This window comes from Oncorhynchus kisutch, linkage group LG9 (assembly GCF_002021735.2).
Source record: "Oncorhynchus kisutch isolate 150728-3 linkage group LG9, Okis_V2, whole genome shotgun sequence".
In the NCBI taxonomy this organism is placed as follows: domain Eukaryota; kingdom Metazoa; phylum Chordata; class Actinopteri; order Salmoniformes; family Salmonidae; genus Oncorhynchus; species Oncorhynchus kisutch.
The window spans coordinates 46,081,487-46,142,434 of NC_034182.2; the positions used below are offsets into that span (position 1 = coordinate 46,081,487).

At 47.2% G+C, this 60,948-nt stretch overlaps 1 protein-coding gene across 1 annotated transcript; it reads right to left on the reverse strand.

Moving 5' to 3' along the window:
- Window positions 1–35,974: 35,974 nt before the first annotated feature.
- Window positions 35,975–60,501, reverse strand: LOC109897155 (eukaryotic translation initiation factor 4E type 2). The gene is made up of 8 exons (XM_031832707.1): window positions 60,310–60,501; window positions 57,173–57,257; window positions 54,047–54,181; window positions 53,293–53,397; window positions 45,664–45,712; window positions 43,374–43,477; window positions 38,624–38,760; window positions 35,975–38,536 (listed from the first exon to the last, which is right to left on the reverse strand). The coding sequence occupies exons 1-8, from the start codon at window positions 60,324–60,326 to the stop codon at window positions 38,497–38,499; spliced, it is 672 nt and encodes a 223-aa protein (XP_031688567.1). The 5' UTR covers window positions 60,327–60,501; the 3' UTR covers window positions 35,975–38,496.
- Window positions 60,502–60,948: the final 447 nt, after the last annotated feature.

Below are 60,948 nucleotides of genomic sequence, written 5' to 3' on the forward strand. Positions count from 1 at the left end.
AGAATCAGAACTTCACAGTTCAGGAGCAGAGCTCGGTCACTCCTTCTCACACCTTCCAGAATCAGAACTTCACAGTTCAGGAGTAGAGCTCGGTCACTCCCACTCAACCATTCCAGAATCAGAACTTCACAGTTCAGGAGCAGACCTCGGTCACTCCTTCACACCCCGTCCAGAATCAGAACTTCACAGTTCAGGAACAGAGCTCGGTCACTCCTTCTCACCCCTTCCAGAATCAGAACTTCACAGTTCAGGAGGAGAGCTCAGTCACTCCTTCTCACCCCTTCCAGAATCAGAACAGAGCTCGGTCACTCCTTCTCACCCCTTCCAGAATCAGAACTTCACAGTTCAGGAGCAGAGCTCGGTCACTCCTTCTCACCCCTTCCAGAATCAGAACTTCACCGTTCAGGAATAGAGCTCGGTCACTCCTTCTCACCCCTTCCAGAATCAGAACTTCACAGTTCAGGAGCAGAGCTCAGTCACTCCTTCTCACCCCTTCCAGAATCAGAACAGAGCTCGGTCACTCCTTCTCACCCCTTCCAGAATAAGAACTTCACAGTTCAGGAGCAGAGCTCGGTCACTCCTTCTCACCCCGTCCAGAATCAGAACAGAGCTTGGTAACTCCTTCTCACCCCTTCCAGAATCAGAACTTCACAGTTCAGGAGCAGAGCTCGGTCACTCCTTCTCACCCCTTCCAGAATCAGAACTTCACCGTTCAGGAATAGAGCTCGGTCACTCCTTCTCACCCCTTCCATAATCAGAACTTCACAGTTCAGGAACAGAGCTCGGTCATTCCTTCTCACCCCTTCCAGAATCAGAACAGAGCTCGGTCACTCCGTCTCAACCCTTCCAGAATCAGAACAGAGCTCAGTCACTCCTTCTCACCCCTTCCAGAATCAGAACAGAGCTCAGTCACTACTTCTCAAACTTTCCAGAATCAGAACTTCACAGATCAGGAGCAGAGCTCGGTCACTCCTTCTCACCCCTTCCAGAAACAGAACAGAGCTCGGTCACTCCTTCTCACCCCTTCCAGAATCAGAACTTCACAGTTCAGGAACAGAGCTCGGTCATTCCTTCTCACCCCTTCCAGAATCAGAACAGAGCTCGGTCACTCCGTCTCAACCCTTCCAGAATCAGAACAGAGCTCAGTCACTCCTTCTCACCCCTTCCAGAATCAGAACAGAGCTCAGTCACTACTTCTCAAACTTTCCAGAATCAGAACTTCACAGATCAGGAGCAGAGCTCGGTCACTCCTTCTCACCCCTTCCAGAAACAGAACAGAGCTCGGTCAATCCTTCTCACCCCTTCCAGAATCAGAACTTCACAGTTCAGGAGCAGAGCTAGGTCACTCGCTCTGTCATTCCTTCTCATCCCTTCCAGAATCAGAACAGAGCTCGGTAACTCTGTCTCACCCCTTCCAGAATCAGAACTTCACAGTTCAGGAGCAGAGCTCAGTCACTCCTTCTCACCCCTTCCAGAATGAGAACAGAGCTCGGTCACTCCTTCTCACCCCTTCCAGACTCAGAACTTCACAGTTTAGGAGTAGAGCTCGGTCACTCCCACTCAACCATTCCAGAATCAGAACTTCACAGTTCAGGAGCAGAGCTCGGTCACTCCTTCACACCCCGTCCAGAATCAGAACTTCACAGTTCAGGAACAGAGCTCGGTCACTCCTTCTCACCCCTTCCAGAATGAGAACAGAGCTCAGTCACTTCTTCTCACCCCTTCCAGAATCAGAACAGAGCTCGGTCACTCCTTCTCAAGCCTTCCAGAATCAGAACTTCACAGTTCAGGAGCAGAGCTCAGTCACTCCTTCTCACCCCTTCCAGAATGAGAACTTCACAGTTCAGGAGCAGAGCTCAGTCACTCCTTCTCACCCCTTCCAGAATCAGAACTTCACAGTTCAGGAGCAGAGCTCGGTCACTCCTTCTCACACCTTCCAGAATCAGAACTTCACAGTTCAGGAGTAGAGCTCGGTCACTCCCACTCAACCATTCCAGAATCAGAACTTCACAGTTCAGGAGCAGAGCTCGGTCACTCCTTCACACCCCGTCCAGAATCAGAACTTCACAGTTCAGGAACAGAGCTCGGTCACTCCTTCTCACCCCTTCCAGAATCAGAATTTCACAGTTCAGGAGCAGAGCTTGGTCACTTCTTCTCAACCCTTCCAGAATCCGAACTTCACAGTTCAGGAACAGAGCTCGGTCACTCCTTCTCGCCCCTTCCAGAATGAGAACAGAGCTCGGTCACTCCGTCTCAACCCTTCCAGACTCAGAACTTCACAGTTCAGGAGGAGAGCTCAGTCACTCCTTCTCACCCCTTCCAGAATCAGAACAGAGCTCGGTCACTCCTTCTCACCCCTTCCAGAATCAGAACTTCACAGTTCAGGAGCAGAGCTCGGTCACTCCTTCTCACCCCTTCCAGAATCAGAACTTCACCGTTCAGGAATAGAGCTCGGTCACTCCTTCTCACCCCTTCCAGAATCAGAACTTCACAGTTCAGGAGCAGAGCTCAGTCACTCCTTCTCACCCCTTCCAGAATCAGAACAGAGCTCGGTCACTCCTTCTCACCCCTTCCAGAATAAGAACTTCACAGTTCAGGAGCAGAGCTCGGTCACTCCTTCTCACCCCGTCCAGAATCAGAACAGAGCTTGGTAACTCCTTCTCACCCCTTCCAGAATCAGAACTTCACAGTTCAGGAGCAGAGCTCGGTCACTCCTTCTCACCCCTTCCAGAATCAGAACTTCACCGTTCAGGAATAGAGCTCGGTCACTCCTTCTCACCCCTTCCATAATCAGAACTTCACAGTTCAGGAACAGAGCTCGGTCATTCCTTCTCACCCCTTCCAGAATCAGAACAGAGCTCGGTCACTCCGTCTCAACCCTTCCAGAATCAGAACAGAGCTCAGTCACTCCTTCTCACCCCTTCCAGAATCAGAACAGAGCTCAGTCACTACTTCTCAAACTTTCCAGAATCAGAACTTCACAGATCAGGAGCAGAGCTCGGTCACTCCTTCTCACCCCTTCCAGAATCAGAACAGAGCTCGGTCACTCCGTCTCAACCCTTCCAGAATCAGAACAGAGCTCGGTCACTCCTTCTCACCCTTTCCAGAATCAGAACTTCACAGTTCAGGAACAGAGCTCGGTCATTCCTTCTCACCCCTTCCAGAATCAGAACAGAGCTCGGTCACTCCGTCTCAACCCTTCCAGAATCAGAACAGAGCTCGGTCACTCCTTCTCACCCCTTCCAGAATCAGAACTTCACAGATCAGGAGCAGAGCTCGGTCACTCCTTCTCACCCCTTCCAGAAACAGAACAGAGCTCGGTCAATCCTTCTCACCCCTTCCAGAATCAGAACTTCACAGTTCAGGAGCAGAGCTAGGTCACTCGCTCTGTCATTCCTTCTCATCCCTTCCAGAATCAGAACAGAGCTCGGTCACTCCTTCTCACCCCTTCCAGAATCAGAACTTCACAGTTCAGGAGCAGAGCTCGGTCACTCCTTCTCACCCCTTCCAGAATCAGAACTTCACCGTTCAGGAATAGAGCTCGGTCACTCCTTCTCACCCCTTCCAGAATCAGAACTTCACAGTTCAGGAGCAGAGCTCAGTCACTCCTTCTCACCCCTTCCAGAATCAGAACAGAGCTCGGTCACTCCTTCTCACCCCTTCCAGAATAAGAACTTCACAGTTCAGGAGCAGAGCTCGGTCACTCCTTCTCACCCCTTCCATAATCAGAACTTCACAGTTCAGGAACAGAGCTCGGTCATTCCTTCTCACCCCTTCCAGAATCAGAACAGAGCTCGGTCACTCCGTCTCAACCCTTCCAGAATCAGAACAGAGCTCAGTCACTCCTTCTCACCCCTTCCAGAATCAGAACAGAGCTCAGTCACTACTTCTCAAACTTTCCAGAATCAGAACTTCACAGATCAGGAGCAGAGCTCGGTCACTCCTTCTCACCCCTTCCAGAAACAGAACAGAGCTCGGTCACTCCTTCTCACCCTTTCCAGAATCAGAACTTCACAGTTCAGGAACAGAGCTCGGTCATTCCTTCTCACCCCTTCCAGAATCAGAACAGAGCTCGGTCACTCCGTCTCAACCCTTCCAGAATCAGAACAGAGCTCGGTCACTCCTTCTCACCCTTTCCAGAATCAGAACTTCACAGTTCAGGAACAGAGCTCGGTCATTCCTTCTCACCCCTTCCAGAATCAGAACAGAGCTCGGTCACTCCGTCTCAACCCTTCCAGAATCAGAACAGAGCTCGGTCACTCCTTCTCACCCCTTCCAGAATCAGAACTTCACAGATCAGGAGCAGAGCTCGGTCACTCCTTCTCACCCCTTCCAGAAACAGAACAGAGCTCGGTCAATCCTTCTCACCCCTTCCAGAATCAGAACTTCACAGTTCAGGAGCAGAGCTAGGTCACTCGCTCTGTCATTCCTTCTCATCCCTTCCAGAATCAGAACAGAGCTCGGTAACTCTGTCTCACCCCTTCCAGAATCAGAACTTCACAGTTCAGGAGCAGAGCTCAGTCACTCCTTCTCACCCCTTCCAGAATGAGAACAGAGCTCGGTCACTCCTTCTCACCCCTTCCAGACTCAGAACAGAGCTCAGTCACTCCTTCTCACCCCATCCAGAATCAGAACAGAGCTCGGTCACTCCTTCTCACCCCGTCCAGAATCAGAACAGAGCTCAGTCACTCCTTCTCACCCCTTCCAGAATCAGAACTTCACAGTTCAGGAATAGAGCTCGGTCACTCCTTCTCACCCCTTCCAGAATCAGAACTTCACAGTTCAGGAACAGAGCTCGGTCATTCCTTCTCACCCCTTCCAGAATCAGAACAGAGCTCGGTCACTCCGTCTCAACCCTTCCAGAATCAGAACAGAGCTCAGTCACTCCTTCTCACCCCTTCCAGAATCAGAACAGAGCTCAGTCACTACTTCTCACCCCTTCCAGAATCAGAATTTCACAGTTCAGGAGCAGAGCTTGGTCACTTCTTCTCAACCCTTCCAGAATCCGAACTTCACAGTTCAGGGACAGAGCTCGGTCACTCCTTCTCTCCCCTTCCAGAATGAGAACAGAGCTCGGTCACTCCGTCTCAACCCTTCCAGAAACAGAATTTCACAGTTCAGGAGCAGAGCTTGGTCACTTCTTCTCAACCCTTCCAGAATCCGAACTTCACAGTTCAGGAACAGAGCTCGGTCACTCCTTCTCGCCCCTTCCAGAATGAGAACAGAGCTCGGTCACTCCGTCTCAACCCTTCCAGACTCAGAACTTCACAGTTCAGGAGGAGAGCTCAGTCACTCCTTCTCACCCCTTCCAGAATCAGAACAGAGCTCGGTCACTCCTTCTCACCCCTTCCAGAATCAGAACTTCACAGTTCAGGAGCAGAGCTCGGTCACTCCTTCTCACCCCTTCCAGAATCAGAACTTCACCGTTCAGGAATAGAGCTCGGTCACTCCTTCTCACCCCTTCCAGAATCAGAACTTCACAGTTCAGGAGCAGAGCTCAGTCACTCCTTCTCACCCCTTCCAGAATGAGAACAGAGCTCGGTCACTCCTTCTCACCCCTTCCAGAATCAGAACAGAGCTCAGTCACTCCTTCTCACCCCATCCAGAATTAGAACAGAGCTCGGTCACTCCTTCTCACCCCTTCCAGAATGAGAACAGAGCTCAGTCACTCCTTCTCACCCCTTCCAGAATCAGAGCAGAGCTCGGTCACTCCTTCTCACCCCTTCCAGAAACAGAACAGAGCTCGGTCAATCCTTCTCACCCCTTCCAGAATCAGAACTTCACAGTTCAGGAGCAGAGCTAGGTCACTCGCTCTGTCATTCCTTCTCATCCCTTCCAGAATCAGAACAGAGCTCGGTAACTCTGTCTCACCCCTTCCAGAATCAGAACTTCACAGTTCAGGAGCAGAGCTCAGTCACTCCTTCTCACCCCTTCCAGAATGAGAACAGAGCTCGGTCACTCCTTCTCACCCCTTCCAGACTCAGAACAGAGCTCAGTCACTCCTTCTCACCCCATCCAGAATCAGAACAGAGCTCGGTCACTCCTTCTCACCCCGTCCAGAATCAGAACAGAGCTCAGTCACTCCTTCTCACCCCTTCCAGAATCAGAACTTCACAGTTCAGGAATAGAGCTCGGTCACTCCTTCTCACCCCTTCCAGAATCAGAACTTCACAGTTCAGGAACAGAGCTCGGTCATTCCTTCTCACCCCTTCCAGAATCAGAACAGAGCTCGGTCACTCCGTCTCAACCCTTCCAGAATCAGAACAGAGCTCAGTCACTCCTTCTCACCCCTTCCAGAATCAGAACAGAGCTCAGTCACTACTTCTCACCCCTTCCAGAATCAGAATTTCACAGTTCAGGAGCAGAGCTTGGTCACTTCTTCTCAACCCTTCCAGAATCCGAACTTCACAGTTCAGGGACAGAGCTCGGTCACTCCTTCTCGCCCCTTCCAGAATGAGAACAGAGCTCGGTCACTCCGTCTCAACCCTTCCAGAATCAGAATTTCACAGTTCAGGAGCAGAGCTTGGTCACTTCTTCTCAACCCTTCCAGAATCCGAACTTCACAGTTCAGGAACAGAGCTCGGTCACTCCTTCTCGCCCCTTCCAGAATGAGAACAGAGCTCGGTCACTCCGTCTCAACCCTTCCAGACTCAGAACTTCACAGTTCAGGAGGAGAGCTCAGTCACTCCTTCTCACCCCTTCCAGAATCAGAACAGAGCTCGGTCACTCCTTCTCACCCCTTCCAGAATCAGAACTTCACAGTTCAGGAGCAGAGCTCGGTCACTCCTTCTCACCCCTTCCAGAATCAGAACTTCACCGTTCAGGAATAGAGCTCGGTCACTCCTTCTCACCCCTTCCAGAATCAGAACTTCACAGTTCAGGAGCAGAGCTCATTCACTCCTTCTCACCCCTTCCAGAATGAGAACAGAGCTCGGTCACTCCTTCTCACCCCATCCAGAATCAGAACAGAGCTCGGTCACTCCTTCTCACCCCTTCCAGAATGAGAACAGAGCTCAGTCACTCCTTCTCACCCCTTCCAGAATCAGAGCAGAGCTCGGTCACTCCTTCTCACCCCTTCCAGAATCAGAACTTCACCGTTCAGGAATAGAGCTCGGTCACTCCTTCTCACCCCTTCCAGAATCAGAACTTCACAGTTCAGGAACAGAGCTCGGTCATTCCTTCTCACCCCTTCCAGAATCAGAACAGAGCTCGGTCACTCCGTCTCAACCCTTCCAGAATCAGAACAGAGCTCAGTCACTCCTTCTCACCCCTTCCAGAATCAGAACAGAGCTCAGTCACTACTTCTCAAACTTTCCAGAATCAGAACTTCACAGATCAGGAGCAGAGCTCGGTCACTCCTTCTCACCCCTTCCAGAAACAGAACAGAGCTCGGTCACTCCTTCTCACCCCTTCCAGAATCAGAACTTCACAGTTCAGGAGCAGAGCTAGGTCACTCGCTCTGTCATTCCTTCTCATCCCTTCCAGAATCAGAACAGAGCTCGGTAACTCTGTCTCACCCCTTCCAGAATCAGAACTTCACAGTTCAGGAGCAGAGCTCAGTCACTCCGTCTCACCCCTTCCAGAATGAGAACAGAGCTCGGTCACTCCTTCTCACCCCTTCCAGAATCAGAACAGAGCTCAGTCACTCCTTCTCACCCCATCCAGAATCAGAACAGAGCTCGGTCACTCCTTCTCACCCCTTCCAGAATCAGAACAGAGCTTGGTAACTCTGTCTCACCCCTTCCAGGATCAGAACTTCACAGTTCAGGAGCAGAGCTCAGTCACTCCTTCTCACCCCTTCCAGAATGAGAACAGAGCTCGGTCACTCCTTCTCACCCCTTCCAGAATCAGAACAGAGCTCAGTCACTCCTTCTCACCCCTTCCAGAATCAGAACTTCACCGTTCAGGAATAGAGCTCGGTCACTCCTTCTCACCCCTTCCAGAATCAGAACTTCACAGTTCAGGAACAGAGCTCGGTCATTCCTTCTCACCCCTTCCAGAATCAGAACAGAGCTCGGTCACTCCGTCTCAACCCTTCCAGAATCAGAACAGAGCTCAGTCACTCCTTCTCACCCCTTCCAGAATCAGAACAGAGCTCAGTCACTACTTCTCAAACTTTCCAGAATCAGAACTTCACAGATCAGGAGCAGAGCTCGGTCACTCCTTCTCACCCCTTCCAGAAACAGAACAGAGCTCGGTCACTCCTTCTCACCCCTTCCAGAATCAGAACTTCACAGTTCAGGAGCAGAGCTAGGTCACTCGCTCTGTCATTCCTTCTCACCCCTTCCAGAATCAGAACAGAGCTCAGTCACTACTTCTCAAACTTTCCAGAATCAGAACTTCACAGTTCAGGAGCAGAGCTCAGTCACTCCTTCTCACCCCTTCCAGAATGAGAACAGAGCTCGGTCACTCCTTCTCACCCCTTCCAGAATCAGAACAGAGCTCAGTCACTCCTTCTCACCCCATCCAGAATCAGAACAGAGCTTGGTCACTCCTTCTCACCCCTTCCAGAATCAGAACAGAGCTTGGTAACTCTGTCTCACCCCTTCCAGGATCAGAACTTCACAGTTCAGGAGCAGAGCTCAGTCACTCCTTCTCACCCCTTCCAGAATGAGAACAGAGCTCGGTCACTCCTTCTCACCCCTTCCAGAATCAGAACAGAGCTCAGTCACTCCTTCTCACCCCATCCAGAATCAGAACAGAGCTCGGTCACTCCTTCTCACCCCATCCAGAATCAGAACAGAGCTCGGTCACTCCTTCTCACCCCTTCCAGAATCAGAACAGAGCTCAGTCACTCCTTCTCACCCCTTCCAGAATCAGAACTTCACAGTTCAGGAGCAGAGCTCGGTCACTCCTTCTCACCCCTTCCAGAATCAGAACAGAGCTCAGTCACTCCTTCTCACCCCTTCCAGAATCAGAACCTCACAGTTCAGGAGCAGAGCTCGGTCACTCCTTCTCACCCCTTCCAGAATGAGAACAGAGCTCAGTCACTCCTTCTCAACCCTTCCAGAATCAGAACTTCACAGTTCAGGAGCAGAGCTCAGTCACTCCTTCTCACCCCTTCCAGAATCAGAACAGAGCTCGGTCACTCCTTATCACCCCTTGCAGAATCAGAACTTCACAGTACAGGAACAGAGCTCGGTCACTCCTTCTCACCCCTTCCAGAATGAGAACACAGCTCGGTCACTCCATCTCAACCCTTCCAGAATCAGAACTTCACAGTTCAGGAGCAGAGCTCAGTCACTCCTTCTCACCCCTTCCAGAATCAGAGCTTCACAGTTCAGGAGCAGAGCTCGGTCACTCCTTCTCAAGCCTTCCAGAATCAGAACTTCACAGTTCAGGAGCAGAGCTCAGTCACTCCTTCTCACCCCTTCCAGAATCAGAACTTCACAGTTTAGGAGCAGAGCTCGGTCACTCCTTCTCACCCCTTCCAGAATCAGAACTTCACAGTTCAGGAGCAGAGCTCGGTCACTCCTTCTCAACCCTTCCAAAATCAGAACTTCACAGTTCAGGAACAGAGCTCGGTCACTCTTTCTCACCCCTTCCAGAATCAGAACTTCACAGTTCAGGAACAGAGCTCGGTCACTCCATCTCAACCCTTCCAGAATCAGAACTTCACAGTTCAGGAGCAGAGCTCAGTCACTCCTTCTCACCCCTTGCAGAATCAGAGCTTCACAGTTCAGGAGCAGAGCTCGGTCACTCCTTCTCAACCCTTCCAGAATCAGAACTTCACAGTTCAGGAGCAGAGCTCAGTCACTCCTTCTCACCCCTTCCAGAATGAGAACAGAGCTCGGTCACTCCGTCTCAACCCTTCCAGAATCAGAACTTCACAGTTCAGGAGCAGAGCTCAGTCACTCCTTCTCACCCCTTTCAGAATCAGAACAGAGCTCGGTCACTCCTTCTCACCCCTTGCAGAATCAGAACTTCACAGTTCAGGAACAGAGCTCGGTCACTCCTTCTCACCTCTTCCAGAATCAGAACTTCACCGTTCAGGAATAGAGCTCGGTCACTCCTTCTCACCCCTTCCAGAATCAGAACTTCACAGTTCAGGAACAGAGCTCGGTCATTCCTTCTCACCCCTTCCAGAATCAGAACAGAGCTCGGTCACTCCGTCTCAACCCTTCCAGAATCAGAACAGAGCTCAGTCACTCCTTCTCACCCCTTCCAGGATCAGAACAGAGCTCAGTCACTACTTCTCAAACTTTCCAGAATCAGAACTTCACAGATCAGGAGCAGAGCTCGGTCACTCCTTCTCACCCCTTCCAGAAACAGAACAGAGCTCGGTCACTCCTTCTCACCCCTTCCAGAATCAGAACTTCACAGTTCAGGAGCAGAGCTAGGTCACTCGCTCTGTCATTCCTTCTCATCCCTTCCAGAATCAGAACAGAGCTCGGTAACTCCTTCTCACCCCTTCCAGAATCAGAACTTCACAGTTCAGGAGCAGAGCTAGGTCACTCGCTCTGTCATTCCTTCTCACCCCTTCCAGAATCAGAACTTCACAGTTCAGGAGCAGAGCTCAGTCACTCCTTCTCACCCCTTCCAGAATGAGAACAGAGCTCGGTCACTCCTTCTCACCCCTTCCAGAATCAGAACAGAGCTCAGTCACTCCTTCTCACCCCATCCAGAATCAGAACAGAGCTCGGTCACTCCTTCTCACCCCTTCCAGAATCAGAACAGAGCTTGGTAACTCTGTCTCACCCCTTCCAGGATCAGAACTTCACAGTTCAGGAGCAGAGCTCAGTCACTCCTTCTCACCCCTTCCAGAATGAGAACAGAGCTCGGTCACTCCTTCTCACCCCTTCCAGAATCAGAACAGAGCTCAGTCACTCCTTCTCACCCCTTCCAGAATCAGAACTTCACCGTTCAGGAATAGAGCTCGGTCACTCCTTCTCACCCCTTCCAGAATCAGAACTTCACAGTTCAGGAACAGAGCTCGGTCATTCCTTCTCACCCCTTCCAGAATCAGAACAGAGCTCGGTCACTCCGTCTCAACCCTTCCAGAATCAGAACAGAGCTCAGTCACTCCTTCTCACCCCTTCCAGAATCAGAACTTCACCGTTCAGGAATAGAGCTCGGTCACTCCTTCTCACCCCTTCCAGAATCAGAACTTCACAGTTCAGGAACAGAGCTCGGTCATTCCTTCTCACCCCTTCCAGAATCAGAACAGAGCTCGGTCACTCCGTCTCACCCCTTCCAGAATGAGAACAGAGCTCGGTCACTCCTTCTCACCCCTTCCAGAATCAGAACAGAGCTCAGTCACTCCTTCTCACCCCATCCAGAATCAGAACAGAGCTCGGTCACTCCTTCTCACCCCTTCCAGAATCAGAACAGAGCTTGGTAACTCTGTCTCACCCCTTCCAGGATCAGAACTTCACAGTTCAGGAGCAGAGCTCAGTCACTCCTTCTCACCCCTTCCAGAATGAGAACAGAGCTCGGTCACTCCTTCTCACCCCTTCCAGAATCAGAACAGAGCTCAGTCACTCCTTCTCACCCCTTCCAGAATCAGAACTTCACCGTTCAGGAATAGAGCTCGGTCACTCCTTCTCACCCCTTCCAGAATCAGAACTTCACAGATCAGGAGCAGAGCTCGGTCACTCCTTCTCACCCCTTCCAGAAACAGAACAGAGCTCGGTCACTCCTTCTCACCCCTTCCAGAATCAGAACTTCACAGTTCAGGAGCAGAGCTAGGTCACTCGCTCTGTCATTCCTTCTCACCCCTTCCAGAATCAGAACAGAGCTCAGTCACTACTTCTCAAACTTTCCAGAATCAGAACTTCACAGTTCAGGAGCAGAGCTCAGTCACTCCTTCTCACCCCTTCCAGAATGAGAACAGAGCTCGGTCACTCCTTCTCACCCCTTCCAGATTCAGAACAGAGCTCAGTCACTCCTTCTCACCCCATCCAGAATCAGAACAGAGCTTGGTCACTCCTTCTCACCCCTTCCAGAATCAGAACAGAGCTTGGTAACTCTGTCTCACCCCTTCCAGGATCAGAACTTCACAGTTCAGGAGCAGAGCTCAGTCACTCCTTCTCACCCCTTCCAGAATGAGAACAGAGCTCGGTCACTCCTTCTCACCCCTTCCAGAATCAGAACAGAGCTCAGTCACTCCTTCTCACCCCATCCAGAATCAGAACAGAGCTCGGTCACTCCTTCTCACCCCATCCAGAATCAGAACAGAGCTCGGTCACTCCTTCTCACCCCTTCCAGAATCAGAACAGAGCTCAGTCACTACTTCTCAAACTTTCCAGAATCAGAACTTCACAGATCAGGAGCAGAGCTCGGTCACTCCTTCTCACCCCTTCCAGAAACAGAACAGAGCTCGGTCACTCCTTCTCACCCCTTCCAGAATCAGAACTTCACAGTTCAGGAGCAGAGCTAGGTCACTCGCTCTGTCATTCCTTCTCACCCCTTCCAGAATCAGAACAGAGCTCAGTCACTACTTCTCAAACTTTCCAGAATCAGAACTTCACAGTTCAGGAGCAGAGCTCAGTCACTCCTTCTCACCCCTTCCAGAATGAGAACAGAGCTCGGTCACTCCTTCTCACCCCTTCCAGAATCAGAACAGAGCTCAGTCACTCCTTCTCACCCCATCCAGAATCAGAACAGAGCTTGGTCACTCCTTCTCACCCCTTCCAGAATCAGAACAGAGCTTGGTAACTCTGTCTCACCCCTTCCAGGATCAGAACTTCACAGTTCAGGAGCAGAGCTCAGTCACTCCTTCTCACCCCTTCCAGAATGAGAACAGAGCTCGGTCACTCCTTCTCACCCCTTCCAGAATCAGAACAGAGCTCAGTCACTCCTTCTCACCCCATCCAGAATCAGAACAGAGCTCGGTCACTCCTTCTCACCCCATCCAGAATCAGAACAGAGCTCGGTCACTCCTTCTCACCCCTTCCAGAATCAGAACAGAGCTCAGTCACTCCTTCTCACCCCTTCCAGAATCAGAACTTCACAGTTCAGGAGCAGAGCTCGGTCACTCCTTCTCACCCCTTCCAGAATCAGAACAGAGCTCAGTCACTCCTTCTCACCCCTTCCAGAATCAGAACCTCACAGTTCAGGAGCAGAGCTCGGTCACTCCTTCTCACCCCTTCCAGAATGAGAACAGAGCTCAGTCACTCCTTCTCAACCCTTCCAGAATCAGAACTTCACAGTTCAGGAGCAGAGCTCAGTCACTCCTTCTCACCCCTTCCAGAATCAGAACAGAGCTCGGTCACTCCTTATCACCCCTTGCAGAATCAGAACTTCACAGTACAGGAACAGAGCTCGGTCACTCCTTCTCACCCCTTCCAGAATGAGAACACAGCTCGGTCACTCCATCTCAACCCTTCCAGAATCAGAACTTCACAGTTCAGGAGCAGAGCTCAGTCACTCCTTCTCACCCCTTCCAGAATCAGAGCTTCACAGTTCAGGAGCAGAGCTCGGTCACTCCTTCTCAAGCCTTCCAGAATCAGAACTTCACAGTTCAGGAGCAGAGCTCAGTCACTCCTTCTCACCCCTTCCAGAATCAGAACTTCACAGTTTAGGAGCAGAGCTCGGTCACTCCTTCTCACCCCTTCCAGAATCAGAACTTCACAGTTCAGGAGCAGAGCTCGGTCACTCCTTCTCAACCCTTCCAAAATCAGAACTTCACAGTTCAGGAACAGAGCTCGGTCACTCTTTCTCACCCCTTCCAGAATCAGAACTTCACAGTTTAGGAGCAGACCTCGGTCACTCCCATTCAACCCTTCCAGAATCAGAACTCCACAGTTCAGGAACAGAGCTCGTTCACTCCCACTCACCCCTTCCAGAATCAGAACTTCACAGTTCAGGAACAGAGCTCGGTCACTCCATCTCAACCCTTCCAGAATCAGAACTTCACAGTTCAGGAGCAGAGCTCAGTCACTCCTTCTCACCCCTTGCAGAATCAGAGCTTCACAGTTCAGGAGCAGAGCTCGGTCACTCCTTCTCAACCCTTCCAGAATCAGAACTTCACAGTTCAGGAGCAGAGCTCGGTCACTCCTTCTCAACCCTTCCAGAATCAGAAAAGAGCTCGTTCACTCCTTCTCATCCCTTCCAGAATAAGAACAGAGCTCGGTCACTCCTTCTCATCCCTTCCAGAATCAGAACAGAGCTCGGTCACTCCGTCTCAACCCTTCCAGAATCAGAACTTCACAGTTCAGGAGCAGAGCTCAGTCACTCCTTCTCACCCCTTCCAGAATGAGAACAGAGCTCAGTCACTCCTTCTCACCCCATCCAGAATCAGAACAGAGCTCAGTCACTCCTTCTCACCTCTTCCAGAATCAGAACTTCACAGTTCAGGAGCAGAGCTCAGTCACTCCTTCTCACCCCTTCCAGAATCAGAACCTCACATTTCAGGAACAGAGCTCGGTCACTCCTTCTCACCCCTTCCAGAATCAGAACTTCACAGTTCAGGAGCAGAGCTCGGTCACTCCTTCTCACCCCTTCCAGAATCAGAACAGAGCTCAGTCACTCCTTCTCACCCCTTCCAGAATCAGAACCTCACAGTTCAGGAGCAGAGCTCGGTCACTCCTTCTCACCCCTTCCAGAATGAGAACAGAGCTCAGTCACTCCTTCTCAACCCTTCCAGAATCAGAACTTCACAGTTCAGGAGCAGAGCTCAGTCACTCCTTCTCACCCCTTCCAGAATCAGAACAGAGCTCGGTCACTCCTTATCACCCCTTGCAGAATCAGAACTTCACAGTACAGGAACAGAGCTCGGTCACTCCTTCTCACCCCTTCCAGAATGAGAACACAGCTCGGTCACTCCATCTCAACCCTTCCAGAATCAGAACTTCACAGTTCAGGAGCAGAGCTCAGTCACTCCTTCTCACCCCTTCCAGAATCAGAGCTTCACAGTTCAGGAGCAGAGCTCGGTCACTCCTTCTCAAGCCTTCCAGAATCAGAACTTCACAGTTCAGGAGCAGAGCTCAGTCACTCCTTCTCACCCCTTCCAGAATCAGAACTTCACAGTTTAGGAGCAGAGCTCGGTCACTCCTTCTCACCCCTTCCAGAATCAGAACTTCACAGTTCAGGAGCAGAGCTCGGTCACTCCTTCTCAACCCTTCCAAAATCAGAACTTCACAGTTCAGGAACAGAGCTCGGTCACTCTTTCTCACCCCTTCCAGAATCAGAACTTCACAGTTTAGGAGCAGACCTCGGTCACTCCCATTCAACCCTTCCAGAATCAGAACTCCACAGTTCAGGAACAGAGCTCGTTCACTCCCACTCACCCCTTCCAGAATCAGAACTTCACAGTTCAGGAACAGAGCTCGGTCACTCCATCTCAACCCTTCCAGAATCAGAACTTCACAGTTCAGGAGCAGAGCTCAGTCACTCCTTCTCACCCCTTGCAGAATCAGAGCTTCACAGTTCAGGAGCAGAGCTCGGTCACTCCTTCTCAACCCTTCCAGAATCAGAACTTCACAGTTCAGGAGCAGAGCTCGGTCACTCCTTCTCAACCCTTCCAGAATCAGAAAAGAGCTCGTTCACTCCTTCTCATCCCTTCCAGAATAAGAACAGAGCTCGGTCACTCCTTCTCATCCCTTCCAGAATCAGAACAGAGCTCGGTCACTCCGTCTCAACCCTTCCAGAATCAGAACTTCACAGTTCAGGAGCAGAGCTCAGTCACTCCTTCTCACCCCTTCCAGAATGAGAACAGAGCTCAGTCACTCCTTCTCACCCCATCCAGAATCAGAACAGAGCTCAGTCACTCCTTCTCACCTCTTCCAGAATCAGAACTTCACAGTTCAGGAGCAGAGCTCAGTCACTCCTTCTCACCCCTTCCAGAATCAGAACCTCACATTTCAGGAACAGAGCTCGGTCACTCCTTCTCACCCCTTCCAGAATCAGAACTTCACAGTTCAGGAGCAGAGCTCGGTCACTCCTTCTCACCCCTTCCAGAATGAGAACAGAGCTCGGTCACTCCGTCTCAACCCTTCCAGAATCAGAACTTCACAGTTCAGGAGCAGAGCTCAGTCACTCCTTCTCACCCCTTTCAGAATCAGAACAGAGCTCGGTCACTCCTTCTCACCCCTTGCAGAATCAGAACTTCACAGTTCAGGAACAGAGCTCGGTCACTCCTTCTCACCTCTTCCAGAATATGAACAGAGCTCGGTCACTCCATCTCAACCCTTCCAGAATCAGAACTTCACAGTTCAGGAGCAGAGCTCAGTCACTCCTTCTCACCCCTTCCAGAATCAGAACTTCACAGTTCAGGAGCAGAGCTCGGTCACTCCTTCTCAAGCCTTCCAGAATGAGAACTTCACAGTTCAGGAGCAGAGCTCAGTCACTCCTTCTCACCCCTTCCAGAATGAGAACTTCACAGTTCAGGAGCAGAGCTCAGTCACTCCTTCTCACCCCTTCCAGAATCAGAACTTCACAGTTTAGGAGTAGAGCTCGGTCACTCCCACTCAACCATTCCAGAATCAGAACTTCACAGTTCAGGAGCAGAGCTCGGTCACTCCTTCTCACCCCTTGCAGAATCAGAACTTCACAGTTCAGGAACAGAGCTCGGTCACTCCTTCTCACCTCTTCCAGAATATGAACAGAGCTCGGTCACTCCATCTCAACCCTTCCAGAATCAGAACTTCACAGTTCAGGAGCAGAGCTCAGTCACTCCTTCTCACCCCTTCCAGAATCAGAACTTCACAGTTCAGGAGCAGAGCTCGGTCACTCCTTCTCAAGCCTTCCAGAATGAGAACTTCACAGTTCAGGAGCAGAGCTCAGTCACTCCTTCTCACCCCTTCCAGAATGAGAACTTCACAGTTCAGGAGCAGAGCTCAGTCACTCCTTCTCACCCCTTCCAGAATCAGAACTTCACAGTTTAGGAGTAGAGCTCGGTCACTCCCACTCAACCATTCCAGAATCAGAACTTCACAGTTCAGGAGCAGAGCTCGGTCACTCCTTCTCACCCCTTCCAGAATCAGAACAGAGCTCAGTCACTCCTTCTCACCCCTTCCAGAATCAGAACCTCACAGTTCAGGAGCAGAGCTCGGTCACTCCTTCTCACCCCTTCCAGAATGAGAACAGAGCTCAGTCACTCCTTCTCAACCCTTCCAGAATCAGAACTTCACAGTTCAGGAGCAGAGCTCAGTCACTCCTTCTCATCCCTTCCAGAATCAGAACAGAGCTCGGTAACTCTGTCTCACCCCTTCCAGAATCAGAACTTCACAGTTCAGGAGCAGAGCTCAGTCACTCCTTCTCACCCCTTCCAGAATGAGAACAGAGCTCGGTCACTCCTTCTCACCCCTTCCAGAATCAGAACAGAGCTCAGTCACTCCTTCTCACCCCATCCAGAATCAGAACAGAGCTCGGTCACTCCTTCTCACCCCTTCCAGAATCAGAACAGAGCTTGGTAACTCTGTCTCACCCCTTCCAGGATCAGAACTTCACAGTTCAGGAGCAGAGCTCAGTCACTCCTTCTCACCCCTTCCAGAATGAGAACAGAGCTCGGTCACTCCTTCTCACCCCTTCCAGAATCAGAACAGAGCTCAGTCACTCCTTCTCACCCCATCCAGAATCAGAACAGAGCTCGGTCACTCCTTCTCACCCCATCCAGAATAAGAACAGAGCTCGGTCACTCCTTCTCACCCCTTCCAGAATCAGAACAGAGCTCAGTCACTCCTTCTCACCCCTTCCAGAATCAGAACTTCACAGTTCAGGAGCAGAGCTCGGTCACTCCTTCTCACCCCTTCCAGAATCAGAACAGAGCTCAGTCACTCCTTCTCACCCCTTCCAGAATCAGAACCTCACAGTTCAGGAGCAGAGCTCGGTCACTCCTTCTCACCCCTTCCAGAATGAGAACAGAGCTCAGTCACTCCTTCTCAACCCTTCCAGAATCAGAACTTCACAGTTCAGGAGCAGAGCTCAGTCACTCCTTCTCACCCCTTCCAGAATCAGAACAGAGCTCGGTCACTCCTTATCACCCCTTGCAGAATCAGAACTTCACAGTACAGGAACAGAGCTCGGTCACTCCTTCTCACCCCTTCCAGAATGAGAACACAGCTCGGTCACTCCATCTCAACCCTTCCAGAATCAGAACTTCACAGTTCAGGAGCAGAGCTCAGTCACTCCTTCTCACCCCTTCCAGAATCAGAGCTTCACAGTTCAGGAGCAGAGCTCGGTCACTCCTTCTCAAGCCTTCCAGAATCAGAACTTCACAGTTCAGGAGCAGAGCTCAGTCACTCCTTCTCACCCCTTCCAGAATCAGAACTTCACAGTTTAGGAGCAGAGCTCGGTCACTCCTTCTCACCCCTTCCAGAATCAGAACTTCACAGTTCAGGAGCAGAGCTCGGTCACTCCTTCTCAACCCTTCCAAAATCAGAACTTCACAGTTCAGGAACAGAGCTCGGTCACTCTTTCTCACCCCTTCCAGAATCAGAACTTCACAGTTTAGGAGCAGACCTCGGTCACTCCCATTCAACCCTTCCAGAATCAGAACTCCACAGTTCAGGAACAGAGCTCGTTCACTCCCACTCACCCCTTCCAGAATCAGAACTTCACAGTTCAGGAACAGAGCTCGGTCACTCCATCTCAACCCTTCCAGAATCAGAACTTCACAGTTCAGGAGCAGAGCTCAGTCACTCCTTCTCACCCCTTGCAGAATCAGAGCTTCACAGTTCAGGAGCAGAGCTCGGTCACTCCTTCTCAACCCTTCCAGAATCAGAACTTCACAGTTCAGGAGCAGAGCTCGGTCACTCCTTCTCAACCCTTCCAGAATCAGAAAAGAGCTCGTTCACTCCTTCTCATCCCTTCCAGAATAAGAACAGAGCTCGGTCACTCCTTCTCATCCCTTCCAGAATCAGAACAGAGCTCGGTCACTCCGTCTCAACCCTTCCAGAATCAGAACTTCACAGTTCAGGAGCAGAGCTCAGTCACTCCTTCTCACCCCTTCCAGAATGAGAACAGAGCTCAGTCACTCCTTCTCACCCCATCCAGAATCAGAACAGAGCTCAGTCACTCCTTCTCACCTCTTCCAGAATCAGAACTTCACAGTTCAGGAGCAGAGCTCAGTCACTCCTTCTCACCCCTTCCAGAATCAGAACCTCACATTTCAGGAACAGAGCTCGGTCACTCCTTCTCACCCCTTCCAGAATCAGAACTTCACAGTTCAGGAGCAGAGCTCGGTCACTCCTTCTCACCCCTTCCAGAATGAGAACAGAGCTCGGTCACTCCGTCTCAACCCTTCCAGAATCAGAACTTCACAGTTCAGGAGCAGAGCTCAGTCACTCCTTCTCACCCCTTTCAGAATCAGAACAGAGCTCGGTCACTCCTTCTCACCCCTTGCAGAATCAGAACTTCACAGTTCAGGAACAGAGCTCGGTCACTCCTTCTCACCTCTTCCAGAATATGAACAGAGCTCGGTCACTCCATCTCAACCCTTCCAGAATCAGAACTTCACAGTTCAGGAGCAGAGCTCAGTCACTCCTTCTCACCCCTTCCAGAATCAGAACTTCACAGTTCAGGAGCAGAGCTCGGTCACTCCTTCTCAAGCCTTCCAGAATGAGAACTTCACAGTTCAGGAGCAGAGCTCAGTCACTCCTTCTCACCCCTTCCAGAATGAGAACTTCACAGTTCAGGAGCAGAGCTCAGTCACTCCTTCTCACCCCTTCCAGAATCAGAACTTCACAGTTTAGGAGTAGAGCTCGGTCACTCCCACTCAACCATTCCAGAATCAGAACTTCACAGTTCAGGAGCAGAGCTCGGTCACTCCTTCACACCCCGTCCAGAATCAGAACTTCACAGTTCAGGAACAGAGCTCGGTCACTCCTTCTCACCCCTTCCAGAATGAGAACAGAGCTCAGTCACTTCTTCTCACCCCTTCCAGAATCAGAACAGAGCTCGGTCACTCCTTCTCAAGCCTTCCAGAATCAGAACTTCACAGTTCAGGAGCAGAGCTCAGTCACTCCTTCTCACCCCTTCCAGAATGAGAACTTCACAGTTCAGGAGCAGAGCTCAGTCACTCCTTCTCACCCCTTCCAGAATCAGAACTTCACAGTTCAGGAGCAGAGCTCGGTCACTCCTTCTCACACCTTCCAGAATCAGAACTTCACAGTTCAGGAGTAGAGCTCGGTCACTCCCACTCAACCATTCCAGAATCAGAACTTCACAGTTCAGGAGCAGAGCTCGGTCACTCCTTCACACCCCGTCCAGAATCAGAACTTCACAGTTCAGGAACAGAGCTCGGTCACTCCTTCTCACCCCTTCCAGAATCAGAATTTCACAGTTCAGGAGCAGAGCTTGGTCACTTCTTCTCAACCCTTCCAGAATCCGAACTTCACAGTTCAGGAACAGAGCTCGGTCACTCCTTCTCGCCCCTTCCAGAATGAGAACAGAGCTCGGTCACTCCGTCTCAACCCTTCCAGACTCAGAACTTCACAGTTCAGGAGGAGAGCTCAGTCACTCCTTCTCACCCCTTCCAGAATCAGAACAGAGCTCGGTCACTCCTTCTCACCCCTTCCAGAATCAGAACTTCACAGTTCAGGAGCAGAGCTCGGTCACTCCTTCTCACCCCTTCCAGAATCAGAACTTCACCGTTCAGGAATAGAGCTCGGTCACTCCTTCTCACCCCTTCCAGAATCAGAACTTCACAGTTCAGGAGCAGAGCTCAGTCACTCCTTCTCACCCCTTCCAGAATCAGAACAGAGCTCGGTCACTCCTTCTCACCCCTTCCAGAATAAGAACTTCACAGTTCAGGAGCAGAGCTCGGTCACTCCTTCTCACCCCGTCCAGAATCAGAACAGAGCTTGGTAACTCCTTCTCACCCCTTCCAGAATCAGAACTTCACAGTTCAGGAGCAGAGCTCGGTCACTCCTTCTCACCCCTTCCAGAATCAGAACTTCACCGTTCAGGAATAGAGCTCGGTCACTCCTTCTCACCCCTTCCATAATCAGAACTTCACAGTTCAGGAACAGAGCTCGGTCATTCCTTCTCACCCCTTCCAGAATCAGAACAGAGCTCGGTCACTCCGTCTCAACCCTTCCAGAATCAGAACAGAGCTCAGTCACTCCTTCTCACCCCTTCCAGAATCAGAACAGAGCTCAGTCACTACTTCTCAAACTTTCCAGAATCAGAACTTCACAGATCAGGAGCAGAGCTCGGTCACTCCTTCTCACCCCTTCCAGAAACAGAACAGAGCTCGGTCACTCCTTCTCACCCCTTCCAGAATCAGAACTTCACAGTTCAGGAACAGAGCTCGGTAATTCCTTCTCACCCCTTCCAGAATCAGAACAGAGCTCGGTCACTCCGTCTCAACCCTTCCAGAATCAGAACAGAGCTCAGTCACTCCTTCTCACCCCTTCCAGAATCAGAACAGAGCTCAGTCACTACTTCTCAAACTTTCCAGAATCAGAACTTCACAGATCAGGAGCAGAGCTCGGTCACTCCTTCTCACCCCTTCCAGAAACAGAACAGAGCTCGGTCAATCCTTCTCACCCCTTCCAGAATCAGAACTTCACAGTTCAGGAGCAGAGCTAGGTCACTCGCTCTGTCATTCCTTCTCATCCCTTCCAGAATCAGAACAGAGCTCGGTAACTCTGTCTCACCCCTTCCAGAATCAGAACTTCACAGTTCAGGAGCAGAGCTCAGTCACTCCTTCTCACCCCTTCCAGAATGAGAACAGAGCTCGGTCACTCCTTCTCACCCCTTCCAGACTCAGAACAGAGCTCAGTCACTCCTTCTCACCCCATCCAGAATTAGAACAGAGCTCGGTCACTCCTTCTCACCCCGTCCAGAATCAGAACAGAGCTCAGTCACTCCTTCTCACCCCTTCCAGAATCAGAACTTCACAGTTCAGGAATAGAGCTCGGTCACTCCTTCTCACCCCTTCCAGAATCAGAACTTCACAGTTCAGGAACAGAGCTCGGTCATTCCTTCTCACCCCTTCCAGAATCAGAACAGAGCTCGGTCACTCCGTCTCAACCCTTCCAGAATCAGAACAGAGCTCAGTCACTCCTTCTCACCCCTTCCAGAATCAGAACAGAGCTCAGTCACTACTTCTCACCCCTTCCAGAATCAGAATTTCACAGTTCAGGAGCAGAGCTTGGTCACTTCTTCTCAACCCTTCCAGAATCCGAACTTCACAGTTCAGGAACAGAGCTCGGTCACTCCTTCTCGCCCCTTCCAGAATGAGAACAGAGCTCGGTCACTCCGTCTCAACCCTTCCAGAATCAGAATTTCACAGTTCAGGAGCAGAGCTTGGTCACTTCTTCTCAACCCTTCCAGAATCCGAACTTCACAGTTCAGGAACAGAGCTCGGTCACTCCTTCTCGCCCCTTCCAGAATGAGAACAGAGCTCGGTCACTCCGTCTCAACCCTTCCAGACTCAGAACTTCACAGTTCAGGAGGAGAGCTCAGTCACTCCTTCTCACCCCTTCCAGAATCAGAACAGAGCTCGGTCACTCCTTCTCACCCCTTCCAGAATCAGAACTTCACAGTTCAGGAGCAGAGCTCGGTCACTCCTTCTCACCCCTTCCAGAATCAGAACTTCACCGTTCAGGAATAGAGCTCGGTCACTCCTTCTCACCCCTTCCAGAATCAGAACTTCACAGTTCAGGAGCAGAGCTCAGTCACTCCTTCTCACCCCTTCCAGAATGAGAACAGAGCTCGGTCACTCCTTCTCACCCCTTCCAGAATCAGAACAGAGCTCAGTCACTCCTTCTCACCCCATCCAGAATCAGAACAGAGCTCGGTCACTCCTTCTCACCCCTTCCAGAATGAGAACAGAGCTCAGTCACTCCTTCTCACCCCTTCCAGAATCAGAGCAGAGCTCGGTCACTCCTTCTCACCCCTTCCAGAATCAGAACTTCACCGTTCAGGAATAGAGCTCGGTCACTCCTTCTCACCCCTTCCAGAATCAGAACTTCACAGTTCAGGAACAGAGCTCGGTCATTCCTTCTCACCCCTTCCAGAATCAGAACAGAGCTCGGTCACTCCGTCTCAACCCTTCCAGAATCAGAACAGAGCTCAGTCACTCCTTCTCACCCCTTCCAGAATCAGAACAGAGCTCAGTCACTACTTCTCAAACTTTCCAGAATCAGAACTTCACAGATCAGGAGCAGAGCTCGGTCACTCCTTCTCACCCCTTCCAGAAACAGAACAGAGCTCGGTCACTCCTTCTCACCCCTTCCAGAATCAGAACTTCACAGTTCAGGAGCAGAGCTAGGTCACTCGCTCTGTCATTCCTTCTCATCCCTTCCAGAATCAGAACAGAGCTCGGTAACTCTGTCTCACCCCTTCCAGAATCAGAACTTCACAGTTCAGGAGCAGAGCTCAGTCACTCCTTCTCACCCCTTCCAGAATGAGAACAGAGCTCGGTCACTCCTTCTCACCCCTTCCAGAATCAGAACAGAGCTCAGTCACTCCTTCTCACCCCTTCCAGAATCAGAACTTCACCGTTCAGGAATAGAGCTCGGTCACTCCTTCTCACCCCTTCCAGAATCAGAACTTCACAGTTCAGGAACAGAGCTCGGTCATTCCTTCTCACCCCTTCCAGAATCAGAACAGAGCTCGGTCACTCCGTCTCAACCCTTCCAGAATCAGAACAGAGCTCAGTCACTCCTTCTCACCCCTTCCAGAATCAGAACAGAGCTCAGTCACTACTTCTCAAACTTTCCAGAATCAGAACTTCACAGATCAGGAGCAGAGCTCGGTCACTCCTTCTCACCCCTTCCAGAAACAGAACAGAGCTCGGTCACTCCTTCTCACCCCTTCCAGAATCAGAACTTCACAGTTCAGGAGCAGAGCTAGGTCACTCGCTCTGTCATTCCTTCTCATCCCTTCCAGAATCAGAACAGAGCTCGGTAACTCTGTCTCACCCCTTCCAGAATCAGAACTTCACAGTTCAGGAGCAGAGCTCAGTCACTCCTTCTCACCCCTTCCAGAATGAGAACAGAGCTCGGTCACTCCTTCTCACCCCTTCCAGAATCAGAACAGAGCTCAGTCACTCCTTCTCACCCCATCCAGAATCAGAACAGAGCTCGGTCACTCCTTCTCACCCCTTCCAGAATCAGAACAGAGCTTGGTAACTCTGTCTCACCCCTTCCAGGATCAGAACTTCACAGTTCAGGAGCAGAGCTCAGTCACTCCTTCTCACCCCTTCCAGAATGAGAACAGAGCTCGGTCACTCCTTCTCACCCCTTCCAGAATCAGAACAGAGCTCAGTCACTCCTTCTCACCCCATCCAGAATCAGAACAGAGCTCGGTCACTCCTTCTCACCCCATCCAGAATCAGAACAGAGCTCGGTCACTCCTTCTCACCCCTTCCAGAATCAGAACAGAGCTCAGTCACTCCTTCTCACCCCTTCCAGAATCAGAACAGAGCTCGGTCACTCCGTCTCAACCCTTCCAGAATCAGAACAGAGCTCAGTCACTCCTTCTCACCCCTTCCAGAATCAGAACAGAGCTCAGTCATTCTACTTCTCAAACTTTCCAGAATCAGAACTTCACAGATCAGGAGCAGAGCTCGGTCACTCCTTCTCACCCCTTCCAGAAACAGAACAGAGCTCGGTCACTCCTTCTCACCCCTTCCAGAATCAGAACTTCACAGTTCAGGAGCAGAGCTAGGTCACTCGCTCTGTCATTCCTTCTCATCCCTTCCAGAATCAGAACAGAGCTCGGTAACTCTGTCTCACCCCTTCCAGAATCAGAACTTCACAGTTCAGGAGCAGAGCTCAGTCACTCCTTCTCACCCCTTCCAGAATGAGAACAGAGCTCGGTCACTCCTTCTCACCCCTTCCAGAATCAGAACAGAGCTCAGTCACTCCTTCTCACCCCATCCAGAATCAGAACAGAGCTCGGTCACTCCTTCTCACCCCTTCCAGAATCAGAACAGAGCTTGGTAACTCTGTCTCACCCCTTCCAGGATCAGAACTTCACAGTTCAGGAGCAGAGCTCAGTCACTCCTTCTCACCCCTTCCAGAATGAGAACAGAGCTCGGTCACTCCTTCTCACCCCTTCCAGAATCAGAACAGAGCTCAGTCACTCCTTCTCACCCCATCCAGAATCAGAACAGAGCTCGGTCACTCCTTCTCACCCCATCCAGAATCAGAACAGAGCTCGGTCACTCCTTCTCACCCCTTCCAGAATCAGAACAGAGCTCAGTCACTCCTTCTCACCCCTTCCAGAATCAGAACTTCACAGTTCAGGAGCAGAGCTCGGTCACTCCTTCTCACCCCTTCCAGAATCAGAACAGAGCTCAGTCACTCCTTCTCACCCCTTCCAGAATCAGAACCTCACAGTTCAGGAGCAGAGCTCGGTCACTCCTTCTCACCCCTTCCAGAATGAGAACAGAGCTCAGTCACTCCTTCTCAACCCTTCCAGAATCAGAACTTCACAGTTCAGGAGCAGAGCTCAGTCACTCCTTCTCATCCCTTCCAGAATCAGAACAGAGCTCGGTAACTCTGTCTCACCCCTTCCAGAATCAGAACTTCACAGTTCAGGAGCAGAGCTCAGTCACTCCTTCTCACCCCTTCCAGAATGAGAACAGAGCTCGGTCACTCCTTCTCACCCCTTCCAGAATCAGAACAGAGCTCAGTCACTCCTTCTCACCCCATCCAGAATCAGAACAGAGCTCGGTCACTCCTTCTCACCCCTTCCAGAATCAGAACAGAGCTTGGTAACTCTGTCTCACCCCTTCCAGGATCAGAACTTCACAGTTCAGGAGCAGAGCTCAGTCACTCCTTCTCACCCCTTCCAGAATGAGAACAGAGCTCGGTCACTCCTTCTCACCCCTTCCAGAATCAGAACAGAGCTCAGTCACTCCTTCTCACCCCATCCAGAATCAGAACAGAGCTCGGTCACTCCTTCTCACCCCATCCAGAATAAGAACAGAGCTCGGTCACTCCTTCTCACCCCTTCCAGAATCAGAACAGAGCTCAGTCACTCCTTCTCACCCCTTCCAGAATCAGAACTTCACAGTTCAGGAGCAGAGCTCGGTCACTCCTTCTCACCCCTTCCAGAATCAGAACAGAGCTCAGTCACTCCTTCTCACCCCTTCCAGAATCAGAACCTCACAGTTCAGGAGCAGAGCTCGGTCACTCCTTCTCACCCCTTCCAGAATGAGAACAGAGCTCAGTCACTCCTTCTCAACCCTTCCAGAATCAGAACTTCACAGTTCAGGAGCAGAGCTCAGTCACTCCTTCTCACCCCTTCCAGAATCAGAACAGAGCTCGGTCACTCCTTATCACCCCTTGCAGAATCAGAACTTCACAGTACAGGAACAGAGCTCGGTCACTCCTTCTCACCCCTTCCAGAATGAGAACACAGCTCGGTCACTCCATCTCAACCCTTCCAGAATCAGAACTTCACAGTTCAGGAGCAGAGCTCAGTCACTCCTTCTCACCCCTTCCAGAATCAGAGCTTCACAGTTCAGGAGCAGAGCTCGGTCACTCCTTCTCAAGCCTTCCAGAATCAGAACTTCACAGTTCAGGAGCAGAGCTCAGTCACTCCTTCTCACCCCTTCCAGAATCAGAACTTCACAGTTTAGGAGCAGAGCTCGGTCACTCCTTCTCACCCCTTCCAGAATCAGAACTTCACAGTTCAGGAGCAGAGCTCGGTCACTCCTTCTCAACCCTTCCAAAATCAGAACTTCACAGTTCAGGAACAGAGCTCGGTCACTCTTTCTCACCCCTTCCAGAATCAGAACTTCACAGTTTAGGAGCAGACCTCAGTCACTCCCATTCAACCCTTCCAGAATCAGAACTCCACAGTTCAGGAACAGAGCTCGTTCACTCCCACTCACCCCTTCCAGAATCAGAACTTCACAGTTCAGGAACAGAGCTCGGTCACTCCATCTCAACCCTTCCAGAATCAGAACTTCACAGTTCAGGAGCAGAGCTCAGTCACTCCTTCTCACCCCTTGCAGAGTCAGAGCTTCACAGTTCAGGAGCAGAGCTCGGTCACTCCTTCTCAACCCTTCCAGAATCAGAACTTCACAGTTCAGGAGCAGAGCTCGGTCACTCCTTCTCAACCCTTCCAGAATCAGAAAAGAGCTCGTTCACTCCTTCTCATCCCTTCCAGAATAAGAACAGAGCTCGGTCACTCCTTCTCATCCCTTCCAGAATCAGAACAGAGCTCGGTCACTCCGTCTCAACCCTTCCAGAATCAGAACTTCACAGTTCAGGAGCAGAGCTCAGTCACTCCTTCTCACCCCTTCCAGAATGAGAACAGAGCTCAGTCACTCCTTCTCACCCCATCCAGAATCAGAACAGAGCTCAGTCACTCCTTCTCACCCCTTCCAGAATCAGAACTTCACAGTTCAGGAGCAGAGCTCAGTCACTCCTTCTCACCCCTTCCAGAATCAGAACCTCACATTTCAGGAACAGAGCTCGGTCACTCCTTCTCACCCCTTCCAGAATCAGAACTTCACAGTTCAGGAGCAGAGCTCGGTCACTCCTTCTCACCCCTTCCAGAATGAGAACAGAGCTCGGTCACTCCGTCTCAACCCTTCCAGAATCAGAACTTCACAGTTCAGGAGCAGAGCTCAGTCACTCCTTCTCACCCCTTTCAGAATCAGAACAGAGCTCGGTCACTCCTTCTCACCCCTTGCGGAATCAGAACTTCACAGTTCAGGAACAGAGCTCGGTCACTCCTTCTCACCTCTTCCAGAATATGAACAGAGCTCGGTCACTCCATCTCAACCCTTCCAGAATCAGAACTTCACAGTTCAGGAGCAGAGCTCAGTCACTCCTTCTCACCCCTTCCAGAATCAGAACTTCACAGTTCAGGAGCAGAGCTCGGTCACTCCTTCTCAAGCCTTCCAGAATCAGAACTTCACAGTTCAGGAGCAGAGCTCAGTCACTCCTTCTCACCACTTCCAGAATCAGAACAGAGCTCGGTCACTCCTTCTCACCCCTTGCAGAATCAAAACTTCACAGTTCAGGAACAGAGCTCGGTCACTCCTTCTCACCCCTTCCAGAATGAGAACACAGCTCGGTCACTCCATCTCAACCCTTCCAGAATCAGAACTTCACAGTTCAGGAGCAGAGCTCAGTCACTCCTTCTCACCCCTTCCAGAATCAGAGCTTCACAGTTCAGGAGCAGAGCTCGGTCACTCCTTCTCAAGCCTTCCAGAATCAGAACTTCACAGTTCAGGAGCAGAGCTCAGTCACTCCTTCTCACCCCTTCCAGAATCAGAACTTCACAGTTCAGGAGCAGAGCTCGGTCACTCCTTCTCAACCCTTCCAGAATCAGAACTTCACAGTTTAGGAGCAGAGCTCGGTCACTCCCACTCAACCCTTCCAGAATCATAACTTCACAGTTCAGGAGCAGAGCTCAGTCACTCCTTCTCACCCCTTCCAGAATCAGAGCTTCACAGTTCAGGAGCAGAGCTCGGTCACTCCTTCTCAAGCCTTCCAGAATCAGAACTTCACAGTTCAGGAGCAGAGCTCAGTCACTCCTTCTCACCCCTTCCAGAATCAGAACTTCACAGTTCAGGAGCAGAGCTCGGTCACTCCTTCTCAACCCTTCCAAAATCAGAACTTCACAGTTCAGGAACAGAGCTCGGTCACTCTTTCTCACCCCTTCCAGAATCAGAACTTCACAGTTTAGGAGCAGACCTCAGTCACTCCCATTCAACCCTTCCAGAATCAGAACTCCACAGTTCAGGAACAGAGCTCGTTCACTCCCACTCAACCCTTCCAGAATCATAACTTCACAGTTCAGGAGCAGAGCTCAGTCACTCCTTCTCACCCCTTCCAGAATCAGAACTTCACAGAACTTCACAGTTCAGGAACAGAGCTCAGTCACTCCTTCTCACCCCTTCCAGAATCAGAACTTCACAGTTTAGGAGCAGAGCTCGGTCACTCCCACTCACCCCTTCCAGAATCAGAACTTCACAGTTCAGGAGCAGAGCTCGGTCACTCCTTCTTACCCCTTCCAGAATCAGAACTTCAGAGTTCAGGAGCAGAGCTTGGTCACTCCTTCTCAACCCTTCCAGAATCAGAACTTCACAGTTCAGGAACAGAGCTCGGTCACTCCTTCTCAACCCTTCCAGAATCAGAACTTTTGAAAGTTTATAAAGGGTAACAGGCTCATGGATACAAATACAATACTGTGAGACAAAAATTAAACATTCAAAACAACACACACTTATTTCTTCATAATTATCAGCGTTTACATATTATATTTACATTTCAACCAACATCTCTCGTCTTTCTAGCGAGGGTGATCAGGCCTCACCAGAAAATCAGAATGGAAGTCATTCAACAACATTCTGCTGTTTCCCTGTACTTCAGACTTATTGTTGTAAAATATGTCAAACATTCTCTGTACCAGGTTGACATTGGAATTCAGTACATTCATCAGGAGAACTGACATGTGCAAACACAGTTCAGACAATAGATACTTCAGAAAATGTCTTGTCGGATATTCTCTAACTGACCCGTGAAGAACCTACTACAACAAAACAAAACAATAAATCAGACACCGTCTGAACACCACTAATAAATATTCCTAACAGTTGGGTTGCATGTGTATGCTGGTGTATGCGGTAAAATGTACGGGCAAAAACAAATGGCCAGGCCTTACTTCATTGGGAGCTTCTTTAACAGCTGGATCCAGATGCCTTTACACTTTAAAGAACTGCAGAATTTCACTAACTGATCTCCCAGGGCACCTGCCCCAGGAAGCATTTCAAAGGGAGAGATACAGAATCATTGTGAAACTTATCAGAATATTTGGTAGAGGACAACCATCCTCACTATGCTAAATCTGAATCAGTCCTAAAAATTAAGCATTCTAACTTTCCAATGGCTTTCTTTCTCACTTTCACTAGTCTACATATGCATTTCTTTCCCTCTATACTCCACCTCTCTTTTTTCCTCTACTGTTACTTTAGAAGGTCAACAAAAAGGCAATGTCCCCTCTTTACTTTCTCCTAATTGGAAAGCATCTCTACCCTAACAATGCTACGGTATATATTAATTACCAGTGTCTGTCGGATATTCACTATTTGCTTCACACACATTGTCAACTATTTTGAGATTAATATGTAATGCACCGAAATGATAAAATACACCAGCCAGATACTAAATGTTCACCAGATTAAAACGTACACCAGCCAGATACTAATGTTCACCAGATTAAAACGTACACCAGCCAGATACTAAATGTTCACCAGATTAAAACGTACACCAGCCAGATACTAAATGTTCACCAGATTAAAACGTACACCAGCCAGATACTAAATGTTCACCAGATTAAAACGTACACCAGCCAGATACTAATGTTCACTAGATTAAAACGTACTCCAGCCAGATACTAATGTTCACCAGATTAAAACGTACTCCAGCCAGATACTAATGTTCACCAGATTAAAACGTACTCCAGCCAGATACTAATGTTCACCAGATTAAAACGTACTCCAGCCAGATACTAATGTTCACTAGATTAAAACGTACTCCAGCCAGATACTAAATGTTCACCAGATTAAAACGTACACCAGCCAGATACTAAATGTTCACCAGATTAAAACGTACACCAGCCAGATACTAATGTTCACTAGATTAAAACGTACTCCAGCCAGATACTAATGTTCACCAGATTAAAACGTACTCCAGCCAGATACTAATGTTCACTAGATTAAAACGTACTCCAGCCAGATACTAATGTTCACTAGATTAAAACGTACTCCAGCCAGATACTAAATGTTCACCAGATTAAAACGTACTCCAGCCAGATACTAATGTTCACTAGATTAAAACGTACTCCAGCCAGATACTAATGTTCACTAGATTAAAACGTACTCCAGCCAGATACTAATGTTCACCAGATTAAAACGTACTCCAGCCAGATACTAATGTTCACTAGATTAAAACGTACTCCAGCCAGATACTAATGTTCACTAGATTAAAACGTACTCCAGCCAGATACTAATGTTCACCAGATTAAAACGTACTCCAGCCAGATACTAATGTTCACTAGATTAAAACGTACTCCAGCCAGATACTAATGTTCACTAGATTAAAACGTACTCCAGCCAGATACTAATGTTCACCAGATTAAAACGTACACCAGCCAGATACTAATGTTCACCAGATTAAAACGTACTCCAGCCAGATACTAAATGTTCACCAGATTAAAATACACAAGCCAGATACTAATGTTCACCAGATTAAAATACACCAGCCAGATACTAATGTTCACCAGATTAAAACGTACTCCAGCCAGATACTAATGTTCACCAGATTAAAACGTACTCCAGCCAGAAACTAATGGTCACCAGATTCAAATACACAAGCCAGATACTAAATGTTCACCAGATTAAAACGTACACCAGCCAGATACTAATGTTCCTTAGTGTTCCTTAGATACTTCTTCTCCCATCCCCTCCGCCTCCTCTCCCATCCCCTCCGCTTCTTCTCCCATCCCCTCCGTCTTCTCTCCCATCCCCTCCGCCTCCTCTCCCATCCCCTCCGCTTCTTCTCCCATCCCCTCCGCCTCCTCTCCCATCCCCTCCGCCTCCTCTCCCATCCCCTCCGCCTCCTCTCCCATCCCCTCCGCTTCTTCTCCCATCCCCTCCGCCTCCTCTCCCATCCCCTCCGCCTCCTCTCCCATCCCCTCCGCTTCTTCTCCCATCCCCTCCGTCTTCTCTCCCATCCCCTCCGCCTCCTCTCCCATCCCCTCCGCTTCTTCTCCCATCCCCTCCGCCTCCTCTCCCATCCCCTCCGCCTCCTCTCCCATCCCCTCCGCTTCGTCTCCCATCCCCTCCGCCTCCTCTCCCATCCCCTCCGCCTCCTCTCCCATCCCCTCCGCCTCCTCTCCCATCCCATCCCCTCCTCTCCTCTCCCATCCCCTCCGCTTCTTCTCCCATCCCCTCCGCCTCCTCTCCCATCCCCTCCGCCTCCTCTCCCATCCCCTCCGCTTCTTCTCCCATCCCCTCCGCCTCCTCTCCCATCCCCTCCGCCTCCTCTCCCATCCCCTCCGCTTCGTCTCCCATCCCCTCCGCCTCCTCTCCCATCCCCTCCGCCTCCTCTCCCATCCCCTCCGCTTCGTCTCCCATCCCCTCCGCCTCCTCTCCCATCCACTCCGCCTCCTCTCCCATCCCCTCCGCCTCCTCTCCCATCCCATCCCCTCCTCTCCCATCCCCTCCGCTTCTTCTCCCATCCCCTCCGCCTCCTCTCCCATCCCCTCCGCCTCCTCTCCCATCCCCTCCGCCTCCTCTCCCATCCCCTCCACTTCTTCTCCCATCCCCTCCGCCTCCTCTCCCATCCCCTCCGCCTCCTCTCCCATCCCCTCCGCCTCCTCTCCCATCCCCTCCGCCTCCTCTCCCATCCCCTCCGCTTCTTCTCCCATCCCCTCTGCCTCCTCTCCCACTTCCCCAGCTATTCTGTAAATTACCTCCTACGCTATAGAATTGTTTTAAAAAAACATGACGAAGATAAATATCAGTGTTTTTTTTTTTTGAGGGTGGATGAGCTTAATATTGCGGAAAGAATGTTGCTTCCAATGTAATTGTCTGCATCATTTCCAATCCCCCATATTTTTTTGGTAAATATATATATCCATACACGCATGCATATATATATACATACACATACCTATATAGACATACATATATACATACACATACCTATATAGACATACATATATACATACACATACCTATATAGACATACATATACATATATATACATACACATACCTATATAGACATACATATACATATATATACATACACATACCTGTATAGACATACATATACATATATATACATACACATACCTATATAGACATACATATACACATATATACATACACATACCTATATAGACATACATATACACATATATACATACACATACCTGTATAGACATACATATACATATATATACATACACATACCTATATAGACATACATATACACATATATACATACACATACCTGTATAGACATACATATACATATATATACATACACATACCTATATAGACATACATATACACATATATACATACACATACCTATATAGACATACATATACACATATATACATACACATACCTATATAGACATACATATACATATATATACATACACATACCTATATAGACATACATATACACATATATACATACACATACCTGTATAGACATACATATACATATATATACATACACATACCTATATAGACATACATATACACATATATACATACACATACCTATATAGACATACATATACACATATATACATACACATACCTGTATAGACATACATATACGCATATATACATACACATACCTATATAGACATACATATACATATATATACATACACATACCTGTATAGACATACATATACACATATATACATACACATACCTATATAGACATACATATACACATATATACATACACATACCTGTATAGACATACATATACACATATATACATACACATACCTGTATAGACATACATATACACATATATATATACACATACCTGTATAGACATACATATACACATATATACATACACATACCTGTATAGACATACATATACACATATATACATACACATACCTGTATAGACATACATATACACATATATATATACACATACCTGTATAGACATACATATACACATATATACATACACATACCTATATAGACATACATATACACATATATACATACACATACCTGTATAGACATACATATACACATATATACATACACATACCTGTATAGACATACATATACACATATATATATACACATACCTGTATAGACATACATATACACATACCTATATACATACACATACCTGTATAGACATACATATACACATATATACGTACACATACCTATATAGACATACATATACACATATATACATACACATACCTGTATAGACATACATATACACATATATACATACACATACCTGTATAGACATACATATACACATATATACATACACATACCTGTATAGACATACATATACACATATATACGTACACATACCTATATAGACATACATATACACATATATACATACACATACCTGTATAGACATACATATACACATATATACATACACATACCTGTATAGACATACATATACACATATATACATACACATACCTGTATAGACATACATATACACATATATATATACACATACCTGTATAGACATACATATACACATATATACATACACATACCTATATAGACATACATATACACATATATACATACACATACCTATATAGACATACATACTTTTTAAAGAATATACCTTTATTATTATTCCCCGCAAACCCTACTGCCGATCCCCCAATTGGAGTAAACTAATAAACACTTCTGCTTCTACCTTCAATCCATACATCTTATACACACTCTACAGACACAGTCTACTTTACAATTAGTTCTCTCTTGTTTGTTCTTAGTCCTCTATTTCTGATGTCCATCCAGTTTGATGATTTCTATTTGTAACTATGCTATTTCACAACAGCTCCGAACCTATATACATTCTACAGATCCCTTATGCCCTACATTGTTTCTTGTTATTAGTCCCACCCTTCAGCTCCACTCAACCCCTCCCATCTGTCTCTCAACATTTCTACTTGCCATATATTTTTAAACTGTGCTGTGATGCTTCACAAAATAATTGAACCTTCCTATTCTCATAGCTTCTACAGATTGTAAATTAAAAATAAACATTTTTGCTAAAATAATTATTATATTATTGATTGATTGACTGTGGCTTTTCAAATCACCCAGTATCTGTAGTGTTAGTTCTAGGCAAATGTTACAATTCTTCAGCCATACCTGGACCTGTGACCAAAAATGAGCTACATATGGACAATACCAAAATAAATGATCTAATGACTCTGCCTCCTCACAGCAGAATCTGCAGAGCTGGGAAGATTGTATCCCCCATATATATAACATTCTATCAGTTGCAAGTCTTTTGTATAGTAATTTATATTGAAAAATGTGAAGTTTTGAATCCGGCGTTGTTATGCGTATCAATTCATTAACCATGTGCAATGGAATGGGTAAATCGAAAATCTCTTCCCAACTATTTTGCAATTTATCAGTGTTTGTAGGTCACGTGTTCACAATCAATTCTTTAACTGCCATTATTCATCTTGACCAACATTCTGAAACCTATTTTGACACAGCAGCTTTTCTGCAGAATATCCACGATTTGTTTGACCCTTTACACAGAAAGTTAGCGGAGTTGGATGATTCGCTTCATGGGAGTTGCTTCATTCCCCCAAAAGGGGACACAGCCTTTACAACACAATTTATACACAAAGCCAGTCTGGTGTAAAGCCTCTTTCCCTGTCTGCTCTTGAATGGCAAATCCAGGCATAGTAATTCATATACCATTTGTTGTGTTCATGAAGAAACAAAACTGTGGGAGCAACAATTCCATCTGGGGCTTCCATTCCCGGCCTTGTTGGCTAAGTTCAATGCCCGGCTTCACCCCGCTGTAGAGCTGGCCCTGTTGGCTAAATTCAATGACCTCTTCACTGCCCCGTAGAGCCGGCCCTGTTGGCTAAATTCAATGACCTCTTCACCGCCCCTGTTGGCTAAGTTCAATGACCTCTTCACCGCCCCGTAGAGCTGGCCCTGTTGGCTAAGTTCAATGACCTCTTCACTGCCCCGTAGAGCTGCCCCTGTTGGCTAAGTTCAATGACCTCTTCACCGCCCCGTAGAGCCGCCCCTGTTGGCTAAGTTCAATGACCTCTTCACCGCCCCGTAGAGCTGGCCCTGTTGGCTAAGTTCAATGACCTCTTCACCGCCCCGTAGAGCTGGCCCTGTTGGCTAAGTTCAATGACCTCTTCACTGCCCCGTAGAGCTGCCCCTGTTGGCTAAGTTCAATGACCTCTTCACTGCCCCGTAGAGCCGTGTCAGAGTTTAGCACGTTAATGTATTATCAAAATGCAATAAGCATTCCCACAGGTCACGGGTATTCAGCATTTTTTAAGCAAGATTAGGGTCAATGTAATAATGAAGTAGTCAGACAGGATACTAAAAACACATTTATTTCTGTAGGGTTAGGGAACATTAACACCATCACACACACACACAGAGAGTTGGTCCCACTGGCCTGTTGTGGCAACTCAGGGACAAGTCGCAAAAAGAGGACGCTCATGTCTCCATAGTATCACACTAGTTTCCATAGCAACACACTACTCCATCTCCACAGTGAAACACTCTCAGAAATGCAAGAGAGACAGCGAGAGAGAAATTCAGCGAGAGAGAGAAATACAGCGAGAGGAAGCGAGAGAGAGAAATGCAGGGAGAGAGAGAAATGCAGGAAGAGAGAGAAATGCAGGGAGAGAGAGAAATGCAGGAAGAGAGAGAAATGCAGGGAGAGAGAGAAATGCAAGAAGAGAGAGAAATGCAGGAAGAGAGAGAAATGCAGGGCGAGAGAGAAATGCAGGGAGAGAGAGAAATGCAGGAAGAGAGAGAAATGCAGTGAGAGAGAGAAATGCAGGGAGAGAGAGAAATGCAGGGAGAGAGAGAAATGCAGGAAGAGAGAGAAATGCAGGGAGAGAGAGAAATGCAGGAAGAGAGAGAAATGCAGGAAGAGAGAGAAATGCAGGGAGAGAGAGAAATGCAGGAAGAGAGAGAAATGCAGGGAGAGAGAGAAATGCAGGGAGAGAGAAATGCAGGGAGAGAGAGAAATGCAGGGAGAGAGAGAAATGCAGGAAGAGAGAGAAATGCAGGAAGAGAGAGAAATGCAGGAAGAGAGAGAAATGCAGGGAGAGAGAGAAATGCAGGAAGAGAGAGAAATGCAGGGAGAGAGAGAAATGCAGGAAGAGAGAGAAATGCAGGGAGAGAGAGAAATGCAGGGAGAGAAAGAAATGCAGGGAGAGAGAAATGCAGGAAGAGAGAGAAATGCAGGAAGAGAAACAGGTAGCAAAAGAGAGAGACAGGATTCATACAGACAGTGGCAAGTCAAATTTAAGTACTTAAGTACTTTTCAAGCACGACTATTTCTTTTCAAGGACCATCAGTTTGTAATATTAACCATGTGTATGTGACCAATAAAATGGGATTATGCAATTGTTTCTAGTTGCCACCAGATGACAGTATATCGCCACAACCTTAATGGAAACTAAAGTTAACTAACTAAACTAAAGTTAAAGTTATACACTACCTTACAAGTTATACTCAATGCGTTGCTTTATTATATGCATGAATCATCAGTACTGATGATGTCATTTGAGTATTAATGACTATTGTATTTTTATTGCACATTTGGGAATCTTAATATCTACGAAAAAGCATCTGGCTTCCGACTGGCAGCTTTAGTGTCGCTGCTCGGGTGAACAGCCAACAGAACGCCAGGAGCCTGGCTGCCGCTTGATTCAATTGAATGTCGCAGGACCCCGGTGAATGACGCGATTGGTAAAAATGCTCTGGAGGTCATTGCAGAGAAAAAGTCACAACGTCGAACTGGCGCCGGCGCAGGATGCAGAGTTGTCTTTGCCGCTTCATGTCGCTCTTCAGGGTCGAATCACCCATGTGAATGTTTCATGAGCTGAAATAAAAGATCCCAGAAATGTTCCATACCCACAACAGGTTAAATCTACATGCTTGGCCTTTTAGCTATCGATGTGATGTTTGGGCGGAACCTAATCAGTCAGTTTTGGACCTGCCTGGCTGAGTGGGTGGAATGAGCGACCTCGCCTGGCAACCAGAGCACGGAACGTGAGGAAATAAAACTGGGTACAATTCAAGACCAATACTTTTTCATAAACATATTTGATCATTTTCTGTCCTCCTTTCATTTTAATTCAGGTACGTTTCAAGTACCAACTTGAGAAAACATCAGATTTTCAAGGTGTTCCATTTCAGAGTGCTAATTCAAGTATTTTAAGCACCTCAATCACCTTGTGAACCCTGGAGAGAAAGAGCCAGAGAGAGAGATGCCAGAGAGAGAAGCCGAGAGAGATGCCGAGAGAGAAAGAGAGAAGCCGAGAGACGCCGAGAGAGAAAGAGAGAGACGCCGAGAGACGCCGAGAGAGAAAGAGAGAGACGCCGAGAGACGCCGAGAGAGAAAGAGAGACGCCGAGAGAGAAAGAGAGACGCCGAGAGAGAAAGAGAGACGCCGAGAGAGAAAGAGAGACGCCGAGAGAGAAAGAGAGACGCCGAGAGAGAAAGAGAGATGCCGAGAGAGAAAGAGAGATGCCGAGAGAGAAAGAGAGATGCCGAGAGAGAAAGAGAGATGCCGAGAGAGAAAGAGAGACGCCGAGAGAGAAAGAGAGATGCCGAGAGAGAAAGAGAGACCCGAGAGAGAAAGAGAGATGCCGAGAGAGAAAGAGAGACCCGAGAGAGAAAGAGAGATGCCGAGAGAGAAAGAGAGATGCCGAGAGAGAAAGAGAGACCCGAGAGAGAAAGAGAGATGCCGAGAGAGAAAGAGATGCCGAGAGAGAGGAAATAACATGACTCTCTGTCACATTCTATCATTTATGAGGAAACAGTATAACAGGAGAAACGGTCAGGTGGTTTGCCTCTCTTCCTCCTCAGTCTCTCTTCACAGGGTGATCTTTGTGTTGCGGAAGCTGGAATTATCCCTAAAAAGAAAACAGAGATTGAGTTTGAATTATCTATAGAGATAACACAGTACACAGTGAGTGGGAGTGTGTGTGTGCGAATCGTACTTGAGGCTGTCGTTGTGTGTCTTGTACTCCATGATGGTGTTGGGAGGGAGGTTCAGGACGCGCCGAAGAGTGTCTCGGATTCTAGATGTCGTCACCTGATCGCTGGCCGTCTTATTCCATATAGACAAGATGTCCTCCTAGACAGACAGACAGACAGACAGACAGAGACACAAGCACACACACGAGTGAGTGAGGCTGAATCTCAAACCGAACACTTTGAACACTCGATATGCGTGTTCAGTCAATCTCAAATAGTTGTGGAGTCATCGAGGGCTCCACTGCAGCCTTTGAAAGCCTCTTCATCCACCGTCGCAGCAAGTTCATCCCAACAATTTCAGCACCTCACTTAGTCACAACTACTTTGCCCTCAAAAATAGTAAAATAAGTCAACAGAAAACAAGTTAATGAGGTCTTAGTCACGCAAATTTCATCTAGCTAAGGAGTTTAGTGCTTGAATGAGCTGTATTGGTGATTAATGTACACGAAAACAGATTGCTGTGGTAGCCATGCTGGTTAAAAGTGCCTTGAATTCTATATAAATCGCAGACAGTGTCACCAGCAATGCACCCCCATACCACCAAGCTTCCCGGTGGGAACCACATATGCGGAGATCATCCGTTCACCTACTCTGCTTCTCAAAAAGACATGGCGGTTGGAACCAAAACTCTCAAATTTGGACTCATCAGAACAAAAGGACAGATTTCCACCAATCGAATGTCCATTGCTTGTGTTTCTTGACCCAAGCAAGTCTCTTCTTATTGGTGTCCTTTAGTGGTTTCTTTGCAGAAATTGGACCATGAAGGCCTGATTCATGTAGTCTCCTCTGAACAGTTGATGTTGAGATGTGTCTGTTACTTGAACTCTGTGAAGCATTTATTTGGACTGCAATTTCTGAGGCTGATAACTCTGGGTCTCCCTGCAGCAGAGGTAACTCTGGGTCTCCCTGCAGCAGAGGGAACTCTGGGTCTCCCTGCAGCAGAGGGAACTCTGGGTCTCCCTGCAGCAGAGGTAACTCTGGGTCTCCCTGCAGCAGAGGTAACTCTGGGTCTCCCTGCAGCAGAGGTAACTCTGGGTCTCCCTGCAGCAGAGGTAACTCTGGGTCTCCCTGCAGCAGAGGGAACTCTGGGTCTCCCTGCAGCAGAGGGAACTCTGGGTCTCCCTGCAGCAGAGGGAACTCTGGGTCTCCCTGCAGCAGAGGGAACTCTGGGTCTCCCTGCAGCAGAGGTAACTCTGGGTCTCCCTGCAGCAGAGGTAACTCTGGGTCTCCCTGCAGCAGAGGTAACTCTGGGTCTCCCTGCAGCAGAGGTAACTCTGGGTCTCCCTGCAGCAGAGGTAACTCTGGGTCTCCCTGCAGCAGAGGTAACTCTGGGTCTCCCTGCAGCAGAGGTAACTCTGGGTCTCCCTGCAGCAGAGGTAACTCTGGGTCTCCCTGCAGCAGAGGTAACTCTGGGTCTCCCTGCAGCAGAGGTAACTCTGGGTCTCCCTGCAGCAGAGGTAACTCTGGGTCTCCCTGCAGCAGAGGTAACTCTGGGTCTCCCTGCAGCAGAGGTAACTCTGGGTCTCCCTGCAGCAGAGGTAACTCTGGGTCTCCCTGCAGCAGAGGTAACTCTGGGTCTCCCTGCAGCAGAGGTAACTCTGGGTCTCCCTGCAGCAGAGGTAACTCTGGGTCTCCCTGCAGCAGAGGTAACTCTGGGTCTCCCTGCAGCAGAGGTAATTCTGGGTCTCCCTGCAGCAGAGGTAATTCTGGGTCTCCCTGCAGCAGAGGTAATTCTGGGTCTCCCTGCAGCAGAGGTAACTCTGGGTCTCCCTGCAGCAGAGGTAACTCTGGGTCTCCCTGCAGCAGAGGTAACTCTGGGTCTTCCTGCAGCAGAGGTAATTCTGGGTCTCCCTGCAGCAGAGGTAACTCTGGGTCTCCCTGCAGCAGAGGTAACTCTGGGTCTCCCTGCAGCAGAGGTAACTCTGGGTCTCCCTGCAGCAGAGGTAATTCTGGGTCTCCCTGCAGCAGAGGTAACTCTGGGTCTCCCTGCAGCAGAGGTAACTCTGGGTCTCCCTGCAGCAGAGGTAACTCTGGGTCTTCCTGCAGCAGAGGTAACTCTGGGTCTCCCTGCAGCAGAGGTAACTCTGGGTCTTCCTGCAGCAGAGGTAACTCTGGGTCTTCCTTTCCTGTGGCGGCCCTCATGAGAGCCAGTTTCATCATAGCGCTTGATGGTTTTTTGTGGCTGCACTTGAAGAAACTTTCAAAGCTCTTGACATTTTCTGGATTGACTGAGCTTCGTGTCTTAAAGTAATGATCGACTGTTGTTTCTCTTTGCTTATTTGAGCTGTTCTTGCCATAATATGGACTTGGTCTTTTACCAAATAAGGCTACCTTGTCACAACACAACTGATTGGCTCAAATCAAATCAAATCAATTTATATAGCCCTTCGTACATCAGCTGATATCTCAAAGTGCTGTACAGAACCCCAGCCTAAAACCCCAAACAGCAAGCAATGCAGGTGTGGAAGCACGGTGGCTAGGAAAAACTCCCTAGAAAGGCCAAAACCTAGGAAGAAACCTAGAGAGGAACCAGGCTATGTGGGGTGGCCAGTCCTCTTCTGGCTGTGCCGGGTGGAGATTATAACAGAACATGGCCAAGATGTTCAAATGTTCATAAATGACCAGCATGGTCGATTAATAATAAGGCAGAACAGTTGAAACTGGAGCAGCAGCACAGTCAGGTGGAAGTTGAAACTGGAGCAGCAGCATGGCCAGGTGGACTGGGGACAGCAAGGAGTCATCATGTCAGGTAGTCCTGGGGCATGGTCCTAGGGCTCAGGTCAGTTGAAACTGGAACAGCAGCATGGCCAGGTGGACTGGGGACAGCAAGGAGTCATCATGTCAGGTAGTCCTGAGGCATGGTCCTAGGGCTCAGGTCCTCCGAGAGAGAGAAAGAAAGAGAAGGAGAGAATTAGAGAACGCACACTTAGATTCACACAGGACACCGAATAGGACAGGAGAAGTACTCCAGATATAACAAACTGACCCCAGCCCCCCGACACATAAACTACTGCAGCATAAATACTGGAGGCTGAGACAGGAGGGGTCAGGAGACACTGTGGCCCCATCGGCTGATACCCCTGGACAGTGCCAAACAGGCAGGATATAACCCCACCCACTTTGCCAAAGCACAGCCCCCACATCACTAGAGGGGTATCTTCAACCACCAACTTACCATCCTGAGTCAAGGCCGAGTATAGCCCACAAAGATCTCTGCCACGCCACAACACAAGGGGGGAGCGCCAACCCAGATAAGAAAACCACGTCAGTGACTCAACCCACTGAAGTGACGCACCCATCCTAGGGACGGCATGGCTGAGCACCAGTAAGCCAGTGACTCAGCCCCTGTAATAGGGTTAGAGGCAGGGAATCCCAGTTAGAAAGAGGGGAACCGGCCAGGCAGATACAGCAAGGGAAGTTCGTTGCTCCAGTGCCTTTCCGTTCACCTTCCCACTCCTGGGCCAGACTACACTCAATCATATGACCCACTGAAGAGATGAGTCTTCAGTAAAGACTTAAAGGTTGAGACCGAGTTTGCGTCTCTCACATGGGTATGCAGACCATTCCATAAAAATGGAGCTCTATAGGAGAAAGCCCTGCCTCCAGCTGTTTGCTTAGAAATTCTAGGGACAATTAGGAGGCCTGCGTCTTGTACGTGTAGGTATGTACGGCAGGACCAAATCAGAGAGATAGGTAGGAGCAAGCCCATGTAATGCTTTGTAGGTTAGCAGTAAAACCTTGAAATCAGCCCTTGCTTTGACAGGAAGCCAGTGTAGAGAGGCTAGCACTGGAGTAATATGATCAAATTTTTTGGTTCTAGTCAGGATTCTAGCAGTCGTGTTTAGCACTAACTGAAGTTTATTTAGTGCTTTATCCGGGTAGCCGGAAAATAGAGCATTGCAGTAGTCTAACCTAGAAGTGACAAAAGCATGGATTAATTTTTCTGCATCATTTTTGGACAGAAAGTTTCTGATTTTTGCAATGTTACGTAGATGGAAAAAAGCTGTCCTCGAAATGATCTTGATATGTTCTTCAAAAGAGAGATCAGGGTCCAGAGTAACGCCGAGGTCCTTCATAGTTTTATTTGAGACGACTGTACAACCATTAAGGAAATAAATTCCACAAAGTAACAAGGAAACCTGTTAATTGAAATGCATTCCAGGTGACCTCACTACCTCATGAAGCTGGTTGAGAGAATGCCAAGAGTGTGCAAAGCTGTCATCAAGGCAAAGGGTGTCTACTTTGAAGAATCTCAAATATATTTGGATTTGTTTAACACTTCTTTGGTTACTACATGGTTCCATATGTTAATTCATAGAGTTGATATCTTCCCTATTATTCTACAATGTAGACAATAGTCAAAATAAACCCTGGAATGAGTACGTGTGTCCAAACTATGGACTGGCACTGTCCCAAGTGCCCGTGTTTCATGTTACAAGGCAAGTCGCGGGAGATAATGCTCATGAATGAATTTAGAATTTTTTTATAATGACAAGTGGGAAGTCAACTGGGCATCGTCTCAATGCTCATTTTGGCCCCAAAAAACGTAGTGATCACTATCAGCAAGTGGCCAATCGATAAAGGGCTTAGGGCCCAAGAGATTCAGCCTGTGTGTGTGTGTGTGTGTATGCGTGTGTGTGTATGCGTGTGTGTGTATGCGTGTGTGTGTATGCATGTGTGTGTGTGTGTGTGTATGCGCGCGTGTGTGTGTACCTGGAACCGTATAGAGACCACCACCCCACAGATCTCCTCTCCCACCATGAACTGTTCTCCCAACATGGCCAGAATAATGTTCTCCCAGAACCTGCTGGCCAGACCTGTCAACAACAATATTAACAACATGGTCAGAATAATGTTCTCCCAGAACCTGCTGGACAGACCTGTCAACAACAATATTAACATGGCCAGAATAATGTTCTCCCAGAACCTGCTGCCCAGACCTGTCAACAACAATATTAACAACATGGTCAGAATAATGTTCTCCCAGAACCTGCTGCCCAGACCTGTCAACAACAATATTAACAACATGGCCAGAATAATGTTCTCCCAGAACCTGCTGGCCAGACCTGTCAACAACAATATTAACAACACGGTCAGAATAATGTTCTCCCAGAACCTGCTGGCCAGACCTGTCAACAACAATATTAACATGGCCAGAATAATGTTCTCCCAGAACCTGCTGGCCAGACCTGTCAACAACAATATTAACATGGCCAGAATAATGTTCTCCCAGAACCTGCTGGCCAGACCTGTCAACAACAATATTAACATGGCCAGAATAATGTTCTCCCAGAACCTGCTGGACAGACCTGTCAACAACAATATTAACATGGCCAGAATAATGTTCTCCCAGAACCTGCTGCCCAGACCTGTCAACAACAATATTAACAACATGGCCAGAATAATGTTCTCCCAGAACCTGCTGGCCAGACCTGTCAACAACAATATTAACAACACGGTCAGAATAATGTTCTCCCAGAACCTGCTGGCCAGACCTGTCAACAACAATATTAACATGGCCAGAATAATGTTCTCCCAGAACCTGCTGGCCAGACCTGTCAACAACAATATTAACATGGCCAGAATAATGTTCTCCCAGAACCTGCTGGCCAGACCTGTCAACAACAATATTAACATGGCCAGAATAATGTTCTCCCAGAACCTGCTGGCCAGACCTGTCAACAACAATATTAACAACATGGCCAGAATAATGTTCTCCCAGAACCTGCTGGCCAGACCTGTCAACAACAATATTAACATGGCCAGAATAATGTTCTCAACAATACAATAAGAACAATATTAAAAGGCAGGTTTAAAGAAGAGCTTAGAATGCAAATAGGAGGTTTAAGAATGTTAAAAGGATGTTTGGGCTCCCGAGTGGCGCAAAAGGTCTAAGTTACTGCATCTCAGTGCTAGAGGCATCACTACAGACACCCTGGTTCGAATCCAGGCTGAATCACAACCGGCCGTGATTGGGAGCCCCTTTGGGCAGCGCACAATAGGCCCCGGGTCGTCCGGGTTTGGCTGGTGTAGGGAGTCATTGTAAAGAAGAAATAGTTCTTAACTTGCCTAGTTAAATAAAGGTGACATTTACCATGTTAAAAATTACATTTAGAACATTAACGGGAGGTTTAACATTTTAAAAGGGGGTTTAGAATGTTAAAGGGAGGTTTAGAATGTTAAAGGGAGGTTTAGAATGTTAAAGGGAGGTTTAGAATGTTAAAGGGAGGTTTGGAATGTTAAAGGAGGGTTTAGAATGTTAAAGGGGGGTTTCGAATGTTAAAGGGAGGTTTAGAATGTTAAAGGGGGGTTTAGAATGTTAAAGGGGGGTTTTGAATGTTAAAGGGAGGTTTAGAATGTTAAAGGGAGGTTTAGAATGTTAAAGGGAGATTTAGAATGTTAAAGGGAGGTTTAGAATGTTAAAGGGAGATTTAGAATGGTCAGGAAAAACAGTCCAACTCAGCGTCTTTCTAAATGTTTTAATTGAAATGGGGTCTTTGGTGCTTCATTGATGTGTCATTCTGGTCATGCGCGCCGTGACTGACGACTGGCCACTGTAGCTAGCCAGTAACTCCTCCAGTATGTGTTGATGTCATTTCAATGGATTTGTTTTTAGATGGAAGCTGTAGAGATCGGAATAAAAAGGCACTTCTGGAGTTAAATATTTTATTTATCAATGATTTTATTTTTCAGTATTAAATTACCTGGTATGATGGTACATCATAGCGATAGATAGGGGACTCATCTTTATATCTGTCCCATTATAGTGTCTGTGACATCATGGGCAGCACCATTGATGCTACAACCCATAGGAATCCCAACCCAGTTGACTACTTTAAAATGGCAGAAGCCCTCAATGGCGCTGCTAAAACAACCTTTGGCCACAAGAAGCTTCTATCATTCTCTATGTGGAGCACTGATCAGTTAAGTTATTTTGGCGTTTTTTGCCCAAAGTCGACATTTAAAAAAGGGAGATTTAGTAATAATAGTAATAAGAACAGACCTTTCCGCAGCCTGATGATCCACTTCCCACCGTTCTTATTAGCTTCATCCTGGAGGGTTACACACAAAGATACAGTTGAAGTCGGATGTTTACATACACCTCAGCCAAATATATTTAAACTCAGTTTTTCACAATTCCTGACATTTAATCCTAGTAAAAATTCCCTGTTTTAGGTCAGTTAGGATCACCACTTTATTTTAAGAATGTGAAATGCCAGAATAATAGTAGATCATTATTTATTTCAGCTTTTATTTCTATCATCTATCATCACATTCTAAATTACTATTTGGTAGCATTGCCTTTAAATTGTTTAACTTGGGTCAATCGTTTCGGGTAGCCGTCCACAAGCTTCCCACAACAAGTTGGGTGAATTTTGGCTCATTCCTCCTGACAGAGCTGAGTCAGGTTTGTAGGCCTCCTTGCTCGCACGCGCTTTTTCAGTTTTGCCCACACATTTTCTATGGGATTGAGGTCAGGGCTTTGTGATGGCCACTCCAATACCTTGACTTTGTTGTCCTTTAGCCATTGTCCATTTGGAAGACCCATTTGCGACTAAGCTTTAACTTCCTGACTGATGTTGCTTCAATATATCCACATGCTTTTCTTTCCTCATGACGCCATCTATTTTGTGAAGGGCACCATTTCCTCCTGCAGCACAGCACCCCCACAACATGATGCTACCACCCCTGTGCTCCACAGGGATGGTGTTCTTCGGCTTGCAAGCCTCCCCCTTTTTCCTCCAAACATAACGATGGTCATTATGGCCAAACAGTTCTATTTTTGTTTCATCAGACCAAAAAGTACGATCTTTGTCCCCACGTGCAGTTGCAAACCGCAGTCTGGCTTTTTTACGGCAGTTTACGAGTTTGAAGCTAGGTCTTGAAATAAATCCACAGGTACACCTCCAATTGACTCAAGTTATGTCAATTAGCCTATCAGAAGCTTCTAAAGCCATGACATCATTTTCTGGAATTTTCCACGCTGTTTAAAGGCACTGGAATTGTGATACAGTGAATTATAAGTGAAATAATCTGTCTGTAAACAATTGTTGGAAAAATTACTTGTGTCATGGACAAAGTCGATGTCCTAACCGACTTGCCAAAACTATAGATGGTTAACAAGACATTTGTGGAGTGGTTGAAAAATTTGTTTTAATGACTCCAACCTAAGTGTATGTAAACTTCCGACTTCAACTGTACATACCAAAAGGTATGGTTATAGTGGATTGGATGCGACCATGCTAATGGCCTGACTTGACCATTTTACATACATCACATACAGTGAATACTGTTGGAGACTGACTTAAGCCAGTTTTAATATGTTTATAAGTAGCCTAGCAGTAGTAATTATTGTGTTATGTATGGGTTGGATGGAATGGTCTATGTGCATTGTATTTGGGCAGAGGGGAAGGGGGCCTGTATCCGAGGACAAGAATAATTGCATAAAGGTTGAATAGGAGGCATTTGTCTAGAGAGATAATGTTGTAGAACAGTAAGCGCCCTCAGAAAGTATTCAGACCCCTTCTCCACATTCTGTAACGTTACAGTCTTATTCGAAAATTGATTAAATAAAAAATCCTCAATCTACACACAATACCCCATAATGACAAAGCAAAAACAGGTTGAGACATTTTTGCTAAAATTAAAATAACAAAAAATCGAACAGAAATACCTTATTTACATGAAATCAGACCCTTTGCTATGACACTCGAAACTGAGCTCAGGTGCATCCACGTATGGAGTAAAAAGTACATTATTTTCTTTAGGAATGTAGTGGAGTAAAAGTTTTCAAAAATATAAACAGTAAAGTAAATCTAATTTTAAATCTAATTTTATTAGTCACATGCGCTGAATACAACAGCTGTAGCAGACCTTACAGTGAAATGCTTAGTTACGAGCCCCTAACCAACAATGCAGTTTAAAAAAAGTAATAATATGAATAAGAAATAAAAGTAACAAATAATTAAAGACCTCCTCCCTATAGGCGGTCTCGTTGTTGTCCGTGATCAGCCCTACCACTGTTGTATCGTCTGCAAACTTAATGATGGTGTTGGGAGTCGTGCCTGGCCGTGCAGTCGTGGGTGAACAGGGAGTACAGGAGGGGACTGAGCACGCACACCTGAGGGGCCCCAGTGTTGAGGATCAGTGTGGCGGATGTGTTGAATCCTACCCTTACCACCTGGAGGCTGCCCGCCAGGAAGTCCAGGATCCAGTTGCAGAGGGAGGTGTTTAGTCCCAGGGTCCTTAGTTTATTGATGAGCTTTGAGGGCACTATGGTGTCGAATGCTGAGCTGTAGTCAATAAATAACATTCTCACATATCCAGGTGGGAAAGGGCAGTGTGGAGTGCAATAGAGATTGCATCATCTGTGGATCTGTTTGGGCGGTATGCAAATTGGAGTGGGTCTAGAGCTTCTGGGATAATGGTGTTGATGTGAGCCATGACCAGCCTTTCAAAGCACTTCATGGTGACAGATGTGAGTGCTACGGGTCGGTAGTAATTTAGGCAGGTTACTATAGTGTTTTTGAGCATAGAGACTATGGTGGTCTGCTTCAAACATATTGGTATTACAGACTCGGACAGGCAGAGGTTCAAAATGTCACTGAAGACACTTGCCAGTTGGTCAGCACATGCTCGCATCGCAGTACACGTCCTGGTAATCTGTCTGGCCCTGCGGCCTTGTGAATGACGACCTGTTTAGGTCTTACATCGGCTGCAGAGAGCGTGAACACAGTCTTCTGGTACAGCTAGTGCTCTCATGCATGTTTCCGTGTTATTTGCCTCGAAGCAAGCATTAAAGTAGTTTAGCTCGCTTGGTAGGCTCGTGTCACTGGGCAGCTCTCGGCTGTGCTTCCCTTGTTGTCTGTAATGGTTTGTAGTCTGTTAAGAAGTACTTTAAAGTATCTGTACTTAAGTAGGTTTTTTGGGGTAATTGAAACCACTGATCATAACCACGAAAACGCGAGTCTGTAATCGCTGCCAAAGGTTCTTCAACAAAGTACTGAGTAACGGGTCTGAATACTTATTTAAATGTCACATTTCTATCTTTAATGTCTAAAACCTGTTTTTACCCGAACCTGTTTTCGCCCTAACCTGTTTTTACCCTAACCCTAACCTGTTTTTACCCTAACCTGTTTTCACCCTAACCCTAACCTGTTTTTACCCTAACCTGTTTTCACCCTAACCCTAACCTTTTTTCACCCTAACCTGTTTTTACCCTAACCTGTTTTCACCCTAACCTGTTTTTACCCGAACCTGTTTTCGCCCTAACCTGTTTTTACCCTAACCTGTTTTCGCCTTAACCTGTTTTCGCCCTAACCTGTTTTCGCCCGAACCTGTTTTTACCCTAACCTGTTTTCACCCTAACCCTAACCTGTTTTCACCCTAACCCTAACCTGTTTTCACCCTAACCCTAACCTGTTTTCGCCCTAACCCTAACCTGTTTTCGCCCTAACCCTAACCTGTTTTTACCCTAACCCTAACCTGTTTTTACCCTAACCTGTTTTCACCCTAACCCTAACCTGTTTTCACCCTAACCCTAACCTGTTTTCACCCTAACCTGTTTTTACCCTAACCTGTTTTCGCCCTAACCTGTTTTTACCCGAACCTGTTTTTCGCCCTAACCTGTTTTACCCGAACCTGTTTTCGCCCTAACCTGTTTTACCCGAACCTGTTTTCGCCCTAACCTGTTTTTACCCTAACCTGTTTTTACCCTAACCTGTTTTCGCCCTAACCTGTTTTTACCCTAACCTGTTTTTGCCCTAACCTGTTTTTACCCTAACCCTAACCTGTTTTCACCCTAACCCTAACCTGTTTTTACCCTAACCCTAACCTGTTTTTACCCTAACCCTAACCTGTTTTCGCCCTAACCTGTTTTTACCCAAACCTGTTTTCGCCCTAACCTGTTTTTACCCGAACCTGTTTTCGCCCTAACCTGTTTTTACCCGAACCTGTTTTCGCCCTAACCTGTTTTTACCCTAACCTGTTTTTACCCTAACCTGTTTTTACCCTAACCTGTTTTCGCCCTAACCTGTTTTTACCCTAACCTGTTTTCGCCCTAACCTGTTTTTACCCTAACCCTAACCTGTTTTCACCCTAACCCTAACCTGTTTTTACCCTAACCCTAACCTGTTTTCGCCCTAACCTGTTTTTACGCTAACCTGTTTTCACCCTAACCTGTTTTCACCCTAACCCTAACCTGTTTTCGCCCTAACCTGTTTTTACCCTAACCTGTTTTTACCCTAACCTGTTTTCACCCTAACCCTAACCTGTTTTCACCCTAACCCTAACCTGTTTTCGCCCTAACCTGTTTTTACCCTAACCTGTTTTTACCCTAACCTGTTTTCACCCTAACCCTAACCTGTTTTCACCCTAACCCTAACCTGTTTTCGCCCTAACCTGTTTTTACCCTAACCTGTTTTCACCCTAACCCTAACCTGTTTTTACCCTAACCCTAACCTGTTTTTGCCCTAACCTGTTTTTACCCTAACCTGTTTTCACCCTAACCTGTTTTCACCCTAACTCTAACCTGTTTTCACCCTAACCTGTTTTTACCCGAACCTGTTTTCGCCCTAACCCTAACCTGTTTTCGCCCTAACCCTAACCTGTTTTCACCCTAACCTGTTTTCACCCTAACTCTAACCTGTTTTCACCCTAACCTGTTTTTACCCGAACCTGTTTTCGCCCTAACCCTAACCTGTTTTCGCCCTAACCCTAACCTGTTTTTACCCTAACCTGTTTTCGCCCTAACCTGTTTTTACCCTAACCTGTTTTTACCCGAACCTGTTTTCGCCCTAACCCTAACCTGTGTTTGCCCTAACCCTAACCTGTTTTCACCCTAACCCTAACCTGTTTTTACCCTAACCTGTTTTCACCCTAACCCTAACCTGTTTTCACCCTAACCCTAACCTGTTTTCACCCTAACCCTAACCTGTTTTCACCCTAACCTGTTTTCACCCTAACCTGTTTTCACCCTAACCCTAACCTGTTTTCACCCTAACCCTAACCTGTTTTCACCCTAACCTGAACCTGTTTTCACCCTAACCTGTTTTCACCCTAACCTGTTTTCACCCTAAACCTAACCTGTTTACGCCCTAACCCTAACCTGTTTTCGCCCTAACCCTAACCTGTTTTCACCCTAACCTGTTTTCACCCTAACCCTAACCTGTTTTCACCCTAACCCTAACCTGTTTTCACCCTAACCCTAACCTGTTTTCACCCTAACCCTAACCTGTTTTTACCCTAACCCTAACCTGTTTTCACCCTAACCCTAACCTGTTTTCACCCTAACCCTAACCTGTTTTCACCCTAACCCTAACCTGTTTTCACCCTAATCCTAACCTGTTTTCACCCTAACCCTAACCTGTTTTCACCCGAACCCGAACCTGTTTTCACCCTAACCCTAACCTGTTTTCACCCTAACCTGTTTTCACCCTAACCCTAACCCTAACCTGTTTTCACCCTAACCCTAACCTGTTTTCACCCTAACCCTAACCTGTTTTCACCCTAACCCTAACCTGTTTTCACCCTAACCCTAACCTGTTTTCACCCTAACCCTAACCTGTTTTCGCCCTCAGTCTTATGGGGTAGTGTGTAGGTTACAGCTTTATTCTAAAATGGATTAAATTGTTTCCCCCTCAATCTACACACAATACCAAATAACGACAAAGCAAAAACAGGTTTAGACATTTCTAATTTATTAAAAATAAAACTGAACTACCCCATTTACATAAGTATTCAGCCCCTTTACTCAGTACTTTGAAGCACCTTTGGCAGCGATTACAGCCTTGAGTCTTTGGTACAACAGAGCTTGAGACTACAAGCTTGGCACACCTGTAGTTGGATAGTTTCTCCCATTCTTCTCTGCAGATCCTCTCAAGCTCTGTCAGGTTGGATGGGGAGCATCGCTGCACAGCTATTTTCAGGTCTCTCCAGAGATGTTCGATCGGGTTCACGTCCGGGCTCTGGCTGGGCCACTCAATGACATTCAGGGATGTGTCCCGAAGTCACTCCTGCGTTGTCTTGGCTGTGTGCTTAGGGTCCCTTTTTTTTTCTACTGTGTTATTGACTTGTTAATTGTTTACTCCATGTGTAACTCTGTGTTGTCTGTTCACACTGCTATGCTTTATCTTGGCCAGGTCGCAGTTGCAAATGAGAACTTGTTCTCAACTAGCCTACCTGGTTAAATAAAGGTGTTCTCAACTAGCCTACCTGGTTAAATAAAGGTGTTCTCAACTAGCCTACCTGGTTAAATAAAGGTGTTCTCAACTGGCCTCCCTGGTTAAATAAAGGTGTTCTCAACTAGCCTACCTGGTTAAATAAAGGTGTTCTCAACTAGCCTACCTGGTTAAATAAAGGTAAATAAATCAAATTTAAAAAAGGGTCATTGTCCTGTTGGAAGGTGAACCTTCTACCAAGTCTGAAGTCCTGAGCGCTCAGGAGCAGGTTTTCATCAAGGATCTCTCTGTACTTTGCTCCGTTCATCTTTCCCTCTATCCTGACTTGTCCCCCAGTCTCTGCGACTAAAAAACCTTCCCACAGTATGATGCTGCCACCACCATGCTTCACCATAGGGATGGTGCCAGGTTTCCTCCAGACGTGATGCTTGGCACTCAGGCCAAAGAGTTCACCAGAGAATCTTGTTTCTCATGGTCCGAGTCCTTTAGGTGCTTTTTGGCAAACACCAAACGGGCTGTCATGTGCCTTTTACTGAGGAGTGGCTTCCGTCTGGCCACTCTACCATAAAGGCCTGATTGGTGGAGTGCTGCAGAGATGGTTGTCCTTCTGAGAGCTCTGTCAGAGTGACCATCGTGTTCTTGGTCACCTCCCTGACCAAGGCCTTTCTCCCCGATTGCTCAGTTTGGCCGGACGGCCAGCTCTAGGAAGAGTGGCCACTGTGTTCTTGGGGACCTTCAATGCTACAGCCATTTTTTGGTCCCCTTCCCCAGATCTGTGCCTGAACACAATCCTGTCTCAGTGCTCTATAGACAATTCCTTCAACTTCACGGCTTGGTTTTTGCTCTGACATGCACTGTCAACTGTGGGACCTTATATAGACAAGTGTGTTCCTTTCTAAATCATGTCCAATCAATTGAATTTACCACAGGTGGACTCCAATCAAGTTGTAGAAACATCTCAAGAATGATCAATGGAAACAGGATGAACCTGAGCTCATTTTCGAGTCTCATATCAAAGGGTATGGGTTAAAAACCTGTTTTCGCTTTGTCATTATGGGCTATTGTGATGTCATTATGGGCTATTGTGATGTCATTATGGGCTATTGTGATGTCATTATGGGCTATTGTGTGTAGATTGAAAAAAAAGAAGAATCAATTTTAGAAGGCTGTAACATAACAACATTTGGAAAAAGTCAAGGGGTCTGAATACTTTGATTGCACTGTATCTACATGTTACCTCCCACATTATACCCATATATAATAATAATATAATGTGTATATAGACATGTTACCTCCCACATTACACCCATATATAATAATAATATAATGTGTATATAGACATGTTACCTCCCACATTATACCCATATATAATAATAATATAATGTGTATATAGACATGTTACCTCCCACATTACACCCATATATAATAATATAATGTGTATATAGACATGTTACCTCCCACATGGGTTTGATTCCCTCTTTAAACAGGTGGAAGTCAGAGTGGCCAGTCAGATCTCCCGGTCGCACCAGGTGACTGTAGAACTTCCAGAACTGCTCCACCTGGCAACCAATCACAGCACAAGATAACATCAACTACATGATGCGTGTGTGTGTGTACACGATGCGTGTTAGTGGTGTGTGTACTGACCGATGTGTGTTAGTGGTGTGTGTACTGACCGATGCGTGTTAGTGGTGTGTGCATGTGATGCGTGTTAGTGGTGTGTGTATATGATGCGTGTTAGTGGTGTGTGTATATGATGCGTGTTAGTGGTGTGTGTATATGATGCGTGTTAGTGGTGTGTGTATATGATGCGTGTTAGTGGTGTGTGTATATGATGCGTGTTAGTGGTGTGTGTATATGATGCGTGTTAGTGGTGTGTGTATATGATGCGTGTTAGTGGTGTGTGTATATGATGCGTGTTAGTGGTGTGTGTATATGATGCGTGTTAGTGGTGTGTGTATATGATGCGTGTTAGTGGTGTGTGTATATGATGCGTGTTAGTGGTGTGTGTATATGATGCGTGTTAGTGGTGTGTGTATATGATGCGTGTTAGTGGTGTGTGTATATGATGCGTGTTAGTGGTATGTGTATATGATGCGTGTTAGTGGTGTGTGTATATGATGCGTGTTAGTGGGGTGTGTACTGACCGATGCGTGTTGGTGGTGTGTGTGTGTATATGATGCGTGTTAGTAGTGTGTGTGTACTGACCGATGCGACCGTGCCGATCTGTCTGATGTTCTGTTCATAACTCTGTGTGTTGGCGGGCCGGGACGGAGTCCTCCGAGAATACCACAAGGTATAGTTATACTGGAGAGGATGTTCCCCTACTGCAGGACTCACCGTCTAACACACACACAGTCAGTATGAGGCATTAGTTACAACAGTTTGTGTGTATGTATACACTGCTCAAAAAAATAAAAAAATAAACACTTAAACAACACAATGTAACTCCAAGTCAATCACACTTCTGTGAAATCAAACTGTCCACTTAGGAAGCAACACTGATTGACAATAAATTTCACATGCTGTTGTGCAAATGGAATAGACAACAGGTGGAAATTATAGGCAATTAGCAAGACACCCCCAATAAAGGAGTGGTTCTGCAGGTGGGGACCACAGACCACTTCTCAGTTCCTATGCTTCCTGGCTGATTTTTTGGTCACTTTTGAATGCTGGCGGTGCTTTCACTCTAGTGGTAGCATGAGACGGAGTCTACAACCCACACAAGTGGCTCAGGTAGTGCAGCTCATCCAGGATGGCACATCAATGTGAGCTGTGGCAAGAAGGTTTGCTGTCTGTCAGCGTAGTGTCCAGAGCATTGAGGCGCTACCAGGAGACAGGCCAGTACATCAGGAGCCGTGGAGGAGGCCGTAGGAGGGCAACAACCCAGCAGCAGGACCGCTACCTCCGCCTTTGTGCAAGGAGGAGAAGGAGGAGCACTGCCAGAGCCCTGCAAAATGACCTCCAGCAGGCCACAAATGTGCATGTGTCTGCTCAAGCGGTCAGAAACAGACTCCATGAGGGTGGTATGAGGGCCCGACGTCCACAGGTGGGGGTTGTGCTTACATACAGCCCAACACTGTGCAGGACGTTTGGCATTTGCCAGAGAACACCAAGATTGGCAAATTCGCCACTGGCGCCCTGTGCTCTTCACAGATGAAAGCAGGTTCACACTGAGCACATGTGACAGACGTAACAGTCTGGAGACGCCGTGGAGAACGTTCTGCTGCCTGCAACATCCTCCAGCATGACTGGTTTGACGGTGGGTCAGTCATGGTGTGGGGTGGCATTTCTTTGGGGGGGCCGCACAGCCCTCCATGTGCTTGCCAGAGGTAGCCTGACTGCCATTAGGTACCGAGATGAGATCCTCAGACCCCTTGTGAGACCATATGCTGGTGCGGTTGGCTCTGGGTTCCTCCTAATGCAAGACAATGCTAGACCTCATGTGGCTGGAGTGTGTCAGCAGTTCCTGCAAGAGGAAGGCATTGATGCTATGGACTGGCCCGCCCGTTCCCCAGACCTGAATCCAATTGAGCACATCTGGGACATCATGTCTCGCTCCATCCACCAATGCCACGTTGCACCACAGACTGTCCAGGAGTTGGCGGATACTTTAGTCCAGGTCTGGGAGGTAAATTTGGGTTGATAAATTTGATAAACCCTCCATGGGTTGATAAATTTGATTTCCATTGATAATTTGTGTGATTTTGTTGTCAGCACATTCAACTATGTAAAGAGAAAAGTATTGAATAAGAATATTTCATTCATTCAGATCTAGGATGTGTTATTTTAGTGTTCCCTTTATTTTTTTGAGCAGTGTATATATATATATATACACACACACACACGAGGCATTAGAAAAATGAGATTCAATCATTTGGGTTGAAGTTAGAAGGAAAAGAGGATGAGAACAGAGACAGACTGATTGTCTCAACATCAGTTACCATTGCTACCTGTTTTTACCCTAACATAAACATCAGTTACCATTGCTACCTGTTTTTACCCTAACATAAACATCAGTTACCATTGCTACCTGTTTTTACCCTAACATAAACATCAGTTACCATTGCTACCTGTTTTTACCCTAACATAAACATCAGTTACCATTGCTACCTGTTTTTACCCTAAAATAAACATCAGTTACCATTGCTACCTGTTTTTACCCTAAAATAAACATCAGTTACCATTGCTACCTGTTTTTACCCTAACATAAACATCAGTTACCATTGCTACCTGTTTTTACCCTAACATAAACATCAGTTACCATTGCTACCTGTTTTTACCCTAACATAAACATCAGTTACCATTGCTACCTGTTTTTACCCTAAAATAAACATCAGTTACCATTGCTACCTGTTTTTACCCTAACATAAACATCAGTTACCATTGCTACCTGTTTTTACCCTAACATAAACATCAGTTACCATTGCTACCTGTTTTTACCCTAACATAAACATCAGTTACCATTGCTACCTGTTTTTACCCTAACATAAACATCAGTTACCATTGCTACCTGTTTTTACCCTAACATAAACATCAGTTACCATTGCTACCTGTTTTTACCCTAACATAAACATCAGTTACCATTGCTACCTGTTTTTACCCTAACATAAACATCAGTTACCATTGCTACTCCATGGATATCAGTCTGAAAGTCACTGTAAAAAAATAAGCAATAATCTGAACAAGCCAGAATGTCTAATGAAATGATAAGTAGTCTAACTGGTTGTCTCGTTGACAGGAGGAGATGGGTAACCACAGGAAAGGGTTGTCTCGTTGACAGGAGGAGATGGGTAACCACAGGAAAGGGTTGTCTCGTTGACAGGAGGAGATGGGTAACCACAGAAAAGGGTTGTCTCGTTGACAGGAGGAGATGGGTAACCACAGGAAAGGGTTGTCTCGTTGACAGGAGGAGATGGGTAACCACAGAAAAGGGTTGTCTCGTTGACAGGAGGAGATGGGTAACCACAGGAAAGGGTTGTCTTGTTGACAGGAGGAGATGGGTAACCACAGGAAAGGGTTGTCTCGTTGACAGGAGGAGATGGGTAACCACAGGAAAGGGTTGTCTCGTTGACAGGAGGAGAAGGGTAACACACACTGGCCTCTACACACACACTGGCCTCTACACACACACTGGCCTCTACACACACACTGGCCTCTACACACACACTGGCCTCTACACACACACTGGCCTCTACACACACACTGGCCTCTACACACACACTGGCCTCTACACACACACCCTATCAACAGAGTTAATAGACAACGGAGTTGATAGAGATGAGGGTTTTGGGAGGGGGTTCACTGTGTACGTGTCTGGTGTGTGTTGCGTACCTTGCGTCGGTTGTTGTTGATGGAGCCGTCTTCCTCCTGGTTACAGACTGTCTCATCCTGATCCTCTGGGTCGTCATCTTTCAGACTGGGGGGAGAGAATATACACACACATTATACACCCTAACACTCCTGATCCCCTGAGGCATCATCTTTAATGTGTGTATGTGTACACACACAGATAGCTAGTTAGCTGAATTGATACCTTTGGGATGAATTAGAACACCGACTGCAAGTAAGGCCTAATCGCCCAACATCAGTGCCCGACCTCACTAATGCTCTTGTGGCTGAATGGAAGCAAGTCCCCACAGCAATGTTCCTATATCTAGTCGAAAGCCTTCCCAGAAGAGTGGGGGCTGTTATAGCAGCAATGTTCCTACATCTAGTGGAAAGCCTTCCCAGAAGAGTGGAGGCTGTTATAGCAGCAATGTTCCTACAACTAGTGGAAAGCCTTCCCAGAAGAGCGGAGGCTGTTATAACAGCAATGTTCCAACAACTAGTGGAAAGCCTTCCCAGAAGGGTGGAGGCTACTATAGGAGCAAAAGGGGGACCAACTCCATATTAATTCTCATGAATGAGATGTTGGACGAGCAGGTGTGCACATACACTCCATGACCAACTGTATGTGCACTCGCACCATTCCTATTTTATTCAGCTAAATTCAATGAATATTCTTACAATAAAAGCAGGAAATAAAATGACATAGGACTTGACCATATCTCTAAATGAACAAGGTTACAGCCTATAGCATGGAGCATAGCCAGATACCATACAGTAGGACAACTCATTCCATTTCTTATGAAATTCCATTCTTATGAAATACATTCTCTTCATTTCTTTAAACCTGCCTAAAATAATGGATTTATTGTGGTGTATAATCAATGGATTTATTGTGGTGTATAATCAATAGATTTATTGTGATGTATAATCAATATATTTATTGTGGTGTATAATCAATAGATTTATTGTGGTGTATAATCAATATATTTATTGTGGTGTATAATCAATAGATTTATTGTGGTGTATAATCAATAGATTTATTGTGGTGTATAATCAATGGATTCATTGTGGTGTATAATCAATGGATTCATTGTGGTGTATAATCAATTGATTTATTAGAATGTAGATGTTCCAAAGGTGTGCATCAGCGGCTTGTAAGTGTGGAGGCCTGGAGATGGTCAACTTATTTATGTTAATTAAAACTGTCGATACCGTGAGACCGGCAGTCTTTTGCATGACAAAAACCGGCTGAAAGTAATGTCATAACCGCCACAGCCCTAGTTGTTGTGGTGTGGTGGTGCTGTTGTCTGAGGAGGAGATAGCACTTTTCATTTGGTTGTGGTGCTGTTGTCTGAGGAGGAGATAGCACTTTTCATTTGGTTGTGGTGCTGTTGTCTGAGGAGGAGATAGCACTTTTCATTTGGTTGTGGTGCTGTTGTCTGAGGAGGAGATAGCACTTTTCATTGTGTGTAGCTCCTACAAATTCTTTAGGAAACCCACAGTGGTAGCACAGTATTCTGGGGTAAAACTGAGAAGACTTGATCAGATGGACGGGCCATATTGCCAGTCATTTTGAAATCAAGTGACAACATCACAGAGATGCTTGGTGAAATATGGCACAGATGTGAGAGGCCACAGTCTTATTGAAAGCATTAACAGGGCAGAGATTTGCAGACATTAAAGTCTGCAAGAGTACGTAGTTGACAGCACAGTGGGTCAGCAAGATGAGACGAGAGGGAGTGTAAAACACTGTTTTTCAGCACAGTGGATGCCGTGCTGGGGGAAATGTCATCAAGAAGGAAATAGTCATCTGGTGGAAGCTCGGTGTGCCATGGATCCTTAGAGCCCAAACTGTTTGGATGTGAACAAGGTCAAGCTATTGCTGGATCTAACCAAAACTGAACCAATGGAAGCAGAGTTTGTGGCTTGCACATTCTTGCGAAGTGAAATCACAGCCAGTAACACACAGACCCCACTCAATGTTCTTCAAAGGTACGGTGGGCCTTTGTCAGCAATGCCAACTGTGCTGTTGGTACTGAAACATGGATTAAAACCTCTACAGGATCGGTGTCCCTAAACCGGGACAGCTGTTGCTAACGTGCGCTAATGTGACTAGAATGACACAAGTAACATCCAACTTTCCAGGACGTAAACATGTCTTCTATGGGCAGAATGCAGTTAGATTAACAAGAATTTAAGCTGTGTCCAATTTACAGTAGCTATTACTGTGAAAAAAGAAAATGCTATTGTTTGAGAGTGGGCAACAAAACACTTATCACGGCAACTGGTTTGATACATTCACCTCTGAAGGTAAATCATGTGCTTACATTCAGTAATCTTACTCTGATTTGCCATCCTGAGGGTCCCAGACATATAATGTAGCTCAGATTTGTTTGATAAAATCCATTTTTATATTCAAAACATTGGAACTGGGTTCTACAGTTGGAAGCGCCGCTGTCTCTGTTTAAAACTAACGCTTGGCATTCAAGCCAGAGTTCCATCTTGGTTTCATCAGACCAGAGAATCTTGTTTCTAATGGTCTCAGTCCTTTATTTGCCTTTTAATTTATTTTGGACTCCAAGCGGGCTGCCATGTGCCTTTTACTGAAGTGGCTTCCATCTGGCCACTCTACCATAAAGGCCTGATTTGTGGAGTGCTGCAGAGATGGTTGTCCTTCTGGAAGGTTCTCCACAGAGGAACTCTGGAGCTATGTCAGTGACCATCGAGTTATTGGGGACCTCCCTGACCAAGGCCCTTCTCCCCCGATTGGTCAGTTTTGGTACCCTTCCCCAGATCTGTACCTCGACACAATCCTGTCTCGGAGCTCTACGGACAATTCCATTGACATAACGCACTAACCACTAGGCTACCTGGGTCAAATTATTGACACGTCTTTTTGAATTGAGGAGCTCAAAGTTTTCTTTACTGACCATCATTTTCACTTTGTCTGACCGCTTGCATGATGAGAGTTTCTCACACGACTGGCCTATCTGGGTGATGTTTTTCTCTCACCTGGACTGTGGGTAGCTGATAACTACCCACATTCACCACTTACTAAATCAACCATAGCATCTTAATGAGTAGCTAACTACATTACAGAATGGGAACCATTGCTAGCACAGACGGGCAGACAACTTAACTGTTCAAATTGGTTCATCTCAGCTTCGACCAGTCCTCCTCACAGAGTAGCGAACCTCACGAGAACCTGGTTTGTTACGGAGTTTAAAAGTTCCTAGATAATCGCTTTAATTAACTAGCTGGCTAAGTTACTTCGCCAACTAACTTCAAAACAAGCAAGATGGCGTCTCTGCAGTTCTACGCGTGAAGGCAAGCAGACGGATCGGTGGCTGGGACAAACAGAAAGAAGTCGAAGTCCTAAGCGAAACGCCCTTTGAATGACCCAGCTCCGTTCATTACTCGAATGTATTGATGGATTGTTGGTGAGATGGATGGATGGCCTGCTTTCGTATTTTAGATAATGAATAATCAACAGCATCATGTAATACATGTTGCGGAAGGGTATGCGCATACAGTATCTGAAGGGTCTCCCGAGGCGCCTAAGGCACTGCATCTCAGTGCTAAGGCAGCGGCACTACAGACCCTGGTTCATTTCCAGCATGTATCACAACCGGCCGTGATTTGGAGCCCCATAGGGTGGCATACAATTGTCCCAGCGTCATCCGTTTAGGGTTCGGCCGGGGTAGGCCATCATTGTAAATACGAATATGTTCATAGTTGTCTTGCCTAGTTAAATAAAGGTTAAATAAAAATCTGAATAA

Excerpts from the sequence above, each read along its gene's own strand:
- LOC109897155 (XM_031832707.1), bottom strand. Across the intron at positions 53,398-54,046 it reads AGATCGGCACGGTCGCATCG|GTGGAGCAGTTCTGGAAGTT; the intron begins GTCAGTACACAC and ends ATTGGTTGCCAG. Across the intron at positions 38,537-38,623 it reads ACACACAACGACAGCCTCAA|GGATAATTCCAGCTTCCGCA; the intron begins GTACGATTCGCA and ends TTTTCTTTTTAG.